The sequence below is a fragment of the Heloderma suspectum genome, chromosome Z, assembly GCF_057233095.1.
Source record: "Heloderma suspectum isolate Gila_16-S chromosome Z, 16-S_ref, whole genome shotgun sequence".
Classification (NCBI taxonomy): domain Eukaryota; kingdom Metazoa; phylum Chordata; class Lepidosauria; order Squamata; family Helodermatidae; genus Heloderma; species Heloderma suspectum.
The window spans coordinates 11,783,540-11,854,129 of NC_139476.1; positions in this window are offsets into that span (position 1 = coordinate 11,783,540).

The window sequence follows — 70,590 nt, forward strand, 5'->3', positions numbered from 1 at the left end:
GTTCTCTTATTTCTCTTTCCTGGAATCTTCTCTTCTTTCTCTACCCTGGAATGTTCTCTTCTTTCTCTACCCTGGAATGTTCCCTTCTTTCTCTACCCGGGAATTTACTTTTCTTTCTCTACCCTGGAATGTTCCCTTCTTTCTCTACCCTGGAATTTTCTCTTCTTTCTCTATCCTGGAATGTTCCCTTCTTTCTCTACCCGGGAATTTACTCTTCTTTCTCTACCCTGGAATGTTCCCTTCTATCTCTACCCTGGAATTTTCTCTTCTTTCTCTACCCTAGAATATTCCCTTCTTGCTCTATCCTGGAATTTTCTCTTCTTTCTCTACCCTGGAATATTCCCTACTTTCTCTAACCTTGAATTTTCTCTTCTTTCTCTACCCTGGAACTTTCTCTCCTTTCTCTACCCTGGAATTTTCTCTTCTTTCACTATGCTGGAATGTTCTCTTCTTTCTCTACCCTGGAATTTTCTCTTCTCTCTCGACCCTGGAATGTTCCCTTCTTTCTCTACCCTGGAATGTTCCCTTCTTTCTCTACCCTGGAATTTTCTCTTCTTTCTCTACCCTGGAATTTAGTCTTCTTTCTCTATCCTGGAATTTTCTCTTCTTTCTCTATCCTGGAATGTTCTCTTCTTTCTCTACCCTGGAATGTTCTCTTCCTTCTCTACCCTGGAATTTACTCTTCTTTCTCTGCGCTGGAATGTTCTCTTCTTTCTCAACCCTGGAATGTTCTCTTCCTTCTCTACCCTGGAATTTACTCTTCTTTCTCTATGCTGGAATGTTCTCTTCTTTCTCTACCCTGGAATGTTCTCTTCTTTCTCTACCGTGGAATGTTCTCTTCTTTCTCTACCCTGGAATGTTCCCTTCTTTCTCTACCCAGGAATTTTCTCTCCTTTCTCTATCCTGGAATTTTCTCTTCTTTCTGTACCCTCGAATCTTCTCTTCTTTCTCTACCCTGGAATGTTCTCTTAATTCTCTATACTGGAATTTTCTCTTCTTTCTCTACGCTGGAATGTTCTCTTCTTTCTCTACCCTGGAATGTTCTCTTCTTTCTCTTCCCTGGAATGTTCTCTTATTTCTCTACCCTGTAATGTTCCCTTCTTTCTCTACCCTGGAACTTTCTCTTCTCTGGAACTTTCTCTTTTTTCTCTATCCGGAATTTTCTCTTCTTTCTCTACCCTGGAAAGTTCTTTTCTTTCTCTACCCTGGAATTTAGTCTTCTTTCTCGACCCTGGAATGTTCCCTTCTTTCTCTACCCTAGAATTTTCTCTTCTTTCTTTAACTTGGAATGTTCCCTTCTTTCTCTACCCTGGAATTTTCTCTTCTTTCTCTAACCTGGAATTTTCTCTTCTTTCTCTATCCTGGAATTTTCTCTTCTTTCTCTACCCTTGAATGTTCTCTTCTTTCTCTACCCTGGAATGTTCTCTTCCTTCTCTACCCTGGAATTTACTCTTCTTCCTCTACGCTGGAATGTTCTCTTCTTTCTCTACCCTGGAACTTTCTCTTCTTGCTCTACCCTGGAATGTTCTCTTCTTTCTCTATCCTGGAATGTTCTCTTCTTTCTCTACCCTGGAATTTTCTCTTCCTTCTCGACCCTGGAATGTTCTCTTCTTTCTCTATCCTGGAATGTTCTCTTCTTTCTCTACCCTGGTATGTTCTCTTCTTTCTCTTCCCTGGAATGTTCTCTTCTTTCTCTACCCTGGAATGTTCTCTTCTTTCTCTACCCTGGAATGTTCCTTTCTTTCTCTAACCTGGAACTTTCTCTTCTTTCTCTACCCTGGAATGTTCTCTTCTTTCTCAACCCTGGAATATTCCCTTCTTTCTCTACCCTGGAATTTTCTCTCCTTTCTCTACCCTGGAATTTACTCTTCTTTCTCTACCCTGGAATGTTCTCTTCTTTCTCTACCCGGGAATGTTCTCTTCTTTCTCTACCCTGGAATTTACTCTTCTCTCTCGACCCTGGAATGTTCCCTTCTTTCTCTACCCTGGAATGTTCTCTTAATTCTCTATACTGGAATTTTCTCTTCTTTCTCTACCCTGGAATTTTCTCTTCTTTCTCTACCCTGGAATTTACTCTTCTTTCTCTACACTGGAATGTTCCCTTCTTTCTCTACCCTGGAATTTTCTCTTCTTTCTCTACCCTGGAATTTTTTCTTCTTTCTCCTTCCTGGAATCTTCGCTTCTTTCTCTACCCTGGAATTTATTCTTCTTTCTCGACCCTGGAATATTCCCTTCTTTCTCTACCCTGGAATGTTCTCTTCTTTCTCTACCCTGGAATGTTCTCTTCTTTCTCTACCCTGGAATGTTCTCTTCTTTCTCTACCCTGGAATTTTCTCTCCTTTCTCTACCCTGGAATTATCTCTTCTTTCTCTACCCTGCAATGTTCCCTTCTTTCTCTAACCTGGAACTTTCTCTTCTTTCTCTATCCTGGAATTTTCTCTTCTTTCTCTAGCCTGGAATTTTCAATTCCTTTTCTACCCTGGAATGTTCCCTTATTTCTCTTTCCTGGAATCTTCTCTTCTTTCTCTACCCTGGAATGTTCTCTTCTTTCTCTACCCTGGAATGTTCCCTTCTTTCTCTACCCGGGAACTTACTTTTCTTTCTCTACCCTGGAATGTTCCCTTCTTTCTCTACCCTGGAATTTTCTCTTCTTTCTCTACCCTGGAATGTTCTCTTCTTTCTCAACCCTGGAATGTTCCCTTCTTTCTCTACCCTGGAATTTTCTCTCCTTTCTCTACCCTGGAATTTACTCTTCTTTCTCTACCCTGGAATGTTCTCTTCTTTCTCTACCCGGGAATGTTCTCTTCTTTCTCTACCCTGGAATTTACTCTTCTCTCTCAACCCTGGAATGTTCCCTTCTTTCTCTACCCTGGAATGTTCTCTTAATTCTCTATACTGGAATTTTCTCTTCTTTCTCTACCCTGGAATTTTCTCTTCTTTCTCTACCCTGGAATTTTCTCTTCTTTCTCTACACTGGAATATTCCCTTCTTTCTCTACCCTGGAATTTTCTCTTCTTTCTCTACCCTGGAATTTTTTCTTCTTTCTCTTTCCTGGAATCTTCGCTTCTTTCTCTACCCTGGAATTTATTCTTCTTTCTCGACCCTGGAATATTCCCTTCTTTCTCTACCCTGGAATGTTCTCGTCTTTCTCTACCCTGGAATTTTCTCTTCTTTCTCTACCCTGGAATGTTCTCTTCTTTTTCTACACTGGAATGTTCCCTTCTTTCTCTACCCTGGAATGTTCTCTTCTTTCTCTACCCTGGAATGTTCTCTTCCTTCTCTACCCTGGAATGTTCTCTTCTTTCTCTACCCTGGAACTTTCTCTTCTTTCTCTACCCTGGAACTTTCTCTTCTTTCTCTACGCTGGAATGTTCTCTTCTTTCTGTATCGTGGAATGTTCTCTTCTTTCTCTACCCTGGAATTTTCTCTTCCTTCTCGACCCTGGAATGTTCTCTTCTTTCTCTACCCTGGAATGTTCTCTTCTTTCTCTACCCTGGTATGTTCTCTTCTTTCTCTACCCTGGAATGTTCTCTTCTTTCTCTACCCTGGAATGTCCTCTTCTTTCTCTACCCTGGAATGTTCCTTTCTTTCTCTACCCTGGAATTTTCTCTCCTTTCTCTACCCTGGAATTTTCTCTTCTTTCTCTACCCTGCAATGTTCCCTTCTTCCTCTACCCTGGAACTTTCTCTTCTTTATCTATCCTGGAATTTTCTCTTCTTTCTCTACCCTGGAATTTTCAATTCCTTCTCTACCCTGGAATGTTCTCTTATTTCTCTTTCCTGGAATCTTCTCTTCTTTCTCTACCCTTGAATGTTCTCTTCTTTTTCTACCCTGGAATGTTCCCTTCTTTCTCTACCCGGGAATTTATTTTTCTTTCTCTACCCGGGAATGTTCTCTTCTTTCTCTACCCTGGAATGTTCTCTTCTTTCTCTACCCTGGTATGTTCTCTTCTTTCTCAACCCTGGAATGTTCCCTTCTTTCTCTTCCCTCGAATTTTCTCTCCTTTCTCTACCCTGGAATTTACTCTTCTTTCTCGACCCTGGAATGTTCCCTTCTTTCTCTACCCTCTAATTTTCTCTTCTTTCTCTACTCTGGAATAGTCTCTTCTTTCTCTACCCTGGAATGTTCTCTACGTTCTCTACCCTGGAATTTTCTCTCCTTTCTCTATCCTGGAATTTTCTCTTCTTTCTGTACCCTTGAATGTTATCTTCTTTCTCTACCCTGGAATGTTCTCTTAATTCTCTATACTGGAATTTTCTCTTCTTTCTTTACGTTGGAATGTTCTCTTCTTTCTCTACCCTGGAATGTTCACTTCTTTCTCTACCCTGGAATGTTCTCTTCTTTCTCTACCCTGGAACTTTCTCTTCTTTCTCTACCATTGAACTTTCTCTTCTTTCTCGATCCGGAATTTTCTCTTCTTTCTCTACCCTGGAAAGTTCTCTTCTTTCTCTACCCTGGAATTTAGTCTTCTTTCTCGACACTGGAATGTTCCCTTCTTTCTCTACCCTAGAATTTTCTCTTCTTTCTTTAACTTGGAATGTTCCCTTCTTTCTCTACCCTGGAATTTTCTCTTCTTTCTCTAACCTGGAATTTTCTCTTCTTTCTCTATCCTGGAATTTTCTCTTCTTTCTCTACCCTGGAATGTTCTCTTCTTTCTCTACCCTGGAATGTTCTCTTCCTTCTCTACCCTGGAATTTACTCTTCTTTCTCTACGCTGGAATGTTCTCTTCTTTCTCTACCCTGGAACTTTCTCTTCTTTCTCTACCCTGGAATGTTCTCTTCTTTCTCTATCCTGGAATGTTCTCTTCTTTCTCTACCCTGGAATGATCTCTTAATTCTGTATACTGGAATGTTCTCTTCTTTCTCTACCCTGGAATGTTCTCTTCTTTCTTTACCCTGGAATGTTCTCTTCTTTCTCTACCCGGGAATGTTCTCTTCTTTCTCTACCCTGGAATTTACTCTCCTCTCTCGACCCTGGAAAGTTCTCTTCTTTCTCTACCCTGGAATTTAGTCTTCTTTCTCGACCCTGGAATGTTCCCTTCTTTCTCTACCCTAGAATTTTCTCTTCTTTCTTTAACTTGGAATGTTCCCTTCTTTCTCTACCCTGGAATTTTCTCTTCTTTCTCTAACCTGGAATTTTCTCTTCTTACTCTATCCTGGAATTTTCTCTTCTTTCTCTACCCTGGAATGTTCTCTTCTTTCTCTACCCTGGAATGTTCTCTTCCTTCTCTACCCTGGAATTTACTCTTCTTTCTCTACGCTGGAATGTTCTCTTCTTTCTCTACCCTGGAACTTTCTCTTCTTTCTCTACCCTGGAATGTTCTCTTCTTTCTCTATCCTGGAATGTTCTCTTCTTTCTCTACCCTGGAATATTTTTTTCCTTCTCGACCCTGGAATGTTCTCTTCTTTCTCTACCCTGGAATGTTCTCTTCTTTCTCTACCCTGGTGTGTTCTCTTCTTTCTCTACCCTGGAATGTTCTCTTCTTTCTCTACCCTGGAATGTTCTCTTCTTTCTCTACCCTGGAATGTTCCTTTCTTTCTCTACCCTGGAATTTTCTCTCCTTTCTCTACCCTGGAATTTTCTCTTCTTTCTCTACCCTGCAATGTTCACTTCTTTCTCTACCCTGGAACATTCTCTTTTTTCTCTATCCTGGAATTTTCTCTTCTTTCTCTACCCTGGAATTTTCAATTCCTTCTCTACCCTGGTATGTTCTCTTCTTTCTCTACCCTGGAATGTTCTCTTATTTCTCTTTCCTGGAATCTTCTCTTCTTTCTCGACCCTGGAATGTTCCCTTCTTTCTCTACCCTAGAATTTTCTCTTCTTTCTTTAACTTGGAATGTTCCCTTCTTTCTCTACCCTGGAATTTTCTCTTCTTTCTCTAACCTGGAATTTTCTCTTCTTTCTCTATCCTGGAATTTTCTCTTCTTTCTCTACCCTGGAATGTTCTCTTCTTTCTCTACCCTGGAATGTTCTCTTCCTTCTCTACCCTGGAATTTACTCTTCTTTCTCTACGCTGGAATGTTCTCTTCTTTCTCTACCCTGGAACATTCTCTTCTTTCTCTACCCTGGAATGTTCTCTTCTTTCTCTATCCTGGAATGTTCTCTTCTTTCTCTACCCTGGAATATTTTTTTCCTTCTCGACCCTGGAATGTTCTCTTCTTTCTCTACCCTGGAATGTTCTCTTCTTTCTCTACCCTGGTATGTTCTCTTCTTTCTCTACCCTGGAATGTTCTCTTCTTTCTCTACCCTGGAATGTTCTCTTCTTTCTCTACCCTGGAATGTTCCTTTCTTTCTCTACCCTGGAATATTCTCTCCTTTCTCTACCCTGGAATTTTCTCTTCTTTCTCTACCCTGCAATGTTCACTTCTTTCTCTACCCTGGAACATTCTCTTTTTTCTCTATCCTGGAATTTTCTCTTCTTTCTCTACCCTGGAATTTTCAATTCCTTCTCTACCCTGGAATGTTCTCTTATTTCTCTTTCCTGGAATCTTCTCTTCTTTCTCGACCCTGGAATGTTCTCTTCTTTCTCTACACTGGAAAGTTACCTTCTTTCTCTACCCGGGAATTTACTTTTCTTTCTCTACCCTGGAATGTTCCCTTCTTTCTCTACCCTGGAATTTTCTCTTCTTTCTCTACCCTGGAATGTTCTCTTCTTTCTCAACCCTGGAATGTTCCCTTCTTTCTCTTCCCTGGAATTTTCTCTCCTTTCTCTACCCTGGAATTTACTCTTCTTTCTCAACCCTGGAATGTTCCCTTCTTTCTCTACCCTGGAATTTACTCTTCTTTCTCGACCCTGGAATGTTCCCTTCTTTCTCTACCCTGCAAATTGTCTTCTTTCTCTACCCTGGAATGTTCTCTTCCTTCTCTACCCTGGAATGTTCTCTTCTTTCTCTACCCTGGAATGTTCTCTTATTTCTCTTTCCTGGAATCTTCTCTTCTTTCTCTACCCTGGAATGTTCTCTTCTTTCTCTACCCTGGAATGTTCCCTTCTTTCTCTACCCGGGAATTTACTTTTCTTTCTCTACCCTGGAATGTTCCCTTCTTTCTCTACCCTGGAATTTTCTCTTCTTTCTCTATCCTGGAATGTTCCCTTCTTTCTCTACCCGGGAATTTACTCTTCTTTCTCTACCCTGGAATGTTCCCTTCTATCTCTACCCTGGAATTTTCTCTTCTTTCTCTACCCTAGAATATTCCCTTCTTGCTCTATCCTGGAATTTTCTCTTCTTTCTCTACCCTGGAATATTCCCTACTTTCTCTAACCTTGAATTTTCTCTTCTTTCTCTACCCTGGAACTGTCTCTCCTTTCTCTACCCTGGAATTTTCTCTTCTTTCACTACGCTGGAATGTTCTCTTCTTTCTCTACCCTGGAATTTTCTCTTCTCTCTCGACCCTGGAATGTTCCCTTCTTTCTCTACCCTGGAATGTTCCCTTCTTTCTCTACCCTGGAATTTTCTCTTCTTTCTCTACCCTGGAATTTACTCTTCTTTCTCTATCCTGGAATGTTCTCTTCTTTCTCTACCCTGGAATATTTTTTTCCTTCTCGACCCTGGAATGTTCTCTTCTTTCTCTACCCTGGAATGTTCTCTTCTTTCTCTACCCTGGTATGTTCTCTTCTTTCTCTACCCTGGAATGTTCTCTTCTTTCTCTACCCTGGAATGTTCTCTTCTTTCTCTACCCTGGAATGTTCCTTTCTTTCTCTACCCTGGAATATTCTCTCCTTTCTCTACCCTGGAATTTTCTCTTCTTTCTCTACCCTGCAATGTTCACTTCTTTCTCTACCCTGGAACATTCTCTTTTTTCTCTATCCTGGAATTTTCTCTTCTTTCTCTACCCTGGAATTTTCAATTCCTTCTCTACCCTGGAATGTTCTCTTATTTCTCTTTCCTGGAATCTTCTCTTCTTTCTCGACCCTGGAATGTTCTCTTCTTTCTCTACACTGGAAAGTTACCTTCTTTCTCTACCCGGGAATTTACTTTTCTTTCTCTACCCTGGAATGTTCCCTTCTTTCTCTACCCTGGAATTTTCTCTTCTTTCTCTACCCTGGAATGTTCTCTTCTTTCTCAACCCTGGAATGTTCCCTTCTTTCTCTTCCCTGGAATTTTCTCTCCTTTCTCTACCCTGGAATTTACTCTTCTTTCTCAACCCTGGAATGTTCCCTTCTTTCTCTACCCTGGAATTTACTCTTCTTTCTCGACCCTGGAATGTTCCCTTCTTTCTCTACCCTGCAAATTGTCTTCTTTCTCTACCCTGGAATGTTCTCTTCCTTCTCTACCCTGGAATGTTCTCTTCTTTCTCTACCCTGGAATGTTCTCTTATTTCTCTTTCCTGGAATCTTCTCTTCTTTCTCTACCCTGGAATGTTCTCTTCTTTCTCTACCCTGGAATGTTCCCTTCTTTCTCTACCCGGGAATTTACTTTTCTTTCTCTACCCTGGAATGTTCCCTTCTTTCTCTACCCTGGAATTTTCTCTTCTTTCTCTATCCTGGAATGTTCCCTTCTTTCTCTACCCGGGAATTTACTCTTCTTTCTCTACCCTGGAATGTTCCCTTCTATCTCTACCCTGGAATTTTCTCTTCTTTCTCTACCCTAGAATATTCCCTTCTTGCTCTATCCTGGAATTTTCTCTTCTTTCTCTACCCTGGAATATTCCCTACTTTCTCTAACCTTGAATTTTCTCTTCTTTCTCTACCCTGGAACTGTCTCTCCTTTCTCTACCCTGGAATTTTCTCTTCTTTCACTACGCTGGAATGTTCTCTTCTTTCTCTACCCTGGAATTTTCTCTTCTCTCTCGACCCTGGAATGTTCCCTTCTTTCTCTACCCTGGAATGTTCCCTTCTTTCTCTACCCTGGAATTTTCTCTTCTTTCTCTACCCTGGAATTTACTCTTCTTTCTCTATCCTGGAATGTTCTCTTCTTTCTCGACCCTGGAATGTTCCCTTCTTTCTCTACCCTCTAATTTTCTCTTCTTTCTCTACTCTGGAATAGTCTCTTCTTTCTCTACCCTGGAATGTTCTCTACGTTCTCTACCCTGGAATTTTCTCTCCTTTCTCTATCCTGGAATTTTCTCTTCTTTCTGTACCCTTGAATGTTATCTTCTTTCTCTACCCTGGAATGTTCTCTTAATTCTCTATACTGGAATTTTCTCTTCTTTCTTTACGTTGGAATGTTCTCTTCTTTCTCTACCCTGGAATGTTCACTTCTTTCTCTACCCTGGAATGTTCTCTTCTTTCTCTACCCTGTAATGTTCCCTTCTTTCTCTACCCTGGAACTTTCTCTTCTTTCTCTACCCTTGAACTTTCTCTTCTTTCTCGATCCGGAATTTTCTCTTCTTTCTCTACCCTGGAAAGTTCTCTTCTTTCTCTACCCTGGAATTTAGTCTTCTTTCTCGACACTGGAATGTTCCCTTCTTTCTCTACCCTAGAATTTTCTCTTCTTTCTTTAACTTGGAATGTTCCCTTCTTTCTCTACCCTGGAATTTTCTCTTCTTTCTCTAACCTGGAATTTTCTCTTTTTTCTCTATCCTGGAATTTTCTCTTCTTTCTCTACCCTGGAAGGTTCTCTTCTTTCTCTACCCTGGAATGTTCTCTTCCTTCTCTACCCTGGAATTTACTCTTCTTTCTCTACGCTGGAATGTTCTCTTCTTTCTCTACCCTGGAACTTTCTCTTCTTTCTCTACCCTGGAATGTTCTCTTCTTTCTCTATCCTGGAATGTTCTCTTCTTTCTCTACCCTGGAATGATCTCTTAATTCTGTATACTGGAATGTTCTCTTCTTTCTCTACCCTGGAATGTTCTCTTCTTTCTCTACCCTGGAATGTTCTCTTCTTTCTCTACCCGGGAATGTTCTCTTCTTTCTCTACCCTGGAATTTACTCTCCTCTCTCGACCCTGGAAAGTTCTCTTCTTTCTCTACCCTGGAATTTAGTCTTCTTTCTCGACCCTGGAATGTTCCCTTCTTTCTCTACCCTAGAATTTTCTCTTCTTTCTTTAACTTGGAATGTTCCCTTCTTTCTCTACCCTGGAATTTTCTCTTCTTTCTCTAACCTGGAATTTTCTCTTCTTTCTCTATCCTGGAATTTTCTCTTCTTTCTCTACCCTGGAATGTTCTCTTCTTTCTCTACCCTGGAATGTTCTCTTCTTTCTCTATCCTGGAATGTTCTCTTCTTTCTCTACCCTGGAATATTTTTTTCCTTCTCGACCCTGGAATGTTCTCTTCTTTCTCTACCCTGGAATGTTCTCTTCTTTCTCTACCCTGGTATGTTCTCTTCTTTCTCTACCCTGGAATGTTCTCTTCTTTCTCTACCCTGGAATATTTTTTTCCTTCTCGACCCTGGAATGTTCTCTTCTTTCTCTACCCTGGAATGTTCTCTTCTTTCTCTACCCTGGTATGTTCTCTTCTTTCTCTACCCTGGAATGTTCTCTTCTTTCTCTACCCTGGAATGTTCTCTTCTTTCTCTACCCTGGAATGTTCCTTTCTTTCTCTACCCTGGAATATTCTCTCCTTTCTCTACCCTGGAATTTTCTCTTCTTTCTCTACCCTGCAATGTTCACTTCTTTCTCTACCCTGGAACATTCTCTTTTTTCTCTATCCTGGAATTTTCTCTTCTTTCTCTACCCTGGAATTTTCAATTCCTTCTCTACCCTGGAATGTTCTCTTATTTCTCTTTCCTGGAATCTTCTCTTCTTTCTCGACCCTGGAATGTTCTCTTCTTTCTCTACACTGGAATGTTACCTTCTTTCTCTACCCGGGAATTTACTTTTCTTTCTCTACCCTGGAATGTTCCCTTCTTTCTCTACCCTGGAATTTTCTCTTCTTTCTCTACCCTGGAATGTTCTCTTCTTTCTCAACCCTGGAATGTTCCCTTCTTTCTTTTCCCTGGAATTTTCTCTCCTTTCTCTACCCTGGAATTTACTCTTCTTTCTCAACCCTGGAATGTTCCCTTCTTTCTCTACCCTGGAATTTACTCTTCTTTCTCGACCCTGGAATGTTCCCTTCTTTCTCTACCCTGCAAATTGTCTTCTTTCTCTACCCTGGAATGTTCTCTTCCTTCTCTACCCTGGAATGTTCTTTTCTTTCTCTACCCTGGAATGTTCTCTTATTTCTCTTTCCTGGAATCTTCTCTTCTTTCTCTACCCTGGAATGTTCTCTTCTTTCTCTACCCTGGAATGTTCCCTTCTTTCTCTACCCGGGAATTTACTTTTCTTTCTCTACCCTGGAATGTTCCCTTCTTTCTCTACCCTGGAATTTTCTCTTCTTTCTCTATCCTGGAATGTTCCCTTCTTTCTCTACCCGGGAATTTACTCTTCTTTCTCTACCCTGGAATGTTCCCTTCTATCTCTACCCTGGAATTTTCTCTTCTTTCTCTACCCTAGAATATTCCCTTCTTGCTCTATCCTGGAATTTTCTCTTCTTTCTCTACCCTGGAATATTCCCTACTTTCTCTAACCTTGAATTTTCTCTTCTTTCTCTACCCTGGAACTGTCTCTCCTTTCTCTACCCTGGAATTTTCTCTTCTTTCACTACGCTGGAATGTTCTCTTCTTTCTCTACCCTGGAATTTTCTCTTCTCTCTCGACCCTGGAATGTTCCCTTCTTTCTCTACCCTGGAATGTTCCCTTCTTTCTCTACCCTGGAATTTTCTCTTCTTTCTCTACCCTGGAATTTACTCTTCTTTCTCTATCCTGGAATGTTCTCTTCCTTCTCGACCCTGGAATGTTCCCTTCTTTCTCTACCCTCTAATTTTCTCTTCTTTCTCTACTCTGGAATAGTCTCTTCTTTCTCTACCCTGGAATGTTCTCTACGTTCTCTACCCTGGACTTTTCTCTCCTTTCTCTATCCTGGAATTTTCTCTTCTTTCTGTACCCTTGAATGTTATCTTCTTTCTCTACCCTGGAATGTTCTCTTAATTCTCTATACTGGAATTTTCTCTTCTTTCTTTACGTTGGAATGTTCTCTTCTTTCTCTACCCTGGAATGTTCACTTCTTTCTCTACCCTGGAATGTTCTCTTCTTTCTCTACCCTGTAATGTTCCCTTCTTTCTCTACCCTGGAACTTTCTCTTCTTTCTCTACCCTTGAACTTTCTCTTCTTTCTCGATCCGGAATTTTCTCTTCTTTCTCTACCCTGGAAAGTTCTCTTCTTTCTCTACCCTGGAATTTAGTCTTCTTTCTCGACACTGGAATGTTCCCTTCTTTCTCTACCCTAGAATTTTCTCTTCTTTCTTTAACTTGGAATGTTCCCTTCTTTCTCTACCCTGGAATTTTCTCTTCTTTCTCTAACCTGGAATTTTCTCTTCTTTCTCTATCCTGGAATTTTCTCTTCTTTCTCTACCCTGGAAGGTTCTCTTCTTTCTCTACCCTGGAATGTTCTCTTCCTTCTCTACCCTGGAATTTACTCTTCTTTCTCTACGCTGGAATGTTCTCTTCTTTCTCTACCCTGGAACTTTCTCTTCTTTCTCTACCCTGGAATGTTCTCTTCTTTCTCTATCCTGGAATGTTCTCTTCTTTCTCTACCCTGGAATGATCTCTTAATTCTGTATACTGGAATGTTCTCTTCTTTCTCTACCCTGGAATGTTCTCTTCTTTCTCTACCCTGGAATGTTCTCTTCTTTCTCTACCCGGGAATGTTCTCTTCTTTCTCTACCCTGGAATTTACTCTCCTCTCTCGACCCTGGAAAGTTCTCTTCTTTCTCTACCCTGGAATTTAGTCTTCTTTCTCGACCCTGGAATGTTCCCTTCTTTCTCTACCCTAGAATTTTCTCTTCTTTCTTTAACTTGGAATGTTCCCTTCTTTCTCTACCCTGGAATTTTCTCTTCTTTCTCTAACCTGGAATTTTCTCTTCTTTCTCTATCCTGGAATATTCTCTTCTTTCTCTACCCTGGAATGTTCTCTTCTTTCTCTACCCTGGAATGTTCTCTTCTTTCTCTATCCTGGAATGTTCTCTTCTTTCTCTACCCTGGACTATTTTTTTCCTTCTCGACCCTGGAATGTTCTCTTCTTTCTCTACCCTGGAATGTTCTCTTCTTTCTCTACCCTGGTATGTTCTCTTCTTTCTCTACCCTGGAATGTTCTCTTCTTTCTCTACCCTGGAATGTTCTCTTCTTTCTCTACCCTGGAATGTTCCTTTCTTTCTCTACCCTGGAATTTTCTCTCCTTTCTCTACCCTGGAATTTTCTCTTCTTTCTCTACCCTGCAATGTTCACTTCTTTCTCTACCCTGGAACATTCTCTTTTTTCTCTATCCTGGAATTTTCTCTTCTTTCTCTACCCTGGAATTTTCAATTCCTTCTCTACCCTGGTATGTTCTCTTCTTTCTCTACCCTGGAATGTTCTCTTATTTCTCTTTCCTGGAATTTTCTCTTCTTTCTCTACCCTGGAATTTTCAATTCCTTCTCTACCCTGGTATGTTCTCTTCTTTCTCTACCCTGGAATGTTCTCTTATTTCTCTTTCCTGGAATCTTCTCTTCTTTCTCGACCCTGGAATGTTCCCTTCTTTCTCTACCCTAGAATTTTCTCTTCTTTCTTTAACTTGGAATGTTCCCTTCTTTCTCTACCCTGGAATTTTCTCTTCTTTCTCTAACCTGGAATTTTCTCTTCTTTCTCTATCCTGGAATTTTCTCTTCTTTCTCTACCCTGGAATGTTCTCTTCTTTCTCTACCCTGAAATGTTCTCTTCCTTCTCTACCCTGGAATTTACTCTTCTTTCTCTACGCTGGAATGTTCTCTTCTTTCTCTACCCTGGAACTTTCTCTTCTTTCTCTACCCTGGAATGTTCTCTTCTTTCTCTATCCTGGAATGTTCTCTTCTTTCTCTACCCTGGAATATTTTTTTCCTTCTCGACCCTGGAATGTTCTCTTCTTTCTCTACCCTGGAATGTTCTCTTCTTTCTCTACCCTGGTATGTTCTCTTCTTTCTCTACCCTGGAATGTTCTCTTCTTTCTCTACCCTGGAATGTTCTCTTCTTTCTCTACCCTGGAATGTTCCTTTCTTTCTCTACCCTGGAATATTCTCTCCTTTCTCTACCCTGGAATTTTCTCTTCTTTCTCTACCCTGCAATGTTCACTTCTTTCTCTACCCTGGAACATTCTCTTTTTTCTCTATCCTGGAATTTTCTCTTCTTTCTCTACCCTGGAATTTTCAATTCCTTCTCTACCCTGGAATGTTCTCTTATTTCTCTTTCCTGGAATCTTCTCTTCTTTCTCGACCCTGGAATGTTCTCTTCTTTCTCTACACTGGAATGTTACCTTCTTTCTCTACCCGGGAATTTACTTTTCTTTCTCTACCCTGGAATGTTCCCTTCTTTCTCTACCCTGGAATTTTCTCTTCTTTCTCTACCCTGGAATGTTCTCTTCTTTCTCAACCCTGGAATGTTCCCTTCTTTCTCTTCCCTGGAATTTTCTCTCCTTTCTCTACCCTGGAATTTACTCTTCTTTCTCAACCCTGGAATGTTCCCTTCTTTCTCTACCCTGGAATTTACTCTTCTTTCTCGACCCTGGAATGTTCCCTTCTTTCTCTACCCTGCAAATTGTCTTCTTTCTCTACCCTGGAATGTTCTCTTCCTTCTCTACCCTGGAATGTTCTCTTCTTTCTCTACCCTGGAATGTTCTCTTATTTCTCTTTCCTGGAATCTTCTCTTCTTTCTCTACCCTGGAATGTTCTCTTCTTTCTCTACCCTGGAATGTTCCCTTCTTTCTCTACCCGGGAATTTACTTTTCTTTCTCTACCCTGGAATGTTCCCTTCTTTCTCTACCCTGGAATTTTCTCTTCTTTCTCTATCCTGGAATGTTCCCTTCTTTCTCTACCCGGGAATTTACTCTTCTTTCTCTACCCTGGTATGTTCTCTTCTTTCTCTACCCTGGAATGTTCTCTTCTTTCTCTACCCTGGAATGTTCTCTTCTTTCTCTACCCTGGAATGTTCCTTTCTTTCTCTACCCTGGAATATTCTCTCCTTTCTCTACCCTGGAATTTTCTCTTCTTTCTCTACCCTGCAATGTTCACTTCTTTCTCTACCCTGGAACATTCTCTTTTTTCTCTATCCTGGAATTTTCTCTTCTTTCTCTACCCTGGAATTTTCAATTCCTTCTCTACCCTGGAATGTTCCCTTATTTCTCTTTCCTGGAATCTTCTCTTCTTTCTCGACCCTGGAATGTTCTCTTCTTTCTCTACACTGGAATGTTACCTTCTTTCTCTACCCGGGAATTTACTTTTCTTTCTCTACCCTGGAATGTTCCCTTCTTTCTCTACCCTGGAATTTTCTCTTCTTTCTCTACCCTGGAATGTTCTCTTCTTTCTCAACCCTGGAATGTTCCCTTCTTTCTCTTCCCTGGAATTTTCTCTCCTTTCTCTACCCTGGAATTTACTCTTCTTTCTCAACCCTGGAATGTTCCCTTCTTTCTCTACCCTGGAATTTACTCTTCTTTCTCGACCCTGGAATGTTCCCTTCTTTCTCTACCCTGCAAATTGTCTTCTTTCTCTACCCTGGAATGTTCTCTTCCTTCTCTACCCTGGAATGTTCTCTTCTTTCTCTACCCTGGAATGTTCTCTTATTTCTCTTTCCTGGAATCTTCTCTTCTTTCTCTACCCTGGAATGTTCTCTTCTTTCTCTACCCTGGAATGTTCCCTTCTTTCTCTACCCGGGAATTTACTTTTCTTTCTCTACCCTGGAATGTTCCCTTCTTTCTCTACCCTGGAATTTTCTCTTCTTTCTCTATCCTGGAATGTTCCCTTCTTTCTCTACCCGGGAATTTACTCTTCTTTCTCTACCCTGGAATGTTCCCTTCTATCTCTACCCTGGAATTTTCTCTTCTTTCTCTACCCTAGAATATTCCCTTCTTGCTCTATCCTGGAATTTTCTCTTCTTTCTCTACCCTGGAATATTCCCTACTTTCTCTAACCTTGAATTTTCTCTTCTTTCTCTACCCTGGAACTGTCTCTCCTTTCTCTACCCTGGAATTTTCTCTTCTTTCACTACGCTGGAATGTTCTCTTCTTTCTCTACCCTGGAATTTTCTCTTCTCTCTCGACCCTGGAATGTTCCCTTCTTTCTCTACCCTGGAATGTTCCCTTCTTTCTCTACCCTGGAATTTTCTCTTCTTTCTCTTCCCTGGAATTTACTCTTCTTTCTCTATCCTGGAATGTTCTCTTCTTTCTCGACCCTGGAATGTTCCCTTCTTTCTCTACCCTCTAATTTTCTCTTCTTTCTCTACTCTGGAATATTCTCTTCTTTCTCTACCCTGGAATGTTCTCTACGTTCTCTACCCTGGAATTTTCTCTCCTTTCTCTATCCTGGAATTTTCTCTTCTTTCTGTACCCTTGAATGTTATCTTCTTTCTCTACCCTGGAATGTTCTCTTAATTCTCTATACTGGAATTTTCTCTTCTTTCTTTACGTTGGAATGTTCTCTTCTTTCTCTACCCTGGAATGTTCACTTCTTTCTCTACCCTGGAATGTTCTCTTCTTTCTCTACCATGTAATGTTCCCTTCTTTCTCTACCCTGGAACTTTCTCTTCTTTCTCTACCCTTGAACTTTCTCTTCTTTCTCGATCCGGAATTTTCTCTTCTTTCTCTACCCTGGAAAGTTCTCTTCTTTCTCTACCCTGGAATTTAGTCTTCTTTCTCGACACTGGAATGTTCCCTTCTTTCTCTACCCTAGAATTTTCTCTTCTTTCTTTAACTTGGAATGTTCCCTTCTTTCTCTACCCTGGAATTTTCTCTTCTTTCTCTAACCTGGAATTTTCTCTTCTTTCTCTATCCTGGAATTTTCTCTTCTTTCTCTACCCTGGAAGGTTCTCTTCTTTCTCTACCCTGGAATGTTCTCTTCCTTCTCTACCCTGGAATTTACTCTTCTTTCTCTACGCTGGAATGTTCTCTTCTTTCTCTACCCTGGAACTTTCTCTTCTTTCTCTACCCTGGAATGTTCTCTTCTTTCTCTATCCTGGAATGTTCTCTTCTTTCTCTACCCTGGAATGATCTCTTAATTCTGTATACTGGAATGTTCTCTTCTTTCTCTACCCTGGAATGTTCTCTTCTTTCTCTACCCTGGAATGTTCTCTTCTTTCTCTACCCGGGAATGTTCTCTTCTTTCTCTACCCTGGAATTTACTCTCCTCTCTCGACCCTGGAAAGTTCTCTTCTTTCTCTACCCTGGAATTTAGTCTTCTTTCTCGACCCTGGAATGTTCCCTTCTTTCTCTACCCTAGAATTTTCTCTTCTTTCTTTAACTTGGAATGTTCCCTTCTTTCTCTACCCTGGAATTTTCTCTTCTTTCTCTAACCTGGAATTTTCTCTTCTTTCTCTATCCTGGAATTTTCTCTTCTTTCTCTACCCTGGAATGTTCTCTTCTTTCTCTACCCTGGAATGTTCTCTTCCTTCTCTACCCTGGAATTTACTCTTCTTTCTCTACGCTGGAATGTTCTCTTCTTTCTCTACCCTGGAACTTTCTCTTCTTTCTCTACCCTGGAATGTTCTCTTCTTTCTCTATCCTGGAATGTTCTCTTCTTTCTCTACCCTGGAATATTTTTTTCCTTCTCGACCCTGGAATGTTCTCTTCTTTCTCTACCCTGGAATGTTCTCTTCTTTCTCCACCCTGGTATGTTCTCTTCTTTCTCTACCCTGGAATGTTCTCTTCTTTCTCTACCCTGGAATGTTCTCTTCTTTCTCTACCCTGGAATGTTCCTTTCTTTCTCTACCCTGGAATTTTCTCTCCTTTCTCTACCCTGGAATTTTCTCTTCTTTCTCTACCCTGCAATGTTCACTTCTTTCTCTACCCTGGAACATTCTCTTTTTTCTCTATCCTGGAATTTTCTCTTCTTTCTCTACCCTGGAATTTTCAATTCCTTCTCTACCCTGGAATGTTCTCTTATTTCTCTTTCCTGGAATCTTCTCTTCTTTCTCGACCCTGGAATATTCTCTTCTTTCTCTACACTGGAATGTTACCTTCTTTCCCTACCCGGGAATTTACTTTTCTTTCTCTACCCTGGAATGTTCCCTTCCTTCTCTACCCTGGAATTTTCTCTTCTTTCTCTACCCTGGAATGTTCTCTTCTTTCTCAACCCTGGAATGTTCCCTTCTTTCTCTTCCCTGGAATTTTCTCTCCTTTCTCTACCCTGGAATTTACTCTTCTTTCTCAACCCTGGAATGTTCCCTTCTTTCTCTACCCTGGAATTTACTCTTCTTTCTCGACCCTGGAATGTTCCCTTCTTTCTCTACCCTGCAAATTGTCTTCTTTCTCTACCCTGGAATGTTCTCTTCCTTCTCTACCATGGAATGTTCTCTTCTTTCTCTACCCTGGAATGTTCTCTTATTTCTCTTTCCTGGAATCTTCTCTTCTTTCTCTACCCTGGAATGTTCTCTTCTTTCTCTACCCTGGAATGTTCCCTTCTTTCTCTACCCGGGAATTTACTTTTCTTTCTCTACCCTGGAATGTTCCCTTCTTTCTCTACCCTGGAATTTTCTGTTCTTTCTCTATCCTGGAATGTTCCCTTCTTTCTCTACCCGGGAATTTACTCTTCTTTCTCTACCCTGGAATGTTCCCTTCTATCTCTACCCTGGAATTTTCTCTTCTTTCTCTACCCTAGAATATTCCCTTCTTGCTCTATCCTGGAATTTTCTCTTCTTTCTCTACCCTGGAATATTCCCTACTTTCTCTAACCTTGAATTTTCTCTTCTTTCTCTACCCTGGAACTGTCTCTCCTTTCTCTACCCTGGAATTTTCTCTTCTTTCACTACGCTGGAATGTTCTCTTCTTTCTCTACCCTGGAATTTTCTCTTCTCTCTCGACCCTGGAATGTTCCCTTCTTTCTCTACCCTGGAATGTTCCCTTCTTTCTCTACCCTGGAATTTTCTCTTCTTTCTCTACCCTGGAATTTAGTCTTCTTTCTCTATCCTGGAATTTTCTCTTCTTTCTCTATCCTGGAATGTTCTCTTCTTTCTCTACCCTGGAATGTTCTCTTCCTTCTCTACCCTGGAATTTACTCTTCTTTCTCTGCGCTGGAATGTTCTCTTCTTTCTCAACCCTGGAATGTTCTCTTCCTTCTCTACCCTGGAATTTACTCTTCTTTCTCTATGCTGGAATGTTCTCTTCTTTCTCTACCCTGGAATGTTCTCTTCTTTCTCTACCGTGGAATGTTCTCTTCTTTCTCTACCCTGGAAAGTTCCCTTCTTTCTCGACCCTGGAATATTCCCTTCTTTCACTACCCTGGAATGTTCTCGTCTTTCTCTACCCTGGAATTTTCTCTTCTTTCTCTACCCTGGAATGTTCTCTTCTTTTTCTACACTGGAATGTTCCCTTCTTTCTCTACCCTGGAATGTTCTCTTCTTTCTCTACCCTGGAATGTTCTCTTCCTTCTCTACCCTGGAATGTTCTCTTCTTTCTCTACCCTGGAACTTTCTCTTCTTTCTCTACCCTGGAACTTTCTCTTCTTTCTCTACGCTGGAATGTTCTCTTCTTTCTGTATCCTGGAATGTTCTCTTCTTTCTCTACCCTGGAATTTTCTCTTCCTTCTCGACCCTGGAATGTTCTCTTCTTTCTCTACCCTGGAATGTTCTCTTCTTTCTCTACCCTGGTATGTTCTCTTCTTTCTCTACCCTGGAATGTTCTCTTCTTTCTCTACCCTGGAATGTCCTCTTCTTTCTCTACCCTGGAATGTTCCTTTCTTTCTCTACCCTGGAATTTTCTCTTCTTTCTCTACCCTGGAATTTTCTCTTCTTTCTCTACCCTGCAATGTTCCCTTCTTCCTCTACCCTGGAACTTTCTCTTCTTTCTCTATCCTGGAATTTTCTCTTCTTTCTCTACCCTGGAATTTTCAATTCCTTCTCTACCCTGGAATGTTCTCTTATTTCTCTTTCCTGGAATCTTCTCTTCTTTCTCTACCCTTGAATGTTCTCTTCTTTTTCTACCCTGGAATGTTCCCTTCTTTCTCTACCCGGGAATTTATTTTTCTTTCTCTACCCGGGAATGTTCTCTTCTTTCTCTACCCTGGAATGTTCTCTTCTTTCTCTACCCTGGTATGTTCTCTTCTTTCTCAACCCTGGAATGTTCCCTTCTTTCTCTTCCCTGGAATTTTCTCTCCTTTCTCTACCCTGGAATTTACTCTTCTTTCTCGACCCTGGAATGTTCCCTTCTTTCTCTACCCTCTAATTTTCTCTTCTTTCTCTACTCTGGAATAGTCTCTTCTTTCTCTACCCTGGAATGTTCTCTACGTTCTCTACCCTGGAATTTTCTCTCCTTTCTCTATCCTGGAATTTTCTCTTCTTTCTGTACCCTTGAATGTTATCTTCTTTCTCTACCCTGGAATGTTCTCTTAATTCTCTATACTGGAATTTTCTCTTCTTTCTTTACGTTGGAATGTTCTCTTCTTTCTCTACCCTGGAATGTTCACTTCTTTCTCTACCCTGGAATGTTCTCTTCTTTCTCTACCCTGGAACTTTCTCTTTTTCTCTACCATTGAACTTTCTCTTCTTTCTCGATCCGGAATTTTCTCTTCTTTCTCTACCCTGGAAAGTTCTCTTCTTTCCCTACCCTGGAATTTAGTCTTCTTTCTCGACACTGGAATGTTCCCTTCTTTCTCTACCCTAGAATTTTTTCTTCTTTCTTTAACTTGGAATGTTCCCTTCTTTCTCTACCCTGGAATTTTCTCTTCTTTCTCTAACCTGGAATTTTCTCTTCTTTCTCTATCCTGGAATTTTCTCTTCTTTCTCTACCCTGGAAGGTTCTCTTCTTTCTCTACCCTGGAATGTTCTCTTCCTTCTCTACCCTGGAATTTACTCTTCTTTCTCTACGCTGGAATGTTCTCTTCTTTCTCTACCCTGGAACTTTCTCTTCTTTCTCTACCCTGGAATGTTCTCTTCTTTCTCTATCCTGGAATATTCTCTTCTTTCTCTACCCTGGAATGATCTCTTAATTGTGTATACTGGAATGTTCTCTTCTTTCTCTACCCTGGAATGTTCTCTTCTTTCTTTACCCTGGAATGTTCTCTTCTTTCTCTACCCGGGAACGTTCTCTTCTTTCTCTACCCTGGAATTTACTCTCCTCTCTCGACCCTGGAAAGTTCTCTTCTTTCTCTACCCTGGAATTTAGTCTTCTTTCTCGACCCTGGAATGTTCCCTTCTTTCTCTACCCTAGAATTTTCTCTTCTTTCTTTAACTTGGAATGTTCCCTTCTTTCTCTACCCTGGAATTTTCTCTTCTTTCTCTAACCTGGAATTTTCTCTTCTTTCTCTATCCTGGAATTTTCTCTTCTTTCTCTACCCTGGAATGTTCTCTTCTTTCTCTACCCTGGAATGTTCTCTTCCTTCTCTACCCTGGAATTTACTCTTCTTTCTCTACGCTGGAATGTTCTCTTCTTTCTCTACCCTGGAACTTTCTCTTCTTTCTCTACCCTGGAATGTTCTCTTCTTTCTCTATCCTGGAATGTTCTCTTCTTTCTCTACCCTGGAATATTTTTTTCCTTCTCGAACCTGGAATGTTCTCTTCTTTCTCTACCCTGGAATGTTCTCTTCTTTCTCTACCCTGGTATGTTCTCTTCTTTCTCTACCCTGGAATGTTCTCTTCTTTCTCTACCCTGGAATATTTTTTTCCTTCTCGACCCTGGAATGTTCTCTTCTTTCTCTACCCTGGAATGTTCTCTTCTTTCTCTACCCTGGTATGTTCTCTTCTTTCTCTACCCTGGAATGTTCTCTTCTTTCTCTACCCTGGAATGTTCTCTTCTTTCTCTACCCTGGAATGTTCCTTTCTTTCTCTACCCTGGAATATTCTCTCCTTTCTCTACCCTGGAATTTTCTCTTCTTTCTCTACCCTGCAATGTTCACTTCTTTCTCTACCCTGGAACATTCTCTTTTTTCTCTATCCTGGAATTTTCTCTTCTTTCTCTACCCTGGAATTTTCAATTCCTTCTCTACCCTGGAATGTTCTCTTATTTCTCTTTCCTGGAATCTTCTCTTCTTTCTCTACCCTGGAATGTTCTCTTCTTTCTCTACACTGGAATGTTACCTTCTTTCTCTACCCGGGAATTTACTTTTCTTTCTCTACCCTGGAATGTTCCCTTCTTTCTCTACCCTGGAATTTTCTCTTCTTTCTCTACCCTGGAATGTTCTCTTCTTTCTCAACCCTGGAATGTTCCCTTCTTTCTCTTCCCTGGAATTTTCTCTCCTTTCTCTACCCTGGAATTTACTCTTCTTTCTCAACCCTGGAATGTTCCCTTCTTTCTCTACCCTGGAATTTACTCTTCTTTCTCGACCCTGGAATGTTCCCTTCTTTCTCTACCCTGCAAATTGTCTTCTTTCTCTACCCTGGAATGTTCTCTTCCTTCTCTACCCTGGAATGTTCTCTTCTTTCTCTACCCTGGAATGTTCTCTTATTTCTCTTTCCTGGAATCTTCTCTTCTTTCTCTACCCTGGAATGTTCTCTTCTTTCTCTACCCTGGAATGTTCCCTTCTTTCTCTACCCGGGAATTTACTTTTCTTTCTCTACCCTGGAATGTTCCCTTCTTTCTCTACCCTGGAATTTTCTCTTCTTTCTCTATCCTGGAATGTTCCCTTCTTTCTCTACCCGGGAATTTACTCTTCTTTCTCTACCCTGGAATGTTCCCTTCTATCTCTACCCTGGAATTTTCTCTTCTTTCTCTACCCTAGAATATTCCCTTCTTGCTCTATCCTGGAATTTTCTCTTCTTTCTCTACCCTGGAATATTCCCTACTTTCTCTAACCTTGAATTTTCTCTTCTTTCTCTACCCTGGAACTGTCTCTCCTTTCTCTACCCTGGAATTTTCTCTTCTTTCACTACGCTGGAATGTTCTCTTCTTTCTCTACCCTGGAATTTTCTCTTCTCTCTCGACCCTGGAATGTTCCCTTCTTTCTCTACCCTGGAATGTTCCCTTCTTTCTCTACCCTGGAATTTTCTCTTCTTTCTCTACCCTGGAATTTACTCTTCTTTCTCTATCCTGGAATGTTCTCTTCTTTCTCGACCCTGGAATGTTCCCTTCTTTCTCTACCCTCTAATTTTCTCTTCTTTCTCTACTCTGGAATAGTCTCTTCTTTCTCTACCCTGGAATGTTCTCTACGTTCTCTACCCTGGAATTTTCTCTCCTTTCTCTATCCTGGAATTTTCTCTTCTTTCTGTACCCTTGAATGTTATCTTCTTTCTCTACCCTGGAATGTTCTCTTAATTCTCTATACTGGAATTTTCTCTTCTTTCTTTACGTTGGAATGTTCTCTTCTTTCTCTACCCTGGAATGTTCACTTCTTTCTCTACCCTGGAATGTTCTCTTCTTTCTCTACCCTGTAATGTTCCCTTCTTTCTCTACCCTGGAACTTTCTCTTCTTTCTCTACCCTTGAACTTTCTCTTCTTTCTCGATCCGGAATTTTCTCTTCTTTCTCTACCCTGGAATTTAGTCTTCTTTCTCGACACTGGAATGTTCCCTTCTTTCTCTACCCTAGAATTTTCTCTTCTTTCTTTAACTTGGAATGTTCCCTTCTTTCTCTACCCTGGAATTTTCTCTTCTTTCTCTAACCTGGAATTTTCTCTTCTTTCTCTATCCTGGAATTTTCTCTTCTTTCTCTACCCTGGAAGGTTCTCTTCTTTCTCTACCCTGGAATGTTCTCTTCCTTCTCTACCCTGGAATTTACTCTTCTTTCTCTACGCTGGAATGTTCTCTTCTTTCTCTACCCTGGAACTTTCTCTTCTTTCTCTACCCTGGAATGTTCTCTTCTTTCTCTATCCTGGAATGTTCTCTTCTTTCTCTACCCTGGAATGATCTCTTAATTCTGTATACTGGAATGTTCTCTTCTTTCTCTACCCTGGAATGTTCTCTTCTTTCTCTACCCTGGAATGTTCTCTTCTTTCTCTACCCGGGAATGTTCTCTTCTTTCTCTACCCTGGAATTTACTCTCCTCTCTCGACCCTGGAAAGTTCTCTTCTTTCTCTACCCTGGAATTTAGTCTTCTTTCTCGACCCTGGAATGTTCCCTTCTTTCTCTACCCTAGAATTTTCTCTTCTTTCTTTAACTTGGAATGTTCCCTTCTTTCTCTACCCTGGAATTTTCTCTTCTTTCTCTAACCTGGAATTTTCTCTTCTTTCTCTATCCTGGAATTTTCTCTTCTTTCTCTACCCTGGAATGTTCTCTTCTTTCTCTACCCTGGAATGTTCTCTTCTTTCTCTATCCTGGAATGTTCTCTTCTTTCTCTACCCTGGAATATTTTTTTCCTTCTCGACCCTGGAATGTTCTCTTCTTTCTCTACCCTGGAATGTTCTCTTCTTTCTCTACCCTGGTATGTTCTCTTCTTTCTCTACCCTGGAATGTTCTCTTCTTTCTCTACCCTGGAATGTTCTCTTCTTTCTCTACCCTGGAATGTTCCTTTCTTTCTCTACCCTGGAATTTTCTCTCCTTTCTCTACCCTGGAATTTTCTCTTCTTTCTCTACCCTAGAATATTCCCTTCTTGCTCTATCCTGGAATTTTCTCTTCTTTCTCTACCCTGGAATATTCCCTACTTTCTCTAACCTTGAATTTTCTCTTCTTTCTCTACCCTGGAACTGTCTCTCCTTTCTCTACCCTGGAATTTTCTCTTCTTTCACTACGCTGGAATGTTCTCTTCTTTCTCTACCCTGGAATTTTCTCTTCTCTCTCGACCCTGGAATGTTCCCTTCTTTCTCTACCCTGGAATGTTCCCTTCTTTCTCTACCCTGGAATTTTCTCTTCTTTCTCTTCCCTGGAATTTACTCTTCTTTCTCTATCCTGGAATGTTCTCTTCTTTCTCGACCCTGGAATGTTCCCTTCTTTCTCTACCCTCTAATTTTCTCTTCTTTCTCTACTCTGGAATATTCTCTTCTTTCTCTACCCTGGAATGTTCTCTACGTTCTCTACCCTGGAATTTTCTCTCCTTTCTCTATCCTGGAATTTTCTCTTCTTTCTGTACCCTTGAATGTTATCTTCTTTCTCTACCCTGGAATGTTCTCTTAATTCTCTATACTGGAATTTTCTCTTCTTTCTTTACGTTGGAATGTTCTCTTCTTTCTCTACCCTGGAATGTTCACTTCTTTCTCTACCCTGGAATGTTCTCTTCTTTCTCTACCCTGTAATGTTCCCTTCTTTCTCTACCCTGGAACTTTCTCTTCTTTCTCTACCCTTGAACTTTCTCTTCTTTCTCGATCCGGAATTTTCTCTTCTTTCTCTACCCTGGAAAGTTCTCTTCTTTCTCTACCCTGGAATTTAGTCTTCTTTCTCGACACTGGAATGTTCCCTTCTTTCTCTACCCTAGAATTTTCTCTTCTTTCTTTAACTTGGAATGTTCCCTTCTTTCTCTACCCTGGAATTTTCTCTTCTTTCTCTAACCTGGAATTTTCTCTTTTTTCTCTATCCTGGAATTTTCTCTTCTTTCTCTACCCTGGAAGGTTCTCTTCTTTCTCTACCCTGGAATGTTCTCTTCCTTCTCTACCCTGGAATTTACTCTTCTTTCTCTACGCTGGAATGTTCTCTTCTTTCTCTACCCTGGAACTTTCTCTTCTTTCTCTACCCTGGAATGTTCTCTTCTTTCTCTATCCTGGAATGTTCTCTTCTTTCTCTACCCTGGAATGATCTCTTAATTCTGTATACTGGAATGTTCTCTTCTTTCTCTACCCTGGAATGTTCTCTTCTTTCTCTACCCTGGAATGTTCTCTTCTTTCTCTACCCGGGAATGTTCTCTTCTTTCTCTACCCTGGAATTTACTCTCCTCTCTCGACCCTGGAAAGTTCTCTTCTTTCTCTACCCTGGAATTTAGTCTTCTTTCTCGACCCTGGAATGTTCCCTTCTTTCTCTACCCTAGAATTTTCTCTTCTTTCTTTAACTTGGAATGTTCCCTTCTTTCTCTACCCTGGAATTTTCTCTTCTTTCTCTAACCTGGAATTTTCTCTTCTTTCTCTATCCTGGAATTTTCTCTTCTTTCTCTACCCTGGAATGTTCTCTTCTTTCTCTACCCTGGAATGTTCTCTTCTTTCTCTATCCTGGAATGTTCTCTTCTTTCTCTACCCTGGAATATTTTTTTCCTTCTCGACCCTGGAATGTTCTCTTCTTTCTCTACCCTGGAATGTTCTCTTCTTTCTCTACCCTGGTATGTTCTCTTCTTTCTCTACCCTGGAATGTTCTCTTCTTTCTCTACCCTGGAATATTTTTTTCCTTCTCGACCCTGGAATGTTCTCTTCTTTCTCTACCCTGGAATGTTCTCTTCTTTCTCTACCCTGGTATGTTCTCTTCTTTCTCTACCCTGGAATGTTCTCTTCTTTCTCTACCCTGGAATGTTCTCTTCTTTCTCTACCCTGGAATGTTCCTTTCTTTCTCTACCCTGGAATATTCTCTCCTTTCTCTACCCTGGAATTTTCTCTTCTTTCTCTACCCTGCAATGTTCACTTCTTTCTCTACCCTGGAACATTCTCTTTTTTCTCTATCCTGGAATTTTCTCTTCTTTCTCTACCCTGGAATTTTCAATTCCTTCTCTACCCTGGAATGTTCTCTTATTTCTCTTTCCTGGAATCTTCTCTTCTTTCTCGACCCTGGAATGTTCTCTTCTTTCTCTACACTGGAATGTTACCTTCTTTCTATACCCGGGAATTTACTTTTCTTTCTCTACCCTGGAATGTTCCCTTCTTTCTCTACCCTGGAATTTTCTCTTCTTTCTCTACCCTGGAATGTTCTCTTCTTTCTCAACCCTGGAATGTTCCCTTCTTTCTTTTCCCTGGAATTTTCTCTCCTTTCTCTACCCTGGAATTTACTCTTCTTTCTCAACCCTGGAATGTTCCCTTCTTTCTCTACCCTGGAATTTACTCTTCTTTCTCGACCCTGGAATGTTCCCTTCTTTCTCTACCCTGCAAATTGTCTTCTTTCTCTACCCTGGAATGTTCTCTTCCTTCTCTACCCTGGAATGTTCTCTTCTTTCTCTACCCTGGAATGTTCTCTTATTTCTCTTTCCTGGAATCTTCTCTTCTTTCTCTACCCTGGAATGTTCTCTTCTTTCTCTACCCTGGAATGTTCCCTTCTTTCTCTACCCGGGAATTTACTTTTCTTTCTCTACCCTGGAATGTTCCCTTCTTTCTCTACCCTGGAATTTTCTCTTCTTTCTCTATCCTGGAATGTTCCCTTCTTTCTCTACCCGGGAATTTACTCTTCTTTCTCTACCCTGGAATGTTCCCTTCTATCTCTACCCTGGAATTTTCTCTTCTTTCTCTACCCTAGAATATTCCCTTCTTGCTCTATCCTGGAATTTTCTCTTCTTTCTCTACCCTGGAATATTCCCTACTTTCTCTAACCTTGAATTTTCTCTTCTTTCTCTACCCTGGAACTGTCTCTCCTTTCTCTACCCTGGAATTTTCTCTTCTTTCACTACGCTGGAATGTTCTCTTCTTTCTCTACCCTGGAATTTTCTCTTCTCTCTCGACCCTGGAATGTTCCCTTCTTTCTCTACCCTGGAATGTTCCCTTCTTTCTCTACCCTGGAATTTTCTCTTCTTTCTCTACCCTGGAATTTACTCTTCTTTCTCTATCCTGGAATGTTCTCTTCTTTCTCGACCCTGGAATGTTCCCTTCTTTCTCTACCCTCTAATTTTCTCTTCTTTCTCTACTCTGGAATAGTCTCTTCTTTCTCTACCTTGGAATGTTCTCTACGTTCTCTACCCTGGACTTTTCTCTCCTTTCTCTATCCTGGAATTTTCTCTTCTTTCTGTACCCTTGAATGTTATCTTCTTTCTCTACCCTGGAATGTTCTCTTAATTCTCTATACTGGAATTTTCTCTTCTTTCTTTACGTTGGAATGTTCTCTTCTTTCTCTACCCTGGAATGTTCACTTCTTTCTCTACCCTGGAATGTTCTCTTCTTTCTCTACCCTGTAATGTTCCCTTCTTTCTCTACCCTGGAACTTTCTCTTCTTTCTCTACCCTTGAACTTTCTCTTCTTTCTCGATCCGGAATTTTCTCTTCTTTCTCTACCCTGGAATTTAGTCTTCTTTCTCGACACTGGAATGTTCCCTTCTTTCTCTACCCTAGAATTTTCTCTTCTTTCTTTAACTTGGAATGTTCCCTTCTTTCTCTACCCTGGAATTTTCTCTTCTTTCTCTAACCTGGAATTTTCTCTTCTTTCTCTATCCTGGAATTTTCTCTTCTTTCTCTACCCTGGAAGGTTCTCTTCTTTCTCTACCCTGGAATGTTCTCTTCCTTCTCTACCCTGGAATTTACTCTTCTTTCTCTACGCTGGAATGTTCTCTTCTTTCTCTACCCTGGAACTTTCTCTTCTTTCTCTACCCTGGAATGTTCTCTTCTTTCTCTATCCTGGAATGTTCTCTTCTTTCTCTACCCTGGAATGATCTCTTAATTCTGTATACTGGAATGTTCTCTTCTTTCTCTACCCTGGAATGTTCTCTTCTTTCTCTACCCTGGAATGTTCTCTTCTTTCTCTACCCGGGAATGTTCTCTTCTTTCTCTACCCTGGAATTTACTCTCCTCTCTCGACCCTGGAAAGTTCTCTTCTTTCTCTACCCTGGAATTTAGTCTTCTTTCTCGACCCTGGAATGTTCCCTTCTTTCTCTACCCTAGAATTTTCTCTTCTTTCTTTAACTTGGAATGTTCCCTTCTTTCTCTACCCTGGAATTTTCTCTTCTTTCTCTAACCTGGAATTTTCTCTTCTTTCTCTATCCTGGAATTTTCTCTTCTTTCTCTACCCTGGAATGTTCTCTTCTTTCTCTACCCTGGAATGTTCTCTTCTTTCTCTATCCTGGAATGTTCTCTTCTTTCTCTACCCTGGAATATTTTTTTCCTTCTCGACCCTGGAATGTTCTCTTCTTTCTCTACCCTGGAATGTTCTCTTCTTTCTCTACCCTGGTATGTTCTCTTCTTTCTCTACCCTGGAATGTTCTCTTCTTTCTCTACCCTGGAATGTTCTCTTCTTTCTCTACCCTGGAATGTTCCTTTCTTTCTCTACCCTGGAATTTTCTCTCCTTTCTCTACCCTGGAATTTTCTCTTCTTTCTCTACCCTAGAATATTCCCTTCTTGCTCTATCCTGGAATTTTCTCTTCTTTCTCTACCCTGGAATATTCCCTACTTTCTCTAACCTTGAATTTTCTCTTCTTTCTCTACCCTGGAACTGTCTCTCCTTTCTCTACCCTGGAATTTTCTCTTCTTTCACTACGCTGGAATGTTCTCTTCTTTCTCTACCCTGGAATTTTCTCTTCTCTCTCGACCCTGGAATGTTCCCTTCTTTCTCTACCCTGGAATGTTCCCTTCTTTCTCTACCCTGGAATTTTCTCTTCTTTCTCTTCCCTGGAATTTACTCTTCTTTCTCTATCCTGGAATGTTCTCTTCTTTCTCGACCCTGGAATGTTCCCTTCTTTCTCTACCCTCTAATTTTCTCTTCTTTCTCTACTCTGGAATATTCTCTTCTTTCTCTACCCTGGAATGTTCTCTCCGTTCTCTACCCTGGAATTTTCTCTCCTTTCTCTATCCTGGAATTTTCTCTTCTTTCTGTACCCTTGAATGTTATCTTCTTTCTCTACCCTGGAATGTTCTCTTAATTCTCTATACTGGAATTTTCTCTTCTTTCTTTACGTTGGAATGTTCTCTTCTTTCTCTACCCTGGAATGTTCACTTCTTTCTCTACCCTGGAATGTTCTCTTCTTTCTCTACCCTGTAATGTTCCCTTCTTTCTCTACCCTGGAACTTTCTCTTCTTTCTCTACCCTTGAACTTTCTCTTCTTTCTCGATCCGGAATTTTCTCTTCTTTCTCTACCCTGGAAAGTTCTCTTCTTTCTCTACCCTGGAATTTAGTCTTCTTTCTCGACACTGGAATGTTCCCTTCTTTCTCTACCCTAGAATTTTCTCTTCTTTCTTTAACTTGGAATGTTCCCTTCTTTCTCTACCCTGGAATTTTCTCTTCTTTCTCTAACCTGGAATTTTCTCTTTTTTCTCTATCCTGGAATTTTCTCTTCTTTCTCTACCCTGGAAGGTTCTCTTCTTTCTCTACCCTGGAATGTTCTCTTCCTTCTCTACCCTGGAATTTACTCTTCTTTCTCTACGCTGGAATGTTCTCTTCTTTCTCTACCCTGGAACTTTCTCTTCTTTCTCTACCCTGGAATGTTCTCTTCTTTCTCTATCCTGGAATGTTCTCTTCTTTCTCTACCCTGGAATGATCTCTTAATTCTGTATACTGGAATGTTCTCTTCTTTCTCTACCCTGGAATGTTCTCTTCTTTCTCTACCCTGGAATGTTCTCTTCTTTCTCTACCCGGGAATGTTCTCTTCTTTCTCTACCCTGGAATTTACTCTCCTCTCTCGACCCTGGAAAGTTCTCTTCTTTCTCTACCCTGGAATTTAGTCTTCTTTCTCGACCCTGGAATGTTCCCTTCTTTCTCTACCCTAGAATTTTCTCTTCTTTCTTTAACTTGGAATGTTCCCTTCTTTCTCTACCCTGGAATTTTCTCTTCTTTCTCTAACCTGGAATTTTCTCTTCTTTCTCTATCCTGGAATTTTCTCTTCTTTCTCTACCCTGGAATGTTCTCTTCTTTCTCTACCCTGGAATGTTCTCTTCTTTCTCTATCCTGGAATGTTCTCTTCTTTCTCTACCCTGGAATATTTTTTTCCTTCTCGACCCTGGAATGTTCTCTTCTTTCTCTACCCTGGAATGTTCTCTTCTTTCTCTACCCTGGTATGTTCTCTTCTTTCTCTACCCTGGAATGTTCTCTTCTTTCTCTACCCTGGAATATTTTTTTCCTTCTCGACCCTGGAATGTTCTCTTCTTTCTCTACCCTGGAATGTTCTCTTCTTTCTCTACCCTGGTATGTTCTCTTCTTTCTCTACCCTGGAATGTTCTCTTCTTTCTCTACCCTGGAATGTTCTCTTCTTTCTCTACCCTGGAATGTTCCTTTCTTTCTCTACCCTGGAATATTCTCTCCTTTCTCTACCCTGGAATTTTCTCTTCTTTCTCTACCCTGCAATGTTCACTTCTTTCTCTACCCTGGAACATTCTCTTTTTTCTCTATCCTGGAATTTTCTCTTCTTTCTCTACCCTGGAATTTTCAATTCCTTCTCTACCCTGGAATGTTCTCTTATTTCTCTTTCCTGGAATCTTCTCTTCTTTCTCGACCCTGGAATGTTCTCTTCTTTCTCTACACTGGAATGTTACCTTCTTTCTCTACCCGGGAATTTACTTTTCTTTCTCTACCCTGGAATGTTCCCTTCTTTCTCTACCCTGGAATTTTCTCTTCTTTCTCTACCCTGGAATGTTCTCTTCTTTCTCAACCCTGGAATGTTCCCTTCTTTCTTTTCCCTGGAATTTTCTCTCCTTTCTCTACCCTGGAATTTACTCTTCTTTCTCAACCCTGGAATGTTCCCTTCTTTCTCTACCCTGGAATTTACTCTTCTTTCTCGACCCTGGAATGTTCCCTTCTTTCTCTACCCTGCAAATTGTCTTCTTTCTCTACCCTGGAATGTTCTCTTCCTTCTCTACCCTGGAATGTTCTCTTCTTTCTCTACCCTGGAATGTTCTCTTATTTCTCTTTCCTGGAATCTTCTCTTCTTTCTCTACCCTGGAATGTTCTCTTCTTTCTCTACCCTGGAATGTTCCCTTCTTTCTCTACCCGGGAATTTACTTTTCTTTCTCTACCCTGGAATGTTCCCTTCTTTCTCTACCCTGGAATTTTCTCTTCTTTCTCTATCCTGGAATGTTCCCTTCTTTCTCTACCCGGGAATTTACTCTTCTTTCTCTACCCTGGAATGTTCCCTTCTATCTCTACCCTGGAATTTTCTCTTCTTTCTCTACCCTAGAATATTCCCTTCTTGCTCTATCCTGGAATTTTCTCTTCTTTCTCTACCCTGGAATATTCCCTACTTTCTCTAACCTTGAATTTTCTCTTCTTTCTCTACCCTGGAACTGTCTCTCCTTTCTCTACCCTGGAATTTTCTCTTCTTTCACTACGCTGGAATGTTCTCTTCTTTCTCTACCCTGGAATTTTCTCTTCTCTCTCGACCCTGGAATGTTCCCTTCTTTCTCTACCCTGGAATGTTCCCTTCTTTCTCTACCCTGGAATTTTCTCTTCTTTCTCTACCCTGGAATTTACTCTTCTTTCTCTATCCTGGAATGTTCTCTTCTTTCTCGACCCTGGAATGTTCCCTTCTTTCTCTACCCTCTAATTTTCTCTTCTTTCTCTACTCTGGAATAGTCTCTTCTTTCTCTACCCTGGAATGTTCTCTACGTTCTCTACCCTGGACTTTTCTCTCCTTTCTCTATCCTGGAATTTTCTCTTCTTTCTGTACCCTTGAATGTTATCTTCTTTCTCTACCCTGGAATGTTCTCTTAATTCTCTATACTGGAATTTTCTCTTCTTTCTTTACGTTGGAATGTTCTCTTCTTTCTCTACCCTGGAATGTTCACTTCTTTCTCTACCCTGGAATGTTCTCTTCTTTCTCTACCCTGTAATGTTCCCTTCTTTCTCTACCCTGGAACTTTCTCTTCTTTCTCTACCCTTGAACTTTCTCTTCTTTCTCGATCCGGAATTTTCTCTTCTTTCTCTACCCTGGAAAGTTCTCTTCTTTCTCTACCCTGGAATTTAGTCTTCTTTCTCGACACTGGAATGTTCCCTTCTTTCTCTACCCTAGAATTTTCTCTTCTTTCTTTAACTTGGAATGTTCCCTTCTTTCTCTACCCTGGAATTTTCTCTTCTTTCTCTAACCTGGAATTTTCTCTTTTTTCTCTATCCTGGAATTTTCTCTTCTTTCTCTACCCTGGAAGGTTCTCTTCTTTCTCTACCCTGGAATGTTCTCTTCCTTCTCTACCCTGGAATTTACTCTTCTTTCTCTACGCTGGAATGTTCTCTTCTTTCTCTACCCTGGAACTTTCTCTTCTTTCTCTACCCTGGAATGTTCTCTTCTTTCTCTATCCTGGAATGTTCTCTTCTTTCTCTACCCTGGAATGATCTCTTAATTCTGTATACTGGAATGTTCTCTTCTTTCTCTACCCTGGAATGTTCTCTTCTTTCTCTACCCTGGAATGTTCTCTTCTTTCTCTACCCGGGAATGTTCTCTTCTTTCTCTACCCTGGAATTTACTCTCCTCTCTCGACCCTGGAAAGTTCTCTTCTTTCTCTACCCTGGAATTTAGTCTTCTTTCTCGACCCTGGAATGTTCCCTTCTTTCTCTACCCTAGAATTTTCTCTTCTTTCTTTAACTTGGAATGTTCCCTTCTTTCTCTACCCTGGAATTTTCTCTTCTTTCTCTAACCTGGAATTTTCTCTTCTTTCTCTATCCTGGAATTTTCTCTTCTTTCTCTACCCTGGAATGTTCTCTTCTTTCTCTACCCTGGAATGTTCTCTTCTTTCTCTATCCTGGAATGTTCTCTTCTTTCTCTACCCTGGAATATTTTTTTCCTTCTCGACCCTGGAATGTTCTCTTCTTTCTCTACCCTGGAATGTTCTCTTCTTTCTCTACCCTGGTATGTTCTCTTCTTTCTCTACCCTGGAATGTTCTCTTCTTTCTCTACCCTGGAATATTTTTTTCCTTCTCGACCCTGGAATGTTCTCTTCTTTCTCTACCCTGGAATGTTCTCTTCTTTCTCTACCCTGGTATGTTCTCTTCTTTCTCTACCCTGGAATGTTCTCTTCTTTCTCTACCCTGGAATGTTCTCTTCTTTCTCTACCCTGGAATGTTCCTTTCTTTCTCTACCCTGGAATATTCTCTCCTTTCTCTACCCTGGAATTTTCTCTTCTTTCTCTACCCTGCAATGTTCACTTCTTTCTCTACCCTGGAACATTCTCTTTTTTCTCTATCCTGGAATTTTCTCTTCTTTCTCTACCCTGGAATTTTCAATTCCTTCTCTACCCTGGAATGTTCTCTTATTTCTCTTTCCTGGAATCTTCTCTTCTTTCTCGACCCTGGAATGTTCTCTTCTTTCTCTACACTGGAATGTTACCTTCTTTCTCTACCCGGGAATTTACTTTTCTTTCTCTACCCTGGAATGTTCCCTTCTTTCTCTACCCTGGAATTTTCTCTTCTTTCTCTACCCTGGAATGTTCTCTTCTTTCTCAACCCTGGAATGTTCCCTTCTTTCTTTTCCCTGGAATTTTCTCTCCTTTCTCTACCCTGGAATTTACTCTTCTTTCTCAACCCTGGAATGTTCCCTTCTTTCTCTACCCTGGAATTTACTCTTCTTTCTCGACCCTGGAATGTTCCCTTCTTTCTCTACCCTGCAAATTGTCTTCTTTCTCTACCCTGGAATGTTCTCTTCCTTCTCTACCCTGGAATGTTCTCTTCTTTCTCTACCCTGGAATGTTCTCTTATTTCTCTTTCCTGGAATCTTCTCTTCTTTCTCTACCCTGGAATGTTCTCTTCTTTCTCTACCCTGGAATGTTCCCTTCTTTCTCTACCCGGGAATTTACTTTTCTTTCTCTACCCTGGAATGTTCCCTTCTTTCTCTACCCTGGAATTTTCTCTTCTTTCTCTATCCTGGAATGTTCCCTTCTTTCTCTACCCGGGAATTTACTCTTCTTTCTCTACCCTGGAATGTTCCCTTCTATCTCTACCCTGGAATTTTCTCTTCTTTCTCTACCCTAGAATATTCCCTTCTTGCTCTATCCTGGAATTTTCTCTTCTTTCTCTACCCTGGAATATTCCCTACTTTCTCTAACCTTGAATTTTCTCTTCTTTCTCTACCCTGGAACTGTCTCTCCTTTCTCTACCCTGGAATTTTCTCTTCTTTCACTACGCTGGAATGTTCTCTTCTTTCTCTACCCTGGAATTTTCTCTTCTCTCTCGACCCTGGAATGTTCCCTTCTTTCTCTACCCTGGAATGTTCCCTTCTTTCTCTACCCTGGAATTTTCTCTTCTTTCTCTACCCTGGAATTTACTCTTCTTTCTCTATCCTGGAATGTTCTCTTCTTTCTCGACCCTGGAATGTTCCCTTCTTTCTCTACCCTCTAATTTTCTCTTCTTTCTCTACTCTGGAATAGTCTCTTCTTTCTCTACCCTGGAATGTTCTCTACGTTCTCTACCCTGGACTTTTCTCTCCTTTCTCTATCCTGGAATTTTCTCTTCTTTCTGTACCCTTGAATGTTATCTTCTTTCTCTACCCTGGAATGTTCTCTTAATTCTCTATACTGGAATTTTCTCTTCTTTCTTTACGTTGGAATGTTCTCTTCTTTCTCTACCCTGGAATGTTCACTTCTTTCTCTACCCTGGAATGTTCTCTTCTTTCTCTACCCTGTAATGTTCCCTTCTTTCTCTACCCTGGAACTTTCTCTTCTTTCTCTACCCTTGAACTTTCTCTTCTTTCTCGATCCGGAATTTTCTCTTCTTTCTCTACCCTGGAAAGTTCTCTTCTTTCTCTACCCTGGAATTTAGTCTTCTTTCTCGACACTGGAATGTTCCCTTCTTTCTCTACCCTAGAATTTTCTCTTCTTTCTTTAACTTGGAATGTTCCCTTCTTTCTCTACCCTGGAATTTTCTCTTCTTTCTCTAACCTGGAATTTTCTCTTCTTTCTCTATCCTGGAATTTTCTCTTCTTTCTCTACCCTGGAAGGTTCTCTTCTTTCTCTACCCTGGAATGTTCTCTTCCTTCTCTACCCTGGAATTTACTCTTCTTTCTCTACGCTGGAATGTTCTCTTCTTTCTCTACCCTGGAACTTTCTCTTCTTTCTCTACCCTGGAATGTTCTCTTCTTTCTCTATCCTGGAATGTTCTCTTCTTTCTCTACCCTGGAATGATCTCTTAATTCTGTATACTGGAATGTTCTCTTCTTTCTCTACCCTGGAATGTTCTCTTCTTTCTCTACCCTGGAATGTTCTCTTCTTTCTCTACCCGGGAATGTTCTCTTCTTTCTCTACCCTGGAATTTACTCTCCTCTCTCGACCCTGGAAAGTTCTCTTCTTTCTCTACCCTGGAATTTAGTCTTCTTTCTCGACCCTGGAATGTTCCCTTCTTTCTCTACCCTAGAATTTTCTCTTCTTTCTTTAACTTGGAATGTTCCCTTCTTTCTCTACCCTGGAATTTTCTCTTCTTTCTCTAACCTGGAATTTTCTCTTCTTTCTCTATCCTGGAATATTCTCTTCTTTCTCTACCCTGGAATGTTCTCTTCTTTCTCTACCCTGGAATGTTCTCTTCTTTCTCTATCCTGGAATGTTCTCTTCTTTCTCTACCCTGGACTATTTTTTTCCTTCTCGACCCTGGAATGTTCTCTTCTTTCTCTACCCTGGAATGTTCTCTTCTTTCTCTACCCTGGTATGTTCTCTTCTTTCTCTACCCTGGAATGTTCTCTTCTTTCTCTACCCTGGAATGTTCTCTTCTTTCTCTACCCTGGAATGTTCCTTTCTTTCTCTACCCTGGAATTTTCTCTCCTTTCTCTACCCTGGAATTTTCTCTTCTTTCTCTACCCTGCAATGTTCACTTCTTTCTCTACCCTGGAACATTCTCTTTTTTCTCTATCCTGGAATTTTCTCTTCTTTCTCTACCCTGGAATTTTCAATTCCTTCTCTACCCTGGTATGTTCTCTTCTTTCTCTACCCTGGAATGTTCTCTTATTTCTCTTTCCTGGAATTTTCTCTTCTTTCTCTACCCTGGAATTTTCAATTCCTTCTCTACCCTGGTATGTTCTCTTCTTTCTCTACCCTGGAATGTTCTCTTATTTCTCTTTCCTGGAATCTTCTCTTCTTTCTCGACCCTGGAATGTTCCCTTCTTTCTCTACCCTAGAATTTTCTCTTCTTTCTTTAACTTGGAATGTTCCCTTCTTTCTCTACCCTGGAATTTTCTCTTCTTTCTCTAACCTGGAATTTTCTCTTCTTTCTCTATCCTGGAATTTTCTCTTCTTTCTCTACCCTGGAATGTTCTCTTCTTTCTCTACCCTGAAATGTTCTCTTCCTTCTCTACCCTGGAATTTACTCTTCTTTCTCTACGCTGGAATGTTCTCTTCTTTCTCTACCCTGGAACTTTCTCTTCTTTCTCTACCCTGGAATGTTCTCTTCTTTCTCTATCCTGGAATGTTCTCTTCTTTCTCTACCCTGGAATATTTTTTTCCTTCTCGACCCTGGAATGTTCTCTTCTTTCTCTACCCTGGAATGTTCTCTTCTTTCTCTACCCTGGTATGTTCTCTTCTTTCTCTACCCTGGAATGTTCTCTTCTTTCTCTACCCTGGAATATTTTTTTCCTTCTCGACCCTGGAATGTTCTCTTCTTTCTCTACCCTGGAATGTTCTCTTCTTTCTCTACCCTGGTATGTTCTCTTCTTTCTCTACCCTGGAATGTTCTCTTCTTTCTCTACCCTGGAATGTTCTCTTCTTTCTCTACCCTGGAATGTTCCTTTCTTTCTCTACCCTGGAATATTCTCTCCTTTCTCTACCCTGGAATTTTCTCTTCTTTCTCTACCCTGCAATGTTCACTTCTTTCTCTACCCTGGAACATTCTCTTTTTTCTCTATCCTGGAATTTTCTCTTCTTTCTCTACCCTGGAATTTTCAATTCCTTCTCTACCCTGGAATGTTCTCTTATTTCTCTTTCCTGGAATCTTCTCTTCTTTCTCGACCCTGGAATGTTCTCTTCTTTCTCTACACTGGAATGTTACCTTCTTTCTCTACCCGGGAATTTACTTTTCTTTCTCTACCCTGGAATGTTCCCTTCTTTCTCTACCCTGGAATTTTCTCTTCTTTCTCTACCCTGGAATGTTCTCTTCTTTCTCAACCCTGGAATGTTCCCTTCTTTCTTTTCCCTGGAATTTTCTCTCCTTTCTCTACCCTGGAATTTACTCTTCTTTCTCAACCCTGGAATGTTCCCTTCTTTCTCTACCCTGGAATTTACTCTTCTTTCTCGACCCTGGAATGTTCCCTTCTTTCTCTACCCTGCAAATTGTCTTCTTTCTCTACCCTGGAATGTTCTCTTCCTTCTCTACCCTGGAATGTTCTCTTCTTTCTCTACCCTGGAATGTTCTCTTATTTCTCTTTCCTGGAATCTTCTCTTCTTTCTCTACCCTGGAATGTTCTCTTCTTTCTCTACCCTGGAATGTTCCCTTCTTTCTCTACCCGGGAATTTACTTTTCTTTCTCTACCCTGGAATGTTCCCTTCTTTCTCTACCCTGGAATTTTCTCTTCTTTCTCTATCCTGGAATGTTCCCTTCTTTCTCTACCCGGGAATTTACTCTTCTTTCTCTACCCTGGAATGTTCCCTTCTATCTCTACCCTGGAATTTTCTCTTCTTTCTCTACCCTAGAATATTCCCTTCTTGCTCTATCCTGGAATTTTCTCTTCTTTCTCTACCCTGGAATATTCCCTACTTTCTCTAACCTTGAATTTTCTCTTCTTTCTCTACCCTGGAACTGTCTCTCCTTTCTCTACCCTGGAATTTTCTCTTCTTTCACTACGCTGGAATGTTCTCTTCTTTCTCTACCCTGGAATTTTCTCTTCTCTCTCGACCCTGGAATGTTCCCTTCTTTCTCTACCCTGGAATGTTCCCTTCTTTCTCTACCCTGGAATTTTCTCTTCTTTCTCTACCCTGGAATTTACTCTTCTTTCTCTATCCTGGAATGTTCTCTTCTTTCTCGACCCTGGAATGTTCCCTTCTTTCTCTACCCTCTAATTTTCTCTTCTTTCTCTACTCTGGAATAGTCTCTTCTTTCTCTACCCTGGAATGTTCTCTACGTTCTCTACCCTGGACTTTTCTCTCCTTTCTCTATCCTGGAATTTTCTCTTCTTTCTGTACCCTTGAATGTTATCTTCTTTCTCTACCCTGGAATGTTCTCTTAATTCTCTATACTGGAATTTTCTCTTCTTTCTTTACGTTGGAATGTTCTCTTCTTTCTCTACCCTGGAATGTTCACTTCTTTCTCTACCCTGGAATGTTCTCTTCTTTCTCTACCCTGTAATGTTCCCTTCTTTCTCTACCCTGGAACTTTCTCTTCTTTCTCTACCCTTGAACTTTCTCTTCTTTCTCGATCCGGAATTTTCTCTTCTTTCTCTACCCTGGAAAGTTCTCTTCTTTCTCTACCCTGGAATTTAGTCTTCTTTCTCGACACTGGAATGTTCCCTTCTTTCTCTACCCTAGAATTTTCTCTTCTTTCTTTAACTTGGAATGTTCCCTTCTTTCTCTACCCTGGAATTTTCTCTTCTTTCTCTAACCTGGAATTTTCTCTTCTTTCTCTATCCTGGAATTTTCTCTTCTTTCTCTACCCTGGAAGGTTCTCTTCTTTCTCTACCCTGGAATGTTCTCTTCCTTCTCTACCCTGGAATTTACTCTTCTTTCTCTACGCTGGAATGTTCTCTTCTTTCTCTACCCTGGAACTTTCTCTTCTTTCTCTACCCTGGAATGTTCTCTTCTTTCTCTATCCTGGAATGTTCTCTTCTTTCTCTACCCTGGAATGATCTCTTAATTCTGTATACTGGAATGTTCTCTTCTTTCTCTACCCTGGAATGTTCTCTTCTTTCTCTACCCTGGAATGTTCTCTTCTTTCTCTACCCGGGAATGTTCTCTTCTTTCTCTACCCTGGAATTTACTCTCCTCTCTCGACCCTGGAAAGTTCTCTTCTTTCTCTACCCTGGAATTTAGTCTTCTTTCTCGACCCTGGAATGTTCCCTTCTTTCTCTACCCTAGAATTTTCTCTTCTTTCTTTAACTTGGAATGTTCCCTTCTTTCTCTACCCTGGAATTTTCTCTTCTTTCTCTAACCTGGAATTTTCTCTTCTTTCTCTATCCTGGAATATTCTCTTCTTTCTCTACCCTGGAATGTTCTCTTCTTTCTCTACCCTGGAATGTTCTCTTCTTTCTCTATCCTGGAATGTTCTCTTCTTTCTCTACCCTGGACTATTTTTTTCCTTCTCGACCCTGGAATGTTCTCTTCTTTCTCTACCCTGGAATGTTCTCTTCTTTCTCTACCCTGGTATGTTCTCTTCTTTCTCTACCCTGGAATGTTCTCTTCTTTCTCTACCCTGGAATGTTCTCTTCTTTCTCTACCCTGGAATGTTCCTTTCTTTCTCTACCCTGGAATTTTCTCTCCTTTCTCTACCCTGGAATTTTCTCTTCTTTCTCTACCCTGCAATGTTCACTTCTTTCTCTACCCTGGAACATTCTCTTTTTTCTCTATCCTGGAATTTTCTCTTCTTTCTCTACCCTGGAATTTTCAATTCCTTCTCTACCCTGGTATGTTCTCTTCTTTCTCTACCCTGGAATGTTCTCTTATTTCTCTTTCCTGGAATTTTCTCTTCTTTCTCTACCCTGGAATTTTCAATTCCTTCTCTACCCTGGTATGTTCTCTTCTTTCTCTACCCTGGAATGTTCTCTTATTTCTCTTTCCTGGAATCTTCTCTTCTTTCTCGACCCTGGAATGTTCCCTTCTTTCTCTACCCTAGAATTTTCTCTTCTTTCTTTAACTTGGAATGTTCCCTTCTTTCTCTACCCTGGAATTTTCTCTTCTTTCTCTAACCTGGAATTTTCTCTTCTTTCTCTATCCTGGAATTTTCTCTTCTTTCTCTACCCTGGAATGTTCTCTTCTTTCTCTACCCTGAAATGTTCTCTTCCTTCTCTACCCTGGAATTTACTCTTCTTTCTCTACGCTGGAATGTTCTCTTCTTTCTCTACCCTGGAACTTTCTCTTCTTTCTCTACCCTGGAATGTTCTCTTCTTTCTCTATCCTGGAATGTTCTCTTCTTTCTCTACCCTGGAATATTTTTTTCCTTCTCGACCCTGGAATGTTCTCTTCTTTCTCTACCCTGGAATGTTCTCTTCTTTCTCTACCCTGGTATGTTCTCTTCTTTCTCTACCCTGGAATGTTCTCTTCTTTCTCTACCCTGGAATGTTCTCTTCTTTCTCTACCCTGGAATGTTCCTTTCTTTCTCTACCCTGGAATATTCTCTCCTTTCTCTACCCTGGAATTTTCTCTTCTTTCTCTACCCTGCAATGTTCACTTCTTTCTCTACCCTGGAACATTCTCTTTTTTCTCTATCCTGGAATTTTCTCTTCTTTCTCTACCCTGGAATTTTCAATTCCTTCTCTACCCTGGAATGTTCTCTTATTTCTCTTTCCTGGAATCTTCTCTTCTTTCTCGACCCTGGAATGTTCTCTTCTTTCTCTACACTGGAATGTTACCTTCTTTCTCTACCCGGGAATTTACTTTTCTTTCTCTACCCTGGAATGTTCTCTTCTTTCTCTACCCTGGAATGTTCCTTTCTTTCTCTAACCTGGAACTTTCTCTTCTTTCTCTACCCTGGAATGTTCTCTTCTTTCTCAACCCTGGAATGTTCCCTTCTTTCTCTACCCTGGAATTTTCTCTCCTTTCTCTACCCTGGAATTTACTCTTCTTTCTCTACCCTGGAATGTTCTCTTCTTTCTCTACCCGGGAATGTTCTCTTCTTTCTCTACCCTGGAATTTACTCTTCTCTCTCGACCCTGGAATGTTCCCTTCTTTCTCTACCCTGGAATGTTCTCTTAATTCTCTATACTGGAATTTTCTCTTCTTTCTCTACCCTGGAATTTTCTCTTCTTTCTCTACCCTGGAATTTACTCTTCTTTCTCTACACTGGAATGTTCCCTTCTTTCTCTACCCTGGAATTTTCTCTTCTTTCTCTACCCTGGAATTTTTTCTTCTTTCTCCTTCCTGGAATCTTCGCTTCTTTCTCTACCCTGGAATTTATTCTTCTTTCTCGACCCTGGAATATTCCCTTCTTTCTCTACCCTGGAATGTTCTCTTCTTTCTCTACCCTGGAATGTTCTCTTCTTTCTCTACCCTGGAATGTTCTCTTCTTTCTCTACCCTGGAATTTTCTCTCCTTTCTCTACCCTGGAATTATCTCTTCTTTCTCTACCCTGCAATGTTCCCTTCTTTCTCTAACCTGGAACTTTCTCTTCTTTCTCTATCCTGGAATTTTCTCTTCTTTCTCTAGCCTGGAATTTTCAATTCCTTTTCTACCCTGGAATGTTCCCTTATTTCTCTTTCCTGGAATCTTCTCTTCTTTCTCTACCCTGGAATGTTCTCTTCTTTCTCTACCCTGGAATGTTCCCTTCTTTCTCTACCCGGGAACTTACTTTTCTTTCTCTACCCTGGAATGTTCCCTTCTTTCTCTACCCTGGAATTTTCTCTTCTTTCTCTACCCTGGAATGTTCTCTTCTTTCTCAACCCTGGAATGTTCCCTTCTTTCTCTACCCTGGAATTTTCTCTCCTTTCTCTACCCTGGAATTTACTCTTCTTTCTCTACCCTGGAATGTTCTCTTCTTTCTCTACCCGGGAATGTTCTCTTCTTTCTCTACCCTGGAATTTACTCTTCTCTCTCAACCCTGGAATGTTCCCTTCTTTCTCTACCCTGGAATGTTCTCTTAATTCTCTATACTGGAATTTTCTCTTCTTTCTCTACCCTGGAATTTTCTCTTCTTTCTCTACCCTGGAATTTTCTCTTCTTTCTCTACACTGGAATATTCCCTTCTTTCTCTACCCTGGAATTTTCTCTTCTTTCTCTACCCTGGAATTTTTTCTTCTTTCTCTTTCCTGGAATCTTCGCTTCTTTCTCTACCCTGGAATTTATTCTTCTTTCTCGACCCTGGAATATTCCCTTCTTTCTCTACCCTGGAATGTTCTCGTCTTTCTCTACCCTGGAATTTTCTCTTCTTTCTCTACCCTGGAATGTTCTCTTCTTTTTCTACACTGGAATGTTCCCTTCTTTCTCTACCCTGGAATGTTCTCTTCTTTCTCTACCCTGGAATGTTCTCTTCCTTCTCTACCCTGGAATGTTCTCTTCTTTCTCTACCCTGGAACTTTCTCTTCTTTCTCTACCCTGGAACTTTCTCTTCTTTCTCTACGCTGGAATGTTCTCTTCTTTCTGTATCCTGGAATGTTCTCTTCTTTCTCTACCCTGGAATTTTCTCTTCCTTCTCGACCCTGGAATGTTCTCTTCTTTCTCTACCCTGGAATGTTCTCTTCTTTCTCTACCCTGGTATGTTCTCTTCTTTCTCTACCCTGGAATGTTCTCTTCTTTCTCTACCCTGGAATGTCCTCTTCTTTCTCTACCCTGGAATGTTCCTTTCTTTCTCTACCCTGGAATTTTCTCTCCTTTCTCTACCCTGGAATTTTCTCTTCTTTCTCTACCCTGCAATGTTCCCTTCTTCCTCTACCCTGGAACTTTCTCTTCTTTATCTATCCTGGAATTTTCTCTTCTTTCTCTACCCTGGAATTTTCAATTCCTTCTCTACCCTGGAATGTTCTCTTATTTCTCTTTCCTGGAATCTTCTCTTCTTTCTCTACCCTTGAATGTTCTCTTCTTTTTCTACCCTGGAATGTTCCCTTCTTTCTCTACCCGGGAATTTATTTTTCTTTCTCTACCCGGGAATGTTCTCTTCTTTTTCTACCCTGGAATGTTCTCTTCTTTCTCTACCCTGGTATGTTCTCTTCTTTCTCAACCCTGGAATGTTCCCTTCTTTCTCTTCCCTGGAATTTTCTCTCCTTTCTCTACCCTGGAATTTACTCTTCTTTCTCGACCCTGGAATGTTCCCTTCTTTCTCTACCCTCTAATTTTCTCTTCTTTCTCTACTCTGGAATAGTCTCTTCTTTCTCTACCCTGGAATGTTCTCTACCTTCTCTACCCTGGAATTTTCTCTCCTTTCTCTACCCTGGAACTTTCTCTTCTTTCTCTACCATTGAACTTTCTCTTCTTTCTCGATCCGGAATTTTCTCTTCTTTCTCTACCCTGGAAAGTTCTCTTCTTTCTCTACCCTGGAATTTAGTCTTCTTTCTCGACACTGGAATGTTCCCTTCTTTCTCTACCCTAGAATTTTCTCTTCTTTCTTTAACTTGGAATGTTCCCTTCTTTCTCTACCCTGGAATTTTCTCTTCTTTCTCTAACCTGGAATTTTCTCTTCTTTCTCTATCCTGGAATTTTCTCTTCTTTCTCTACCCTGGAAGGTTCTCTTCTTTCTCTACCCTGGAATGTTCTCTTCCTTCTCTACCCTGGAATTTACTCTTCTTTCTCTACGCTGGAATGTTCTCTTCTTTCTCTACCCTGGAACTTTCTCTTCTTTCTCTACCCTGGAATGTTCTCTTCTTTCTCTATCCTGGAATGTTCTCTTCTTTCTCTACCCTGGAATGATCTCTTAATTCTGTATACTGGAATGTTCTCTTCTTTCTCTACCCTGGAATGTTCTCTTCTTTCTTTACCCTGGAATGTTCTCTTCTTTCTCTACCCGGGAATGTTCTCTTCTTTCTCTACCCTGGAATTTACTCTCCTCTCTCGACCCTGGAAAGTTCTCTTCTTTCTCTACCCTGGAATTTAGTCTTCTTTCTCGACCCTGGAATGTTCCCTTCTTTCTCTACCCTAGAATTTTCTCTTCTTTCTTTAACTTGGAATGTTCCCTTCTTTCTCTACCCTGGAATTTTCTCTTCTTTCTCTAACCTGGAATTTTCTCTTCTTACTCTATCCTGGAATTTTCTCTTCTTTCTCTACCCTGGAATGTTCTCTTCTTTCTCTACCCTGGAATGTTCTCTTCCTTCTCTACCCTGGAATTTACTCTTCTTTCTCTACGCTGGAATGTTCTCTTCTTTCTCTACCCTGGAACTTTCTCTTCTTTCTCTACCCTGGAATGTTCTCTTCTTTCTCTATCCTGGAATGTTCTCTTCTTTCTCTACCCTGGAATATTTTTTTCCTTCTCGACCCTGGAATGTTCTCTTCTTTCTCTACCCTGGAATGTTCTCTTCTTTCTCTACCCTGGTGTGTTCTCTTCTTTCTCTACCCTGGAATGTTCTCTTCTTTCTCTACCCTGGAATGTTCTCTTCTCTCTCAACCCTGGAATGTTCCCTTCTTTCTCTACCCTGGAATGTTCTCTTAATTCTCTATACTGGAATTTTCTCTTCTTTCTCTACCCTGGAATTTTCTCTTCTTTCTCTACCCTGGAATTTTCTCTTCTTTCTCTACACTGGAATATTCCCTTCTTTCTCTACCCTGGAATTTTCTCTTCTTTCTCTACCCTGGAATTTTTTCTTCTTTCTCTTTCCTGGAATCTTCGCTTCTTTCTCTACCCTGGAATTTATTCTTCTTTCTCGACCCTGGAATATTCCCTTCTTTCTCTACCCTGGAATGTTCTCGTCTTTCTCTACCCTGGAATTTTCTCTTCTTTCTCTACCCTGGAATGTTCTCTTCTTTTTCTACACTGGAATGTTCCCTTCTTTCTCTACCCTGGAATGTTCTCTTCTTTCTCTACCCTGGAATGTTCTCTTCCTTCTCTACCCTGGAATGTTCTCTTCTTTCTCTACCCTGGAACTTTCTCTTCTTTCTCTACCCTGGAACTTTCTCTTCTTTCTCTACGCTGGAATGTTCTCTTCTTTCTGTATCCTGGAATGTTCTCTTCTTTCTCTACCCTGGAATTTTCTCTTCCTTCTCGACCCTGGAATGTTCTCTTCTTTCTCTACCCTGGAATGTTCTCTTCTTTCTCTACCCTGGTATGTTCTCTTCTTTCTCTACCCTGGAATGTTCTCTTCTTTCTCTACCCTGGAATGTCCTCTTCTTTCTCTACCCTGGAATGTTCCTTTCTTTCTCTACCCTGGAATTTTCTCTCCTTTCTCTACCCTGGAATTTTCTCTTCTTTCTCTACCCTGCAATGTTCCCTTCTTCCTCTACCCTGGAACTTTCTCTTCTTTATCTATCCTGGAATTTTCTCTTCTTTCTCTACCCTGGAATTTTCAATTCCTTCTCTACCCTGGAATGTTCTCTTATTTCTCTTTCCTGGAATCTTCTCTTCTTTCTCTACCCTTGAATGTTCTCTTCTTTTTCTACCCTGGAATGTTCCCTTCTTTCTCTACCCGGGAATTTATTTTTCTTTCTCTACCCGGGAATGTTCTCTTCTTTTTCTACCCTGGAATGTTCTCTTCTTTCTCTACCCTGGTATGTTCTCTTCTTTCTCAACCCTGGAATGTTCCCTTCTTTCTCTTCCCTGGAATTTTCTCTCCTTTCTCTACCCTGGAATTTACTCTTCTTTCTCGACCCTGGAATGTTCCCTTCTTTCTCTACCCTCTAATTTTCTCTTCTTTCTCTACTCTGGAATAGTCTCTTCTTTCTCTACCCTGGAATGTTCTCTACCTTCTCTACCCTGGAATTTTCTCTCCTTTCTCTATCCTGGAATTTTCTCTTCTTTCTGTACCCTTGAATGTTATCTTCTTTCTCTACCCTGGAATGTTCTCTTAATTCTCTATACTGGAATTTTCTCTTCTTTCTTTACGTTGGAATGTTCTCTTCTTTCTCTACCCTGGAATGTTCACTTCTTTCTCTACCCTGGAATGTTCTCTTCTTTCTCTACCCTGGAACTTTCTCTTCTTTCTCTACCATTGAACTTTCTCTTCTTTCTCGATCCGGAATTTTCTCTTCTTTCTCTACCCTGGAAAGTTCTCTTCTTTCTCTACCCTGGAATTTAGTCTTCTTTCTCGACACTGGAATGTTCCCTTCTTTCTCTACCCTAGAATTTTCTCTTCTTTCTTTAACTTGGAATGTTCCCTTCTTTCTCTACCCTGGAATTTTCTCTTCTTTCTCTAACCTGGAATTTTCTCTTCTTTCTCTATCCTGGAATTTTCTCTTCTTTCTCTACCCTGGAAGGTTCTCTTCTTTCTCTACCCTGGAATGTTCTCTTCCTTCTCTACCCTGGAATTTACTCTTCTTTCTCTACGCTGGAATGTTCTCTTCTTTCTCTACCCTGGAACATTCTCTTCTTTCTCTACCCTGGAATGTTCTCTTCTTTCTCTATCCTGGAATGTTCTCTTCTTTCTCTACCCTGGAATGATCTCTTAATTCTGTATACTGGAATGTTCTCTTCTTTCTCTACCCTGGAATGTTCTCTTCTTTCTTTACCCTGGAATGTTCTCTTCTTTCTCTACCCGGGAATGTTCTCTTCTTTCTCTACCCTGGAATTTACTCTCCTCTCTCGACCCTGGAAAGTTCTCTTCTTTCTCTACCCTGGAATTTAGTCTTCTTTCTCGACCCTGGAATGTTCCCTTCTTTCTCTACCCTAGAATTTTCTCTTCTTTCTTTAACTTGGAATGTTCCCTTCTTTCTCTACCCTGGAATTTTCTCTTCTTTCTCTAACCTGGAATTTTCTCTTCTTACTCTATCCTGGAATTTTCTCTTCTTTCTCTACCCTGGAATGTTCTCTTCTTTCTCTACCCTGGAATGTTCTCTTCCTTCTCTACCCTGGAATTTACTCTTCTTTCTCTACGCTGGAATGTTCTCTTCTTTCTCTACCCTGGAACTTTCTCTTCTTTCTCTACCCTGGAATGTTCTCTTCTTTCTCTATCCTGGAATGTTCTCTTCTTTCTCTACCCTGGAATATTTTTTTCCTTCTCGACCCTGGAATGTTCTCTTCTTTCTCTACCCTGGAATGTTCTCTTCTTTCTCTACCCTGGTGTGTTCTCTTCTTTCTCTACCCTGGAATGTTCTCTTCTTTCTCTACCCTGGAATGTTCTCTTCTTTCTCTACCCTGGAATGTTCCTTTCTTTCTCTACCCTGGAATTTTCTCTCCTTTCTCTACCCTGGAATTTTCTCTTCTTTCTCTACCCTGCAATGTTCACTTCTTTCTCTACCCTGGAACATTCTCTTTTTTCTCTATCCTGGAATTTTCTCTTCTTTCTCTACCCTGGAATTTTCAATTCCTTCTCTACCCTGGTATGTTCTCTTCTTTCTCTACCCTGGAATGTTCTCTTATTTCTCTTTCCTGGAATCTTCTCTTCTTTCTCGACCCTGGAATGTTCCCTTCTTTCTCTACCCTAGAATTTTCTCTTCTTTCTTTAACTTGGAATGTTCCCTTCTGTCTCTACCCTGGAATTTTCTCTTCTTTCTCTAACCTGGAATTTTCTCTTCTTTCTCTATCCTGGAATTTTCTCTTCTTTCTCTACCCTGGAATGTTCTCTTCTTTCTCTACCCTGGAATGTTCTCTTCCTTCTCTACCCTGGAATTTACTCTTCTTTCTCTACGCTGGAATGTTCTCTTCTTTCTCTACCCTGGAACATTCTCTTCTTTCTCTACCCTGGAATGTTCTCTTCTTTCTCTATCCTGGAATGTTCTCTTCTTTCTCTACCCTGGAATATTTTTTTCCTTCTCGACCCTGGAATGTTCTCTTCTTTCTCTACCCTGGAATGTTCTCTTCTTTCTCTACCCTGGTATGTTCTCTTCTTTCTCTACCCTGGAATGTTCTCTTCTTTCTCTACCCTGGAATGTTCTCTTCTTTCTCTACCCTGGAATGTTCCTTTCTTTCTCTACCCTGGAATATTCTCTCCTTTCTCTACCCTGGAATTTTCTCTTCTTTCTCTACCCTGCAATGTTCACTTCTTTCTCTACCCTGGAACATTCTCTTTTTTCTCTACCCTGGAATTTTCAATTCCTTCTCTACCCTGGAATGTTCTCTTATTTCTCTTTCCTGGAATCTTCTCTTCTTTCTCGACCCTGGAATGTTCTCTTCTTTCTCTACACTGGAAAGTTACCTTCTTTCTCTACCCGGGAATTTAATTTTCTTTCTCTACCCTGGAATGTTCCCTTCTTTCTCTACCCTGGAATTTTCTCTTCTTTCTCTACCCTGGAATGTTCTCTTCTTTCTCAACCCTGGAATGTTCCCTTCTTTCTCTTCCCTGGAATTTTCTCTCCTTTCTCTACCCTGGAATTTACTCTTCTTTCTCAACCCTGGAATGTTCCCTTCTTTCTCTACCCTGGAATTTACTCTTCTTTCTCGACCCTGGAATGTTCCCTTCTTTCTCTACCCTGCAAATTGTCTTCTTTCTCTACCCTGGAATGTTCTCTTCCTTCTCTACCCTGGAATGTTCTCTTCTTTCTCTACCCTGGAATGTTCTCTTATTTCTCTTTCCTGGAATCTTCTCTTCTTTCTCTACCCTGGAATGTTCTCTTCTTTCTCTACCCTGGAATGTTCCCTTCTTTCTCTACCCGGGAATTTACTTTTCTTTCTCTACCCTGGAATGTTCCCTTCTTTCTCTACCCTGGAATTTTCTCTTCTTTCTCTATCCTGGAATGTTCCCTTCTTTCTCTACCCGGGAATTTACTCTTCTTTCTCTACCCTGGAATGTTCCCTTCTATCTCTACCCTGGAATTTTCTCTTCTTTCTCTACCCTAGAATATTCCCTTCTTGCTCTATCCTGGAATTTTCTCTTCTTTCTCTACCCTGGAATATTCCCTACTTTCTCTAACCTTGAATTTTCTCTTCTTTCTCTACCCTGGAACTGTCTCTCCTTTCTCTACCCTGGAATTTTCTCTTCTTTCACTACGCTGGAATGTTCTCTTCTTTCTCTACCCTGGAATTTTCTCTTCTCTCTCGACCCTGGAATGTTCCCTTCTTTCTCTACCCTGGAATGTTCCCTTCTTTCTCTACCCTGGAATTTTCTCTTCTTTCTCTACCCTGGAATTTACTCTTCTTTCTCTATCCTGGAATGTTCTCTTCTTTCTCGACCCTGGAATGTTCCCTTCTTTCTCTACCCTCTAATTTTCTCTTCTTTCTCTACTCTGGAATAGTCTCTTCTTTCTCTACCCTGGAATGTTCTCTACGTTCTCTACCCTGGAATTTTCTCTCCTTTCTCTATCCTGGAATTTTCTCTTCTTTCTGTACCCTTGAATGTTATCTTCTTTCTCTACCCTGGAATGTTCTCTTAATTCTCTATACTGGAATTTTCTCTTCTTTCTTTACGTTGGAATGTTCTCTTCTTTCTCTACCCTGGAATGTTCACTTCTTTCTCTACCCTGGAATGTTCTCTTCTTTCTCTACCCTGTAATGTTCCCTTCTTTCTCTACCCTGGAACTTTCTCTTCTTTCTCTACCCTTGAACTTTCTCTTCTTTCTCGATCCGGAATTTTCTCTTCTTTCTCTACCCTGGAAAGTTCTCTTCTTTCTCTACCCTGGAATTTAGTCTTCTTTCTCGACACTGGAATGTTCCCTTCTTTCTCTACCCTAGAATTTTCTCTTCTTTCTTTAACTTGGAATGTTCCCTTCTTTCTCTACCCGGGAATTTACTCTTCTTTCTCTACCCTGGAATGTTCCCTTCTATCTCTACCCTGGAATTTTCTCTTCTTTCTCTACCCTAGAATATTCCCTTCTTGCTCTATCCTGGAATTTTCTCTTCTTTCTCTACCCTGGAATATTCCCTACTTTCTCTAACCTTGAATTTTCTCTTCTTTCTCTACCCTGGAACTGTCTCTCCTTTCTCTACCCTGGAATTTTCTCTTCTTTCACTACGCTGGAATGTTCTCTTCTTTCTCTACCCTGGAATTTTCTCTTCTCTCTCGACCCTGGAATGTTCCCTTCTTTCTCTACCCTGGAATGTTCCCTTCTTTCTCTACCCTGGAATTTTCTCTTCTTTCTCTACCCTGGAATTTACTCTTCTTTCTCTATCCTGGAATGTTCTCTTCTTTCTCGACCCTGGAATGTTCCCTTCTTTCTCTACCCTCTAATTTTCTCTTCTTTCTCTACTCTGGAATAGTCTCTTCTTTCTCTACCCTGGAATGTTCTCTACGTTCTCTACCCTGGAATTTTCTCTCCTTTCTCTATCCTGGAATTTTCTCTTCTTTCTGTACCCTTGAATGTTATCTTCTTTCTCTACCCTGGAATGTTCTCTTAATTCTCTATACTGGAATTTTCTCTTCTTTCTTTACGTTGGAATGTTCTCTTCTTTCTCTACCCTGGAATGTTCACTTCTTTCTCTACCCTGGAATGTTCTCTTCTTTCTCTACCCTGTAATGTTCCCTTCTTTCTCTACCCTGGAACTTTCTCTTCTTTCTCTACCCTTGAACTTTCTCTTCTTTCTCGATCCGGAATTTTCTCTTCTTTCTCTACCCTGGAAAGTTCTCTTCTTTCTCTACCCTGGAATTTAGTCTTCTTTCTCGACACTGGAATGTTCCCTTCTTTCTCTACCCTAGAATTTTCTCTTCTTTCTTTAACTTGGAATGTTCCCTTCTTTCTCTACCCTGGAATTTTCTCTTCTTTCTCTAACCTGGAATTTTCTCTTTTTTCTCTATCCTGGAATTTTCTCTTCTTTCTCTACCCTGGAAGGTTCTCTTCTTTCTCTACCCTGGAATGTTCTCTTCCTTCTCTACCCTGGAATTTACTCTTCTTTCTCTACGCTGGAATGTTCTCTTCTTTCTCTACCCTGGAACTTTCTCTTCTTTCTCTACCCTGGAATGTTCTCTTCTTTCTCTATCCTGGAATGTTCTCTTCTTTCTCTACCCTGGAATGATCTCTTAATTCTGTATACTGGAATGTTCTCTTCTTTCTCTACCCTGGAATGTTCTCTTCTTTCTCTACCCTGGAATGTTCTCTTCTTTCTCTACCCGGGAATGTTCTCTTCTTTCTCTACCCTGGAATTTACTCTCCTCTCTCGACCCTGGAAAGTTCTCTTCTTTCTCTACCCTGGAATTTAGTCTTCTTTCTCGACCCTGGAATGTTCCCTTCTTTCTCTACCCTAGAATTTTCTCTTCTTTCTTTAACTTGGAATGTTCCCTTCTTTCTCTACCCTGGAATTTTCTCTTCTTTCTCTAACCTGGAATTTTCTCTTCTTTCTCTATCCTGGAATTTTCTCTTCTTTCTCTACCCTGGAATGTTCTCTTCTTTCTCTACCCTGGAATGTTCTCTTCTTTCTCTATCCTGGAATGTTCTCTTCTTTCTCTACCCTGGAATATTTTTTTCCTTCTCGACCCTGGAATGTTCTCTTCTTTCTCTACCCTGGAATGTTCTCTTCTTTCTCTACCCTGGTATGTTCTCTTCTTTCTCTACCCTGGAATGTTCTCTTCTTTCTCTACCCTGGAATATTTTTTTCCTTCTCGACCCTGGAATGTTCTCTTCTTTCTCTACCCTGGAATGTTCTCTTCTTTCTCTACCCTGGTATGTTCTCTTCTTTCTCTACCCTGGAATGTTCTCTTCTTTCTCTACCCTGGAATGTTCTCTTCTTTCTCTACCCTGGAATGTTCCTTTCTTTCTCTACCCTGGAATATTCTCTCCTTTCTCTACCCTGGAATTTTCTCTTCTTTCTCTACCCTGCAATGTTCACTTCTCTCTCTATACCCTGGAACATTCTCTTTTTTCTCTATCCTGGAATTTTCTCTTCTTTCTCTACCCTGGAATTTTCAATTCCTTCTCTACCCTGGAATGTTCTCTTATTTCTCTTTCCTGGAATCTTCTCTTCTTTCTCGACCCTGGAATGTTCTCTTCTTTCTCTACACTGGAATGTTACCTTCTTTCTCTACCCGGGAATTTACTTTTCTTTCTCTACCCTGGAATGTTCCCTTCTTTCTCTACCCTGGAATTTTCTCTTCTTTCTCTACCCTGGAATGTTCTCTTCTTTCTCAACCCTGGAATGTTCCCTTCTTTCTTTTCCCTGGAATTTTCTCTCCTTTCTCTACCCTGGAATTTACTCTTCTTTCTCAACCCTGGAATGTTCCCTTCTTTCTCTACCCTGGAATTTACTCTTCTTTCTCGACCCTGGAATGTTCCCTTCTTTCTCTACCCTGCAAATTGTCTTCTTTCTCTACCCTGGAATGTTCTCTTCCTTCTCTACCCTGGAATGTTCTTTTCTTTCTCTACCCTGGAATGTTCTCTTATTTCTCTTTCCTGGAATCTTCTCTTCTTTCTCTACCCTGGAATGTTCTCTTCTTTCTCTACCCTGGAATGTTCCCTTCTTTCTCTACCCGGGAATTTACTTTTCTTTCTCTACCCTGGAATGTTCCCTTCTTTCTCTACCCTGGAATTTTCTCTTCTTTCTCTATCCTGGAATGTTCCCTTCTTTCTCTACCCGGGAATTTACTCTTCATTCTCTACCCTGGAATGTTCCCTTCTATCTCTACCCTGGAATTTTCTCTTCTTTCTCTACCCTAGAATATTCCCTTCTTGCTCTATCCTGGAATTTTCTCTTCTTTCTCTACCCTGGAATATTCCCTACTTTCTCTAACCTTGAATTTTCTCTTCTTTCTCTACCCTGGAACTGTCTCTCCTTTCTCTACCCTGGAATTTTCTCTTCTTTCACTACGCTGGAATGTTCTCTTCTTTCTCTACCCTGGAATTTTCTCTTCTCTCTCGACCCTGGAATGTTCCCTTCTTTCTCTACCCTGGAATGTTCCCTTCTTTCTCTACCCTGGAATTTTCTCTTCTTTCTCTACCCTGGAATTTACTCTTCTTTCTCTATCCTGGAATGTTCTCTTCTTTCTCGACCCTGGAATGTTCCCTTCTTTCTCTACCCTCTAATTTTCTCTTCTTTCTCTACTCTGGAATAGTCTCTTCTTTCTCTACCCTGAAATGTTCTCTACGTTCTCTACCCTGGACTTTTCTCTCCTTTCTCTATCCTGGAATTTTCTCTTCTTTCTGTACCCTTGAATGTTATCTTCTTTCTCTACCCTGGAATGTTCTCTTAATTCTCTATACTGGAATTTTCTCTTCTTTCTTTACGTTGGAATGTTCTCTTCTTTCTCTACCCTGGAATGTTCACTTCTTTCTCTACCCTGGAATGTTCTCTTCTTTCTCTACCCTGTAATGTTCCCTTCTTTCTCTACCCTGGAACTTTCTCTTCTTTCTCTACCCTTGAACTTTCTCTTCTTTCTCGATCCGGAATTTTCTCTTCTTTCTCTACCCTGGAAAGTTCTCTTCTTTCTCTACCCTGGAATTTAGTCTTCTTTCTCGACACTGGAATGTTCCCTTCTTTCTCTACCCTAGAATTTTCTCTTCTTTCTTTAACTTGGAATGTTCCCTTCTTTCTCTACCCTGGAATTTTCTCTTCTTTCTCTAACCTGGAATTTTCTCTTCTTTCTCTATCCTGGAATTTTCTCTTCTTTCTCTACCCTGGAAGGTTCTCTTCTTTCTCTACCCTGGAATGTTCTCTTCCTTCTCTACCCTGGAATTTACTCTTCTTTCTCTACGCTGGAATGTTCTCTTCTTTCTCTACCCTGGAACTTTCTCTTCTTTCTCTACCCTGGAATGTTCTCTTCTTTCTCTATCCTGGAATGTTCTCTTCTTTCTCTACCCTGGAATGATCTCTTAATTCTGTATACTGGAATGTTCTCTTCTTTCTCTACCCTGGAATGTTCTCTTCTTTCTCTACCCTGGAATGTTCTCTTCTTTCTCTACCCGGGAATGTTCTCTTCTTTCTCTACCCTGGAATTTACTCTCCTCTCTCGACCCTGGAAAGTTCTCTTCTTTCTCTACCCTGGAATTTAGTCTTCTTTCTCGACCCTGGAATGTTCCCTTCTTTCTCTACCCTAGAATTTTCTCTTCTTTCTTTAACTTGGAATGTTCCCTTCTTTCTCTACCCTGGAATTTTCTCTTCTTTCTCTAACCTGGAATTTTCTCTTCTTTCTCTATCCTGGAATATTCTCTTCTTTCTCTACCCTGGAATGTTCTCTTCTTTCTCTACCCTGGAATGTTCTCTTCTTTCTCTATCCTGGAATGTTCTCTTCTTTCTCTACCCTGGACTATTTTTTTCCTTCTCGACCCTGGAATGTTCTCTTCTTTCTCTACCCTGGAATGTTCTCTTCTTTCTCTACCCTGGTATGTTCTCTTCTTTCTCTACCCTGGAATGTTCTCTTCTTTCTCTACCCTGGAATGTTCTCTTCTTTCTCTACCCTGGAATGTTCCTTTCTTTCTCTACCCTGGAATTTTCTCTCCTTTCTCTACCCTGGAATTTTCTCTTCTTTCTCTACCCTGCAATGTTCACTTCTTTCTCTACCCTGGAACATTCTCTTTTTTCTCTATCCTGGAATTTTCTCTTCTTTCTCTACCCTGGAATTTTCAATTCCTTCTCTACCCTGGTATGTTCTCTTCTTTCTCTACCCTGGAATGTTCTCTTATTTCTCTTTCCTGGAATTTTCTCTTCTTTCTCTACCCTGGAATTTTCAATTCCTTCTCTACCCTGGTATGTTCTCTTCTTTCTCTACCCTGGAATGTTCTCTTATTTCTCTTTCCTGGAATCTTCTCTTCTTTCTCGACCCTGGAATGTTCCCTTCTTTCTCTACCCTAGAATTTTCTCTTCTTTCTTTAACTTGGAATGTTACCTTCTTTCTCTACCCTGGAATTTTCTCTTCTTTCTCTAACCTGGAATTTTCTCTTCTTTCTCTATCCTGGAATTTTCTCTTCTTTCTCTACCCTGGAATGTTCTCTTCTTTCTCTACCCTGAAATGTTCTCTTCCTTCTCTACCCTGGAATTTACTCTTCTTTCTCTACGCTGGAATGTTCTCTTCTTTCTCTACCCTGGAACTTTCTCTTCTTTCTCTACCCTGGAATGTTCTCTTCTTTCTCTATCCTGGAATGTTCTCTTCTTTCTCTACCCTGGAATATTTTTTTCCTTCTCGACCCTGGAATGTTCTCTTCTTTCTCTACCCTGGAATGTTCTCTTCTTTCTCTACCCTGGTATGTTCTCTTCTTTCTCTACCCTGGAATGTTCTCTTCTTTCTCTACCCTGGAATGTTCTCTTCTTTCTCTACCCTGGAATGTTCCTTTCTTTCTCTACCCTGGAATATTCTCTCCTTTCTCTACCCTGGAATTTTCTCTTCTTTCTCTACCCTGCAATGTTCACTTCTTTCTCTACCCTGGAACATTCTCTTTTTTCTCTATCCTGGAATTTTCTCTTCTTTCTCTACCCTGGAATTTTCAATTCCTTCTCTACCCTGGAATGTTCTCTTATTTCTCTTTCCTGGAATCTTCTCTTCTTTCTCGACCCTGGAATGTTCTCTTCTTTCTCTACACTGGAATGTTACCTTCTTTCTCTACCCGGGAATTTACTTTTCTTTCTCTACCCTGGAATGTTCCCTTCTTTCTCTACCCTGGAATTTTCTCTTCTTTCTCTACCCTGGAATGTTCTCTTCTTTCTCAACCCTGGAATGTTCCCTTCTTTCTCTTCCCTGGAATTTTCTCTCCTTTCTCTACCCTGGAATTTACTCTTCTTTCTCAACCCTGGAATGTTCCCTTCTTTCTCTACCCTGGAATTTACTCTTCTTTCTCGACCCTGGAATGTTCCCTTCTTTCTCTACCCTGCAAATTGTCTTCTTTCTCTACCCTGGAATGTTCTCTTCCTTCTCTACCCTGGAATGTTCTCTTCTTTCTCTACCCTGGAATGTTCTCTTATTTCTCTTTCCTGGAATCTTCTCTTCTTTCTCTACCCTGGAATGTTCTCTTCTTTCTCTACCCTGGAATGTTCCCTTCTTTCTCTACCCGGGAATTTACTTTTCTTTCTCTACCCTGGAATGTTCCCTTCTTTCTCTACCCTGGAATTTTCTCTTCTTTCTCTATCCTGGAATGTTCCCTTCTTTCTCTACCCGGGAATTTACTCTTCTTTCTCTACCCTGGTATGTTCTCTTCTTTCTCTACCCTGGAATGTTCTCTTCTTTCTCTACCCTGGAATGTTCTCTTCTTTCTCTACCCTGGAATGTTCCTTTCTTTCTCTACCCTGGAATATTCTCTCCTTTCTCTACCCTGGAATTTTCTCTTCTTTCTCTACCCTGCAATGTTCACTTCTTTCTCTACCCTGGAACATTCTCTTTTTTCTCTATCCTGGAATTTTCTCTTCTTTCTCTACCCTGGAATTTTCAATTCCTTCTCTACCCTGGAATGTTCTCTTATTTCTCTTTCCTGGAATCTTCTCTTCTTTCTCGACCCTGGAATGTTCTCTTCTTTCTCTACACTGGAATGTTACCTTCTTTCTCTACCCGGGAATTTACTTTTCTTTCTCTACCCTGGAATGTTCCCTTCTTTCTCTACCCTGGAATTTTCTCTTCTTTCTCTACCCTGGAATGTTCTCTTCTTTCTCAACCCTGGAATGTTCCCTTCTTTCTCTTCCCTGGAATTTTCTCTCCTTTCTCTACCCTGGAATTTACTCTTCTTTCTCAACCCTGGAATGTTCCCTTCTTTCTCTACCCTGGAATTTACTCTTCTTTCTCGACCCTGGAATGTTCCCTTCTTTCTCTACCCTGCAAATTGTCTTCTTTCTCTACCCTGGAATGTTCTCTTCCTTCTCTACCCTGGAATGTTCTCTTCTTTCTCTACCCTGGAATGTTCTCTTATTTCTCTTTCCTGGAATCTTCTCTTCTTTCTCTACCCTGGAATGTTCTCTTCTTTCTCTACCCTGGAATGTTCCCTTCTTTCTCTACCCGGGAATTTACTTTTCTTTCTCTACCCTGGAATGTTCCCTTCTTTCTCTACCCTGGAATTTTCTCTTCTTTCTCTATCCTGGAATGTTCCCTTCTTTCTCTACCCGGGAATTTACTCTTCTTTCTCTACCCTGGAATGTTCCCTTCTATCTCTACCCTGGAATTTTCTCTTCTTTCTCTACCCTAGAATATTCCCTTCTTGCTCTATCCTGGAATTTTCTCTTCTTTCTCTACCCTGGAATATTCCCTACTTTCTCTAACCTTGAATTTTCTCTTCTTTCTCTACCCTGGAACTGTCTCTCCTTTCTCTACCCTGGAATTTTCTCTTCTTTCACTACGCTGGAATGTTCTCTTCTTTCTCTACCCTGGAATTTTCTCTTCTCTCTCGACCCTGGAATGTTCCCTTCTTTCTCTACCCTGGAATGTTCCCTTCTTTCTCTACCCTGGAATTTTCTCTTCTTTCTCTTCCCTGGAATTTACTCTTCTTTCTCTATCCTGGAATGTTCTCTTCTTTCTCGACCCTGGAATGTTCCCTTCTTTCTCTACCCTCTAATTTTCTCTTCTTTCTCTACTCTGGAATATTCTCTTCTTTCTCTACCCTGGAATGTTCTCTACGTTCTCTACCCTGGAATTTTCTCTCCTTTCTCTATCCTGGAATTTTCTCTTCTTTCTGTACCCTTGAATGTTATCTTCTTTCTCTACCCTGGAATGTTCTCTTAATTCTCTATACTGGAATTTTCTCTTCTTTCTTTACGTTGGAATGTTCTCTTCTTTCTCTACCCTGGAATGTTCACTTCTTTCTCTACCCTGGAATGTTCTCTTCTTTCTCTACCATGTAATGTTCCCTTCTTTCTCTACCCTGGAACTTTCTCTTCTTTCTCTACCCTTGAACTTTCTCTTCTTTCTCGATCCGGAATTTTCTCTTCTTTCTCTACCCTGGAAAGTTCTCTTCTTTCTCTACCCTGGGATTTAGTCTTCTTTCTCGACACTGGAATGTTCCCTTCTTTCTCTACCCTAGAATTTTCTCTTCTTTCTTTAACTTGGAATGTTCCCTTCTTTCTCTACCCTGGAATTTTCTCTTCTTTCTCTAACCTGGAATTTTCTCTTCTTTCTCTATCCTGGAATTTTCTCTTCTTTCTCTACCCTGGAAGGTTCTCTTCTTTCTCTACCCTGGAATGTTCTCTTCCTTCTCTACCCTGGAATTTACTCTTCTTTCTCTACGCTGGAATGTTCTCTTCTTTCTCTACCCTGGAACTTTCTCTTCTTTCTCTACCCTGGAATGTTCTCTTCTTTCTCTATCCTGGAATGTTCTCTTCTTTCTCTACCCTGGAATGATCTCTTAATTCTGTATACTGGAATGTTCTCTTCTTTCTCTACCCTGGAATGTTCTCTTCTTTCTCTACCCTGGAATGTTCTCTTCTTTCTCTACCCGGGAATGTTCTCTTCTTTCTCTACCCTGGAATTTACTCTCCTCTCTCGACCCTGGAAAGTTCTCTTCTTTCTCTACCCTGGAATTTAGTCTTCTTTCTCGACCCTGGAATGTTCCCTTCTTTCTCTACCCTAGAATTTTCTCTTCTTTCTTTAACTTGGAATGTTCCCTTCTTTCTCTACCCTGGAATTTTCTCTTCTTTCTCTAACCTGGAATTTTCTCTTCTTTCTCTATCCTGGAATTTTCTCTTCTTTCTCTACCCTGGAATGTTCTCTTCTTTCTCTACCCTGGAATGTTCTCTTCCTTCTCTACCCTGGAATTTACTCTTCTTTCTCTACGCTGGAATGTTCTCTTCTTTCTCTACCCTGGAACTTTCTCTTCTTTCTCTACCCTGGAATGTTCTCTTCTTTCTCTATCCTGGAATGTTCTCTTCTTTCTCTACCCTGGAATATTTTTTTCCTTCTCGACCCTGGAATGTTCTCTTCTTTCTCTACCCTGGAATGTTCTCTTCTTTCTCCACCCTGGTATGTTCTCTTCTTTCTCTACCCTGGAATGTTCTCTTCTTTCTCTACCCTGGAATGTTCTCTTCTTTCTCTACCCTGGAATGTTCCTTTCTTTCTCTACCCTGGAATTTTCTCTCCTTTCTCTACCCTGGAATTTTCTCTTCTTTCTCTACCCTGCAATGTTCACTTCTTTCTCTACCCTGGAACATTCTCTTTTTTCTCTATCCTGGAATTTTCTCTTCTTTCTCTACCCTGGAATTTTCAATTCCTTCTCTACCCTGGAATGTTCTCTTATTTCTCTTTCCTGGAATCTTCTCTTCTTTCTCGACCCTGGAATATTCTCTTCTTTCTCTACACTGGAATGTTACCTTCTTTCTCTACCCGGGAATTTAGTTTTCTTTCTCTACCCTGGAATGTTCCCTTCCTTCTCTACCCTGGAATTTTCTCTTCTTTCTCTACCCTGGAATGTTCTCTTCTTTCTCAACCCTGGAATGTTCCCTTCTTTCTCTTCCCTGGAATTTTCTCTCCTTTCTCTACCCTGGAATTTACTCTTCTTTCTCAACCCTGGAATGTTCCCTTCTTTCTCTACCCTGGAATTTACTCTTCTTTCTCGACCCTGGAATGTTCCCTTCTTTCTCTACCCTGCAAATTGTCTTCTTTCTCTACCCTGGAATGTTCTCTTCCTTCTCTACCCTGGAATGTTCTCTTCTTTCTCTACCCTGGAATGTTCTCTTATTTCTCTTTCCTGGAATCTTCTCTTCTTTCTCTACCCTGGAATGTTCTCTTCTTTCTCTACCCTGGAATGTTCCCTTCTTTCTCTACCCGGGAATTTACTTTTCTTTCTCTACCCTGGAATGTTCCCTTCTTTCTCTACCCTGGAATTTTCTGTTCTTTCTCTATCCTGGAATGTTCCCTTCTTTCTCTACCCGGGAATTTACTCTTCTTTCTCTACCCTGGAATGTTCCCTTCTATCTCTACCCTGGAATTTTCTCTTCTTTCTCTACCCTAGAATATTCCCTTCTTGCTCTATCCTGGAATTTTCTCTTCTTTCTCTACCCTGGAATATTCCCTACTTTCTCTAACCTTGAATTTTCTCTTCTTTCTCTACCCTGGAACTGTCTCTCCTTTCTCTACCCTGGAATTTTCTCTTCTTTCACTACGCTGGAATGTTCTCTTCTTTCTCTACCCTGGAATTTTCTCTTCTCTCTCGACCCTGGAATGTTCCCTTCTTTCTCTACCCTGGAATGTTCCCTTCTTTCTCTACCCTGGAATTTTCTCTTCTTTCTCTACCCTGGAATTTAGTCTTCTTTCTCTATCCTGGAATTTTCTCTTCTTTCTCTATCCTGGAATGTTCTCTTCTTTCTCTACCCTGGAATGTTCTCTTCCTTCTCTACCCTGGAATTTACTCTTCTTTCTCTGCGCTGGAATGTTCTCTTCTTTCTCAACCCTGGAATGTTCTCTTCCTTCTCTACCCTGGAATTTACTCTTCTTTCTCTATGCTGGAATGTTCTCTTCTTTCTCTACCCTGGAATGTTCTCTTCTTTCTCTACCGTGGAATGTTCTCTTCTTTCTCTACCCTGGAAAGTTCCCTTCTTTCTCGACCCTGGAATATTCCCTTCTTTCACTACCCTGGAATGTTCTCGTCTTTCTCTACCCTGGAATTTTCTCTTCTTTCTCTACCCTGGAATGTTCTCTTCTTTTTCTACACTGGAATGTTCCCTTCTTTCTCTACCCTGGAATGTTCTCTTCTTTCTCTACCCTGGAATGTTCTCTTCCTTCTCTACCCTGGAATGTTCTCTTCTTTCTCTACCCTGGAACTTTCTCTTCTTTCTCTACCCTGGAACTTTCTCTTCTTTCTCTACGCTGGAATGTTCTCTTCTTTCTGTATCCTGGAATGTTCTCTTCTTTCTCTACCCTGGAATTTTCTCTTCCTTCTCGACCCTGGAATGTTCTCTTCTTTCTCTACCCTGGAATGTTCTCTTCTTTCTCTACCCTGGTATGTTCTCTTCTTTCTCTACCCTGGAATGTTCTCTTCTTTCTCTACCCTGGAATGTCCTCTTCTTTCTCTACCCTGGAATGTTCCTTTCTTTCTCTACCCTGGAATTTTCTCTCCTTTCTCTACCCTGGAATTTTCTCTTCTTTCTCTACCCTGCAATGTTCCCTTCTTCCTCTACCCTGGAACTTTCTCTTCTTTCTCTATCCTGGAATTTTCTCTTCTTTCTCTACCCTGGAATTTTCAATTCCTTCTCTACCCTGGAATGTTCTCTTATTTCTCTTTCCTGGAATCTTCTCTTCTTTCTCTACCCTTGAATGTTCTCTTCTTTTTCTACCCTGGAATGTTCCCTTCTTTCTCTACCCGGGAATTTATTTTTCTTTCTCTACCCGGGAATGTTCTCTTCTTTCTCTACCCTGGAATGTTCTCTTCTTTCTCTACCCTGGTATGTTCTCTTCTTTCTCAACCCTGGAATGTTCCCTTCTTTCTCTTCCCTGGAATTTTCTCTCCTTTCTCTACCCTGGAATTTACTCTTCTTTCTCGACCCTGGAATGTTCCCTTCTTTCTCTACCCTCTAATTTTCTCTTCTTTCTCTACTCTGGAATAGTCTCTTCTTTCTCTACCCTGGAATGTTCTCTACGTTCTCTACCCTGGAATTTTCTCTCCTTTCTCTATCCTGGAATTTTCTCTTCTTTCTGTACCCTTGAATGTTATCTTCTTTCTCTACCCTGGAATGTTCTCTTAATTCTCTATACTGGAATTTTCTCTTCTTTCTTTACGTTGGAATGTTCTCTTCTTTCTCTACCCTGGAATGTTCACTTCTTTCTCTACCCTGGAATGTTCTCTTCTTTCTCTACCCTGGAACTTTCTCTTCTTTCTCTACCATTGAACTTTCTCTTCTTTCTCGATCCGGAATTTTCTCTTCTTTCTCTACCCTGGAAAGTTCTCTTCTTTCCCTACCCTGGAATTTAGTCTTCTTTCTCGACACTGGAATGTTCCCTTCTTTCTCTACCCTAGAATTTTTTCTTCTTTCTTTAACTTGGAATGTTCCCTTCTTTCTCTACCCTGGAATTTTCTCTTCTTTCTCTAACCTGGAATTTTCTCTTCTTTCTCTATCCTGGAATTTTCTCTTCTTTCTCTACCCTGGAAGGTTCTCTTCTTTCTCTACCCTGGAATGTTCTCTTCCTTCTCTACCCTGGAATTTACTCTTCTTTCTCTACGCTGGAATGTTCTCTTCTTTCTCTCTCCTGGAACTTTCTCTTCTTTCTCTACCCTGGAATGTTCTCTTCTTTCTCTATCCTGGAATATTCTCTTCTTTCTCTACCCTGGAATGATCTCTTAATTGTGTATACTGGAATGTTCTCTTCTTTCTCTACCCTGGAATGTTCTCTTCTTTCTTTACCCTGGAATGTTCTCTTCTTTCTCTACCCGGGAATGTTCTCTTCTTTCTCTACCCTGGAATTTACTCTCCTCTCTCGACCCTGGAAAGTTCTCTTCTTTCTCTACCCTGGAATTTAGTCTTCTTTCTCGACCCTGGAATGTTCCCTTCTTTCTCTACCCTAGAATTTTCTCTTCTTTCTTTAACTTGGAATGTTCCCTTCTTTCTCTACCCTGGAATTTTCTCTTCTTTCTCTAACCTGGAATTTTCTCTTCTTTCTCTATCCTGGAATTTTCTCTTCTTTCTCTACCCTGGAATGTTCTCTTCTTTCTCTACCCTGGAATGTTCTCTTCCTTCTCTACCCTGGAATTTACTCTTCTTTCTCTACGCTGGAATGTTCTCTTCTTTCTCTACCCTGGAACTTTCTCTTCTTTCTCTACCCTGGAATGTTCTCTTCTTTCTCTATCCTGGAATGTTCTCTTCTTTCTCTACCCTGGAATATTTTTTTCCTTCTCGACCCTGGAATGTTCTCTTCTTTCTCTACCCTGGAATGTTCTCTTCTTTCTCTACCCTGGTATGTTCTCTTCTTTCTCTACCCGGGAATGTTCTCTTCTTTCTCTACCCTGGAATTTACTCTCCTCTCTCGACCCTGGAATGTTCTCTTCTTTCTCTACCCTGGAATGTTCTCTTCTTTCTCTACCCTGGTATGTTCTCTTCTTTCTCTACCCTGGAATGTTCTCTTCTTTCTCTACCCTGGAATGTTCTCTTCTTTCTCTACCCTGGAATGTTCCTTTCTTTCTCTACCCTGGAATATTCTCTCCTTTCTCTACCCTGGAATTTTCTCTTCTTTCTCTACCCTGCAATGTTCACTTCTTTCTCTACCCTGGAACATTCTCTTTTTTCTCTATCCTGGAATTTTCTCTTCTTTCTCTACCCTGGAATTTTCAATTCCTTCTCTACCCTGGAATGTTCTCTTATTTCTCTTTCCTGGAATCTTCTCTTCTTTCTCTACCCTGGAATGTTCTCTTCTTTCTCTACACTGGAATGTTACCTTCTTTCTCTACCCGGGAATTTACTTTTCTTTCTCTACCCTGGAATGTTCCCTTCTTTCTCTACCCTGGAATTTTCTCTTCTTTCTCTACCCTGGAATGTTCTCTTCTTTCTCAACCCTGGAATGTTCCCTTCTTTCTCTTCCCTGGAATTTTCTCTCCTTTCTCTACCCTGGAATTTACTCTTCTTTCTCAACCCTGGAATGTTCCCTTCTTTCTCTACCCTGGAATTTACTCTTCTTTCTCGACCCTGGAATGTTCCCTTCTTTCTCTACCCTGCAAATTGTCTTCTTTCTCTACCCTGGAATGTTCTCTTCCTTCTCTACCCTGGAATGTTCTCTTCTTTCTCTACCCTGGAATGTTCTCTTATTTCTCTTTCCTGGAATCTTCTCTTCTTTCTCTACCCTGGAATGTTCTCTTCTTTCTCTACCCTGGAATGTTCCCTTCTTTCTCTACCCGGGAATTTACTTTTCTTTCTCTACCCTGGAATGTTCCCTTCTTTCTCTACCCTGGAATTTTCTCTTCTTTCTCTATCCTGGAATGTTCCCTTCTTTCTCTACCCGGGAATTTACTCTTCTTTCTCTACCCTGGAATGTTCCCTTCTATCTCTACCCTGGAATTTTCTCTTCTTTCTCTACCCTAGAATATTCCCTTCTTGCTCTATCCTGGAATTTTCTCTTCTTTCTCTACCCTGGAATATTCCCTACTTTCTCTAACCTTGAATTTTCTCTTCTTTCTCTACCCTGGAACTGTCTCTCCTTTCTCTACCCTGGAATTTTCTCTTCTTTCACTACGCTGGAATGTTCTCTTCTTTCTCTACCCTGGAATTTTCTCTTCTCTCTCGACCCTGGAATGTTCCCTTCTTTCTCTACCCTGGAATGTTCCCTTCTTTCTCTACCCTGGAATTTTCTCTTCTTTCTCTACCCTGGAATTTACTCTTCTTTCTCTATCCTGGAATGTTCTCTTCTTTCTCGACCCTGGAATGTTCCCTTCTTTCTCTACCCTCTAATTTTCTCTTCTTTCTCTACTCTGGAATAGTCTCTTCTTTCTCTACCCTGGAATGTTCTCTACGTTCTCTACCCTGGAATTTTCTCTCCTTTCTCTATCCTGGAATTTTCTCTTCTTTCTGTACCCTTGAATGTTATCTTCTTTCTCTACCCTGGAATGTTCTCTTAATTCTCTATACTGGAATTTTCTCTTCTTTCTTTACGTTGGAATGTTCTCTTCTTTCTCTACCCTGGAATGTTCACTTCTTTCTCTACCCTGGAATGTTCTCTTCTTTCTCTACCCTGTAATGTTCCCTTCTTTCTCTACCCTGGAACTTTCTCTTCTTTCTCTACCCTTGAACTTTCTCTTCTTTCTCGATCCGGAATTTTCTCTTCTTTCTCTACCCTGGAATTTAGTCTTCTTTCTCGACACTGGAATGTTCCCTTCTTTCTCTACCCTAGAATTTTCTCTTCTTTCTTTAACTTGGAATGTTCCCTTCTTTCTCTACCCTGGAATTTTCTCTTCTTTCTCTAACCTGGAATTTTCTCTTCTTTCTCTATCCTGGAATTTTCTCTTCTTTCTCTACCCTGGAAGGTTCTCTTCTTTCTCTACCCTGGAATGTTCTCTTCCTTCTCTACCCTGGAATTTACTCTTCTTTCTCTACGCTGGAATGTTCTCTTCTTTCTCTACCCTGGAACTTTCTCTTCTTTCTCTACCCTGGAATGTTCTCTTCTTTCTCTATCCTGGAATGTTCTCTTCTTTCTCTACCCTGGAATGATCTCTTAATTCTGTATACTGGAATGTTCTCTTCTTTCTCTACCCTGGAATGTTCTCTTCTTTCTCTACCCTGGAATGTTCTCTTCTTTCTCTACCCGGGAATGTTCTCTTCTTTCTCTACCCTGGAATTTACTCTCCTCTCTCGACCCTGGAAAGTTCTCTTCTTTCTCTACCCTGGAATTTAGTCTTCTTTCTCGACCCTGGAATGTTCCCTTCTTTCTCTACCCTAGAATTTTCTCTTCTTTCTTTAACTTGGAATGTTCCCTTCTTTCTCTACCCTGGAATTTTCTCTTCTTTCTCTAACCTGGAATTTTCTCTTCTTTCTCTATCCTGGAATTTTCTCTTCTTTCTCTACCCTGGAATGTTCTCTTCTTTCTCTACCCTGGAATGTTCTCTTCTTTCTCTATCCTGGAATGTTCTCTTCTTTCTCTACCCTGGAATATTTTTTTCCTTCTCGACCCTGGAATGTTCTCTTCTTTCTCTACCCTGGAATGTTCTCTTCTTTCTCTACACTGGTATGTTCTCTTCTTTCTCTACCCTGGAATGTTCTCTTCTTTCTCTACCCTGGAATGTTCTCTTCTTTCTCTACCCTGGAATGTTCCTTTCTTTCTCTACCCTGGAATTTTCTCTCCTTTCTCTACCCTGGAATTTTCTCTTCTTTCTCTACCCTAGAATATTCCCTTCTTGCTCTATCCTGGAATTTTCTCTTCTTTCTCTACCCTGGAATATTCCCTACTTTCTCTAACCTTGAATTTTCTCTTCTTTCTCTACCCTGGAACTGTCTCTCCTTTCTCTACCCTGGAATTTTCTCTTCTTTCACTACGCTGGAATGTTCTCTTCTTTCTCTACCCTGGAATTTTCTCTTCTCTCTCGACCCTGGAATGTTCCCTTCTTTCTCTACCCTGGAATGTTCCCTTCTTTCTCTACCCTGGAATTTTCTCTTCTTTCTCTTCCCTGGAATTTACTCTTCTTTCTCTATCCTGGAATGTTCTCTTCTTTCTCGACCCTGGAATGTTCCCTTCTTTCTCTACCCTCTAATTTTCTCTTCTTTCTCTACTCTGGAATATTCTCTTCTTTCTCTACCCTGGAATGTTCTCTACGTTCTCTACCCTGGAATTTTCTCTCCTTTCTCTATCCTGGAATTTTCTCTTCTTTCTGTACCCTTGAATGTTATCTTCTTTCTCTACCCTGGAATGTTCTCTTAATTCTCTATACTGGAATTTTCTCTTCTTTCTTTACGTTGGAATGTTCTCTTCTTTCTCTACCCTGGAATGTTCACTTCTTTCTCTACCCTGGAATGTTCTCTTCTTTCTCTACCCTGTAATGTTCCCTTCTTTCTCTACCCTGGAACTTTCTCTTCTTTCTCTACCCTTGAACTTTCTCTTCTTTCTCGATCCGGAATTTTCTCTTCTTTCTCTACCCTGGAAAGTTCTCTTCTTTCTCTACCCTGGAATTTAGTCTTCTTTCTCGACACTGGAATGTTCCCTTCTTTCTCTACCCTAGAATTTTCTCTTCTTTCTTTAACTTGGAATGTTCCCTTCTTTCTCTACCCTGGAATTTTCTCTTCTTTCTCTAACCTGGAATTTTCTCTTTTTTCTCTATCCTGGAATTTTCTCTTCTTTCTCTACCCTGGAAGGTTCTCTTCTTTCTCTACCCTGGAATGTTCTCTTCCTTCTCTACCCTGGAATTTACTCTTCTTTCTCTACGCTGGAATGTTCTCTTCTTTCTCTACCCTGGAACTTTCTCTTCTTTCTCTACCCTGGAATGTTCTCTTCTTTCTCTATCCTGGAATGTTCTCTTCTTTCTCTACCCTGGAATGATCTCTTAATTCTGTATACTGGAATGTTCTCTTCTTTCTCTACCCTGGAATGTTCTCTTCTTTCTCTACCCTGGAATGTTCTCTTCTTTCTCTACCCGGGAATGTTCTCTTCTTTCTCTACCCTGGAATTTACTCTCCTCTCTCGACCCTGGAAAGTTCTCTTCTTTCTCTACCCTGGAATTTAGTCTTCTTTCTCGACCCTGGAATGTTCCCTTCTTTCTCTACCCTAGAATTTTCTCTTCTTTCTTTAACTTGGAATGTTCCCTTCTTTCTCTACCCTGGAATTTTCTCTTCTTTCTCTAACCTGGAATTTTCTCTTCTTTCTCTATCCTGGAATTTTCTCTTCTTTCTCTACCCTGGAATGTTCTCTTCTTTCTCTACCCTGGAATGTTCTCTTCTTTCTCTATCCTGGAATGTTCTCTTCTTTCTCTACCCTGGAATATTTTTTTCCTTCTCGACCCTGGAATGTTCTCTTCTTTCTCTACCCTGGAATGTTCTCTTCTTTCTCTACCCTGGTATGTTCTCTTCTTTCTCTACCCTGGAATGTTCTCTTCTTTCTCTACCCTGGAATATTTTTTTCCTTCTCGACCCTGGAATGTTCTCTTCTTTCTCTACCCTGGAATGTTCTCTTCTTTCTCTACCCTGGTATGTTCTCTTCTTTCTCTACCCTGGAATGTTCTCTTCTTTCTCTACCCTGGAATGTTCTCTTCTTTCTCTACCCTGGAATGTTCCTTTCTTTCTCTACCCTGGAATATTCTCTCCTTTCTCTACCCTGGAATTTTCTCTTCTTTCTCTACCCTGCAATGTTCACTTCTTTCTCTACCCTGGAACATTCTCTTTTTTCTCTATCCTGGAATTTTCTCTTCTTTCTCTACCCTGGAATTTTCAATTCCTTCTCTACCCTGGAATGTTCTCTTATTTCTCTTTCCTGGAATCTTCTCTTCTTTCTCGACCCTGGAATGTTCTCTTCTTTCTCTACACTGGAATGTTACCTTCTTTCTCTACCCGGGAATTTACTTTTCTTTCTCTACCCTGGAATGTTCCCTTCTTTCTCTACCCTGGAATTTTCTCTTCTTTCTCTACCCTGGAATGTTCTCTTCTTTCTCAACCCTGGAATGTTCCCTTCTTTCTTTTCCCTGGAATTTTCTCTCCTTTCTCTACCCTGGAATTTACTCTTCTTTCTCAACCCTGGAATGTTCCCTTCTTTCTCTACCCTGGAATTTACTCTTCTTTCTCGACCCTGGAATGTTCCCTTCTTTCTCTACCCTGCAAATTGTCTTCTTTCTCTACCCTGGAATGTTCTCTTCCTTCTCTACCCTGGAATGTTCTCTTCTTTCTCTACCCTGGAATGTTCTCTTATTTCTCTTTCCTGGAATCTTCTCTTCTTTCTCTACCCTGGAATGTTCTCTTCTTTCTCTACCCTGGAATGTTCCCTTCTTTCTCTACCCGGGAATTTACTTTTCTTTCTCTACCCTGGAATGTTCCCTTCTTTCTCTACCCTGGAATTTTCTCTTCTTTCTCTATCCTGGAATGTTCCCTTCTTTCTCTACCCGGGAATTTACTCTTCTTTCTCTACCCTGGAATGTTCCCTTCTATCTCTACCCTGGAATTTTCTCTTCTTTCTCTACCCTAGAATATTCCCTTCTTGCTCTATCCTGGAATTTTCTCTTCTTTCTCTACCCTGGAATATTCCCTACTTTCTCTAACCTTGAATTTTCTCTTCTTCCTCTACCCTGGAACTGTCTCTCCTTTCTCTACCCTGGAATTTTCTCTTCTTTCACTACGCTGGAATGTTCTCTTCTTTCTCTACCCTGGAATTTTCTCTTCTCTCTCGACCCTGGAATGTTCCCTTCTTTCTCTACCCTGGAATGTTCCCTTCTTTCTCTACCCTGGAATTTTCTCTTCTTTCTCTACCCTGGAATTTACTCTTCTTTCTCTATCCTGGAATGTTCTCTTCTTTCTCGACCCTGGAATGTTCCCTTCTTTCTCTACCCTCTAATTTTCTCTTCTTTCTCTACTCTGGAATAGTCTCTTCTTTCTCTACCCTGGAATGTTCTCTACGTTCTCTACCCTGGACTTTTCTCTCCTTTCTCTATCCTGGAATTTTCTCTTCTTTCTGTACCCTTGAATGTTATCTTCTTTCTCTACCCTGGAATGTTCTCTTAATTCTCTATACTGGAATTTTCTCTTCTTTCTTTACGTTGGAATGTTCTCTTCTTTCTCTACCCTGGAATGTTCACTTCTTTCTCTACCCTGGAATGTTCTCTTCTTTCTCTACCCTGTAATGTTCCCTTCTTTCTCTACCCTGGAACTTTCTCTTCTTTCTCTACCCTTGAACTTTCTCTTCTTTCTCGATCCGGAATTTTCTCTTCTTTCTCTACCCTGGAAAGTTCTCTTCTTTCTCTACCCTGGAATTTAGTCTTCTTTCTCGACACTGGAATGTTCCCTTCTTTCTCTACCCTAGAATTTTCTCTTCTTTCTTTAACTTGGAATGTTCCCTTCTTTCTCTACCCTGGAATTTTCTCTTCTTTCTCTAACCTGGAATTTTCTCTTCTTTCTCTATCCTGGAATTTTCTCTTCTTTCTCTACCCTGGAAGGTTCTCTTCTTTCTCTACCCTGGAATGTTCTCTTCCTTCTCTACCCTGGAATTTACTCTTCTTTCTCTACGCTGGAATGTTCTCTTCTTTCTCTACCCTGGAACTTTCTCTTCTTTCTCTACCCTGGAATGTTCTCTTCTTTCTCTATCCTGGAATGTTCTCTTCTTTCTCTACCCTGGAATGATCTCTTAATTCTGTATACTGGAATGTTCTCTTCTTTCTCTACCCTGGAATGTTCTCTTCTTTCTCTACCCTGGAATGTTCTCTTCTTTCTCTACCCGGGAATGTTCTCTTCTTTCTCTACCCTGGAATTTACTCTCCTCTCTCGACCCTGGAAAGTTCTCTTCTTTCTCTACCCTGGAATTTAGTCTTCTTTCTCGACCCTGGAATGTTCCCTTCTTTCTCTACCCTAGAATTTTCTCTTCTTTCTTTAACTTGGAATGTTCCCTTCTTTCTCTACCCTGGAATTTTCTCTTCTTTCTCTAACCTGGAATTTTCTCTTCTTTCTCTATCCTGGAATATTCTCTTCTTTCTCTACCCTGGAATGTTCTCTTCTTTCTCTACCCTGGAATGTTCTCTTCTTTCTCTATCCTGGAATGTTCTCTTCTTTCTCTACCCTGGACTATTTTTTTCCTTCTCGACCCTGGAATGTTCTCTTCTTTCTCTACCCTGGAATGTTCTCTTCTTTCTCTACCCTGGTATGTTCTCTTCTTTCTCTACCCTGGAATGTTCTCTTCTTTCTCTACCCTGGAATGTTCTCTTCTTTCTCTACCCTGGAATGTTCCTTTCTTTCTCTACCCTGGAATTTTCTCTCCTTTCTCTACCCTGGAATTTTCTCTTCTTTCTCTACCCTGCAATGTTCACTTCTTTCTCTACCCTGGAACATTCTCTTTTTTCTCTATCCTGGAATTTTCTCTTCTTTCTCTACCCTGGAATTTTCAATTCCTTCTCTACCCTGGTATGTTCTCTTCTTTCTCTACCCTGGAATGTTCTCTTATTTCTCTTTCCTGG